Genomic DNA, 70911 nt, shown 5'->3' on the forward strand with positions numbered 1-70911 from the left:
AGAGAGAGAGAGAGAGAGAGAGAGAGAGAGTGAGAAAAAAAGAGACTGTATAGCCTTTTTAGGAAGCTGACTTAACTGTGAAAAAGACCACCTTCTTTGGCTTGAAAGCAGAACCCAGGTTTTCTTAATAATTGTTACCCGTTGGAAAAGGCCTCCCGGATTTTATACTGACCTTGAGGGCAGTTTTCTATCTCTGACTGGGCCTGTGATGCTGTGCTTTCATCTGGCGCATAGGCATTCTAAAAATAGCCGTGGCACACAAAGGGACAGTGGAAACAGAGGACTGCTGCTCTCCAAATTTTATCTGATCAATGTGCTCATCTCTGTTGGAAACCATTGATCCACTGTTTCTATCCAACCGACCATGCCACTGTGCAGCAACCACTCAGAATTCACCCTATAATCTCCTCTGTCTCCATAATGATCAGGTCCAGACTCAGCACCCTCACCAAGAGCTGCAGTTTGCTGTGATTTAAACATAATCTGACCAACTACAGTAGTCTGTACAGTACAAAAGGCTAGACAGATAAGTGTACTTGGATACCGATGACACAGACAACTTTGAAGGTGAAAATGTAGATGTGAATCAAAGTGTATGGTAAAACCAAGACTGATAAACCCTGACCCGAGATAAACCGAAGATTAGGGATTATCAGATACGGTTAGGCAGAGCACTTGATCAAAGGAATCTATTTTTAGGAGTTCTCCACATAGCTTGTGAAAAATGTTGAACTTCTCCTTTCCTTCCAAGAAAGATTGGCAGGCGCACAAATCTCCTACTGAGAGTTACAGTTGTTAATGTTTGCAACATCCAATACTTGACTGACTGGTTAATTTCTCAATGACCTTTAAAGCAACAGAAATTCCATTCATGGAATTCAAAGGTCAACGACAAAAACGAAACAGGAAATCAAGTTTACTATCGGAAGGGCAGGCTGACACTCATTGTGCTGGCTGCTTCCACCTACGCCACAGTTTCTTTTCTTGACTACGGTAAGTGAGTTCTCCTCCTGTGGTGTCGCAATGGTCTGAGACACAACAATACCTCAGAAAAATAGCTCTTCCTTTCCCCGATGACCAAAAAATCCCAGTGCCTTCTGGAGAATATCAGACTACACACACACACACACACACCACACACACACACTGTCACTGTCAAAAAGTATTTTATTGCAGAGCATTGCCAACGCGATTCCACAGAGACTACTTCAGAGCATTGGAATCCTCAAGACTTGTTTACATGTTTACAATACTCGGAAGAAGACTGTCGAAATGCGTTGCTATGGCTGTGCAATAAAAGACTTTGATATTAACAGTAGCAGACCTCTTATTGTGAGCTGTGGATCATTTCACACGATCACTTGATCTTACCCTGGGACCAGCACCCCAGAACAAGGCTACTAGTAGTGACAGCAGCTTCTCACATAATGTTACTGTTAATGTCTACCTGGCTTTATATGTAAAAATCGGGAGGTGTTTCAAAGTCATTCACACAGGATCTTGCTAAGGTGACCTTGTTGAGGTTCTGGATGTTGTAACAGTAGCAACAATAGTTGTCGTTATAAATACATTTAGTCAAGATTCTTTCATGCACCAGACTAATATGGACTCACTGTATATTTCCAGGATAGTGCCCTAATTTATTTCCTTTTATGTGTGCCTGAGCATCAATAGAGGGAACGCATAGCTCCCAACTTCCTGTCCTCTCCTGAGAGGCCAGGAGAGTTCAAAGGTCATCCCACTTGTTTGGTAGAAAAACAACTGCAGCTCTTATAGGACATTCGGTTCCAACACTGATGAGTCCCTGGTGTTCATTCAGTCTCCTTCTCCATAGCGCTCTCCTGCTCTCTCTCTCTCTCTCTCTCTCTTCTCTCCCACTCTCTTTCTGTTTCTCTTTGTCTCAATCTCTCTCTCTCTCTTTTGCAGAACTTTCCAAAGTGTGGTGGGTCCCTCTGCAACAGCGCAGCCTGGAGGCAGACTGGGAACAGCCAGTAAAATACAGCCATGCACCACTTTGCAGGGAATGTTACACCCTGCAGTTAACATGAGCAAACGTCTCTGTGTATGAAGATAACCACTAAGAGAACTACTATATATGGACCTCAGAGCTGTCTAATAAAGTTTCTACTACTACTACTAGTGGAGACAAACTGGTATTTCAGAATAAAAAGTTGCTTATTGATTATTAAGTCCTGTAGCCTGTGAAAGTTATCAAATTCTAGACATACTGTAGCCTGGTAGTCAAAAAAGAGAAGGTACCCAGGTGCTGGAAGGAGTGATAAGTAAAGAGGTTATTCCAGGTGCTCTGGACCGAGGGAAAAATCAATGATAAAAAAGAAGACAGGTCCAGACACTCAACGGAGGTATAAAGACTTTAAGATAAAGTCTTCTTTTTTATACTGTAGCCTGGATTGATGTGCCTAAAACAAACCCCCAAAATCACATACACAGCACATACAAAATTACACACATGCATTACCCCCCCCCCCCCTCCCTCACACACACACACACACACACACACCCTGTCCCACACAAGCACACACACATGCATGCACGGACGCACGCACACAAGCACTCACACACACACACACAAACAAACAAACACAAAGATACAGACGCCCACCCAGACCCCATACTGTGTCAGGGAGTGGCTGCGGTGCCCCTGACCCCTCCTTTCATCTGGGATCCAGTAATCACAGCGCCTTCTCGACCCGGCCCCGGCAATAACACAGGACTAGCAAGCTTGAGACGGACCTCCCTCCATCGTGAAAACACCAGCAGCAGAAAAACCACTCCACGCCCTCGTCCTATCATCTCCCATAGAGGCTACCAGATATTTCAGCAGTTCACCTCCACCAGCTCAGACATAATGCACCACATGAAAAACCCGTTGGCTCAACAACATCAAAAAGATGTAATCAAATAATTTGAACTCTTCCCCGCAAAGGACAGAGGGGAAAAAAGCCAGCGTACCTTGAACATTCTCAAAATAGCTCTGAGAAAAGGAGGCGAGACATCAAAAGGGCTGCTGGTCTTATCGTGTTTCTGGTCTGGTTGCTGAGGCTAACTGATGCTGAAATGCCCGCATATTTTCTGTTTACCTAAAGCTTTCGTCTGTCCTCTCCAATCGCTCTGAAGGCTATAAACACAAGTCACCCTTTTCTAACCTGATTGATTGACATTTTGCTCTGCCTTAATGTGAACATGATGTACCCCCCACCGAGTCCTCCATCTCCTCCAAAACCTTCCATTCCGTCAGCGGTTCCCTCCCGATAAGACCGTTCAAAACGGACCGAGCTAAAAGGGAGAATTCAGAGTATGCTCTGAGGTTGTCACCTCAAAGGCGGTATGATTTTGTTTTGGAAACAGATGGGACGGCAACCCCCCTTTCACACCTATCTCCGCACAGACGCCTTTACGAGGGCCCCCCGTCCTTGGATCTCCAGCCAGCGTGGCCAATCCCTGTGTAATTCCTGGACCCGTTTGCTCTGCACATTACACGCCAAGTGGGGAGGGGCTACGGCCACGCCCTCCCACTGGCCCATAACTCACCGGATGGGCCGGGGCGAGGTGGCAGGTACCGTGCAGATGAAAGGCCACAACAAATAGCGCCTTTGGACACGGAGCGTGGCGGCCCCTGGCCCTAGAGGACCATGGGACAGGACGGAGTGACACCCCGTGTGTCTGTGAAGTGTCTGTGGAGTGTGTCTGTTTCTGCCATCAGGGAGAGTGGAGCTCCGCCCCCCCGGGACTTCTCTTGTGTGACAGCACGCCAATCAGGCGGCAGAGACGGGCGGACTGAGGCACAGCTCATCCATCAGCCCTGGCTGTGTTTACTCTGCAGGAGTGACAGGAGGGATCTAGGACAGGGGTGTTCTCTGCTCATCTTCTCAACAGACAGACAGACCCACGGGTGGATAAGCTAGTAGACAGAACAACGATAAACTAGGAATGACCAGCAACAAGTCAAACAACGATGCCACGAACAGGTCTACACATTAGATCAGATAGTTGAGTGAAACACAACTGATATTTCTTATAAAATACAACATCCCGAGCACTTTCCATCCCAAAAAAGCGCATTAATCTAACTTAAATACTTGAGACAGCCACTTTAATTTTTCCATTTTTCATCCACACAGGAGGCCTCTCGGAGACATGAATGATTCATTACCCAGCCTGCACTTGGACAGGAAGTGGAAACAAATGTAGGCAGGGTCCCCCCCTCAGGACCGCGGGGTCTGCTGCAGGGCCGAGCAGACGAGCTGGAACACCAGGGCCAGGCCCAGCTGACTAAGCCCAACGGGCTATCATCAGTCCAGCCGCAACATTAGCCAGGAGCCCCTAGGATCACCCTCTGTGGAGATACTCTCCCAGCACAAAAAAATAAAAGCAGCATAAATATCCTATTCCTAAAACATATACCACACATTCATATGTGTAAAAAGGTCTGTACTTCTCACCCTACAGTGTAGCAGTGAACAATGAATTGTGGGAGAGGAATATGACTTCAAATGAGGTATGAATGACCTGCAGGCTCAAAATGCTATACAAAATGTTCACTGCGACTGCAAAGAAATAAATAAAGACCTGTCCAAATGTGAGTATTTTTGTAATATTTTGGAATAAAAGGTTTAAATCCAGAGCAGAGCTGCTTCTGAGTCATCGGCCTGCGACAAAGCCCCTCTAGTAGCGTGTGTGGAGAAAGGATTATATAACAAACGGAAAAGTTCTGTGGCACCTGGGGTATATTCAGATCGTCTGTACAGTGTCCGAAGTTCTCTCTCCTTCCACGCCAGCAGCCAAGAACAACAGAATGAATAAAGGTGTGAACAAGTCTCTAGTGCTCTTGTTCATGACAACACACTGAGATAGACTCCAGGGCCGGGCTTCTGTTTAACCTTCAAAACACTCATACTGTAAGTATATACACACCTCGTCACTCAGTCAAATGCTGACAGTCAGATTCATACACCAACACATGCTGTATCTTTCACAGACATTTCTAAACCGTAAAGCAATCTGGAAGACAGATCGAGACAGAGTGGTGATGGTGGACAGAATAACCAAGCAGGCAGTCGTGTCTTAGGAGGCCCCAATGACCTATTTGAAACTGTTTTTGAAAATGTTAAAGTCGCACTGAAACGGACGTTTGAGATCATCTTACTTCCGTAGTTTGACGTATTTACGACGCAAACAAGTCATGAGGGTGGGACATATGTTTAGAGGAATTTGATTTGAACATTGACAAGTGGACGGGTTTTAAGAACTTTAGACAGATTCGATAGAAGGATAGCGTTGATTGACTTGTGGATGTCGTGAGATTATTGGCCTAAAATCTAGCTGTTGTCGTCATTGCACGTGACCTACCGTTTTCCAGGAAGTAAGAAATTATATACTTTGATATAAGATTACAACAAAAGTAAAATGTTGTAATTTTTTTGGCATACATCGTTGAATAGGTGAACACTATGACCAATTATGTGAACCAAAATGGGACAGAATGCTTTTTTCATTTCAGTGCGACTTTAAAAAGATTAAAACCACTCAGCACAAGACCTAATGACTAAATACAAGGAACTCACACCTAAGCAGTCGGGTGCACTCTGTTGCCTAGTAACATAATATCATGCTGAGGACTTGGTGTAGAACACAAAACGCTTGTAGCCAGAGCCAAATATAGATCTACAACATTTTACTAGCTGGCTGGTTTATAATACATCCTAACATATGAAGTCAGCGATGAGATGAGACTGAAGGATTAGTTGAACGAAATTGAATGACCAAGCTATTCGACAGGCAATATCTCTGGTGGTGTCATTAAGCTATTCAAGTGGTATCTCATTGTTACATTCTTGGTGATCTATGCCTTAAAAGGTAATATGGATTGTTATATTGTCAGTCTAAAAAGACTAAAATGATAAATTGACAGCACATCTTGTAAAAGTGAAGAATACAGCCAGCCAATCGGGTCACTCACTCCTAGTGTGACTTGAAGAGTATAATGTATTTCACATCTTTTTCCATTAGCAATGTATTTATTTAAACCGTCATGTGAAGAGAATGGATTTAGAAGGACGTGTGTGTGTGTGTGTGTGTGTGTGTGTGTGTGTGTGTGTGTGTGTGTGTGTGTGTGTGTGTGTGTGAATCATGTTATAAAACGCATGACTATGGAACAAGCCTACTTCCCCTTCTTCTGGTGTGCTGGAAGCTGCAGTATTCCCAAACCAGACTTTCCTACAACTGTCATTTCTCTTAGAGGACAAGAAAAGGAAGCATGCAAATGTCGATACAAAGTATTTTGGGGAAAATCTGAATACAGTTTTCATCATTTCCTCTTTCAAGTCAACAGCACTTCCCCTACCAAAGATGTAATACACGGCAACATCTGAGAAAGATACACACAGGTCTTTCAAACTATTTCACAGTATAATAAAAAGGACCAATTCATTGAGATGGAGCAGAAGAACGCACGCACGCACGCACGCACACACACGCACACACACAGACACACACACTTCTGTTTTTCTCTTAACACAATCTGAAGTGAAGGTTGGTCCAATTTCTTGTACTGTATCACTCTCTGACCAAACTCAAACAATCTAGACATGGCATGGCATGTTTTCCTACTAATAGTTTTAGTTTAATGGCAAGTTCAGCTGAGTGACTCATGGGGCAGCCTCCTTCACACCCCACCAAGTGTGAAAGACATGAACAAGAACATTGGAACTTCACAGTTCAACAGTGTGTGCTTTAGCAATTTTCACATGATGATTACAAATAACAATGCGTTCTACCAATCCAAAACCCCACATAAGTAGTAAACAATTTCTATGTACTGTCCTTCAAACACCATCTGACCATAATGTTGAACACTAGCCTAAGCCTGATGTTGGTAAGCCGTGGCATTTATCAAGTTATAAACTACTGTGACAGAAACCACATTTATGAACTGAAACTATCTGGCCTGACGATGAATATAATACATTCCACAGAGTATGTAGCATTATTATTACTAATACGGCAATCATTTATGACTAACAATTCTAATTCTACAAACGCCATTTTTCATCTAATCAACACGTTGTCGCTATGAAATTATGTGTCAAACAAAGTGTGCGGAGCTGTTAAAATGAGTCGCTCTCACCCTGACTCGGCTCAGATGGTACCTGCCCCCTCAAGCCATCTGAGCCGTGGACATCTGTGCGCCCGCAGCTTCCAAGAACAAGTCTGATGTAAAAATATCCAACATATTCTCAAGTGGAAAGACAGGGGATTGAAGGGTCATTTGCACACGGCCGTAAGGGGGATTTCATGTCAAAACACGAGGATGTTTTGCTATCACGGTGAAAAGGTCGAGAATATACTGGCAACACTCTTGTTCCTGCGTTTTTTCATTGCTGGGCTGTAGAGTCAGACCCATGAAGGTCAGACCGACACCTCTGGACAGAACATTGGCAACAGAAAATGGGCATTTCCTTATATCAAAGCCAAGCAAACAAGCATCGACAGTAATGGAGGATTACCTTTGGTCAACTGTCAAATGTCAACACTCCAACACTGGAGATCTTCCATCCAACTTCCAACAGTGTAATCTCTGGCGTTTCAACTGCAAAACCTGAAACTGCAAAACAAATAAACAGATTCTGACTGGCATGTTCTGTGACATGTTGCCTACTGAAATGAAACTATATACAAACCCCACATAAGACGTGTAACTATTATTTAAATGATTAGGATAAAAGTAGCCTATTAAACAATGCAATACAGCACCGCCGTGTGTCTCATCGTGTGTAAACCAAAAGGTCACAGACACGTTCGTATCATTATAGACAAATTCTCAAAATGATAAGCATCTTTTCACCCATGTTTCGTCCTCTATACCATGTCTATCTCTGGAGAGAAGAAACTCTAGCAGCTCATTGTTACTTCAGTCACGTCTGGTGAGATCATACATGTGGGTAAGAGTCTATTAATAGATGGCAGCGGTATTGCTTGGAGCTCAAATCAATGCGCCTGGAATTCAATCCATCCACCGTGTAAAACAATAGGGATCATATCAGGCAAATATAATCTGGTAGCTATCTCATGAAATGCAGGTGTGTTTATATAGGCAGTTGAATTAGAAGAACATTCTCTAACGTGTCTGTAGGCCAAGTTTGAGACACATGCAAAAGCAATGCTGTCATGAATTAAAAAGTCTTAATTGACTTGTTGCTATCGGCTTTCTTAACAAAACTTGTTCATGAAGCACGGTTGCATTAGCTGATTTGAAAACAACAACATTTGAGTGTGACACGTTTGAAGGTGATGCTTTTGTATCGCGTCATTACAAAACGTTACCTACCTTCTTTAAAACAAAACCCAAGCTGATGTCTCGATTGACCGTCGCGACTCAATGCAGTTTGCGCCTTTTTTAAGTGAAGCAAGTGGGGAGGCTACCGGTGTATGAAACAGTATGACGAGGGCACTAAAAATAGCTTGTGGTAGAGAGCTAGAAGTGCCACAAAGGCGCAGGCAGACATAGCAACAGCACCCTGTCCAGTTATAGCCTAGCCTACTGTTTTTCTGTTTTGTAGGCAAACATGGGGATCAGGAGACTCCACTTTAATAACTGTTTTATTTCTGGTGTAGTCTAATTTACTGGATAACAAATTGTAATTCAGATTACCAGAAAACTGTAGGTTGATATGCTACCGGTAAAAGGCTCCAGGCAGATGTTATTTCTGGCTCTCTAAAGAGTGTATCAGTGGTGGAGAAGGTGCTCTTCACCCTCTGCGAGAGGAGCTCGCACTGTTGGAGGGGGGGTTGGGGATGCTGAGGTTGGCCTCGGGGTCACTGAGAAGACAGATTCTCTCCCACCGGGTGTCTACTGGAGGCTTTACCGTTCTGTCCCCCCTGGTTTGGAGGAGAGAGCTGCGTGATGAGCGATGAACTTTGCTTTACTTAGAGATTTGTATGATTTATTATTATGACACAAGGAAGACAATATGTGAAGTGTAGACCTAGGCCAGAATCAACAAGAGTTTCATCCAGATTCAAAAGTGCACCTGAAGATTCCACAAATGCAATTTTCAATATGAAATATTTAGGTTTAGTAAGTATGTGGGGAGGGTCTATAAAATGCATCACCTTTATTATGGTGATATCCATTAATTATAGTATAGGCCTACTTTTAAGTAAAAGGCCTTATAAGCCACATGGCAGTGCAGTCGCAGGTGGAATGAGTCCTCTGCATTTGATCCATCCAAGCTAGGAGCAGTGGGCTGTCTTACCAGTGACACCCAGGGAGTAATTTGGGGTTCAGTGTCTTCCTCCAGGATACTTGGACACGCTCCCGGGAGCTGGGATCGAACCGGGGATCTTCTGATCCACAGACGGCTGCTCTACCTCCTGAAGTAGGCTATATGCTAAATAAAAGTTATAATAAATACAATTACCAATGATCTGCTCTCAGTAGAACCATAGAACCCCCATGTCACACCAAACCCAGATAGCAAGCGGATCTGGGCCATATATGGGCCGGAACTAAGCCACAAGTGCCAGATCTGGCCTGTATATGGCCCAGATCGGATTGCTGTCTGGGAAGTAGGCTACACAATGGATCTCTATATTGGCATATTATGCTCCATAGAGATCCATTGTGTACTTCGGCATGGGCATATGCCGACTTCACTGTGACATGAGCAATGAGCACTAATATCTGAAGAGTTTCTCAGTTTTTGACTGTATATGATTGTGAATAATAGCAGGGCTTATAATGATAAATACCAAACAACTCATTTAAACCATAATTTATAGGCTGACTATTAGCCACCTGGTAGCTACCATAATTTACCCAACTTGTAGAGTACCCTAGGCCTAAGCCTTAAGCCCACCATGACAGACTTAAGCCTTAAGCTTAACATGATGTACAACTTGTCTTAAAATGTATAGCCTATCTAACAATAGCCTAATGTTACAATTATTTAGGACTAGTTAGGCCTATATTTAGCTTGCTATCCTAATGTTACCTGCTGCTGTTGCCACCACTGAGGGCAGCGACGCTGATGCCAGCCGAACTGAGCTGCTTGGAGGGGGGTCGTCCGTGGGCTGGCGACTGTTTATAAAAAGGAATCTAATTTGGGGAGCTTTACTCCCTTCGCCTGATCCTTTCTTAGCCAACTGACGCTTTTATGTTCGAAAAGGCATGATGACTGTTCAAAACTCAATTTATGTTCACACTATATGGAATTTGACTAGGGTTAAGGCTTGCGGATGTGCTCAGTTTAGTCTTGACGATTTCCTTATCGTCTCGTAACATGATCAAATAAAGACTTGACATTGGACAACAAAATACAGAGCCCGACTAGGCTATGCCCCCCCCCCCCAATACCACAGGCCCCAGTGCAACCGCACTGCCTGAAGTGTCTATATTTACACCCCTGGAAAGCATCCCACTGGAGTCCACGTAAGTCCTCAATGGAAAGCATTCAGGGCCAACAGCAAAAGAAAGGAAACAGCGCCATCTGCTGATCATGTTTTGAGTTGCATCAAAGGACATCCGGGATCAGGTAGCCTATGTTTCAACACCACTAGCTGCTGCGGTAGCCTACGCTGCACTAAGGGATGTCCCTTTCAAGTCACGAAACGAAACTATGGGGGGTTGTCCGGCGAAAGTAACCTTTGAAGTCATGTAATTGCATACGGGGATGTTTATGCTCTTCCCCTGTGTTCTTAGTGCTAGGTATCAGTGGTGAGGTCTCATCTTGTCCCGCGGGAGAATGGCCGGTGTGTGTCACAACAGCCGGTAGCGCACTTCAAAGCCAGGAGGGAACAAGAAGCCGTGAGCCTTCAGTCCAAACACTTTCCCACTCTTCTGGTTACATCACTGGTCATCGTTGGGAATGTCCGAGAGGGGAGATGCTTTTATCTTAACCAGGAGCAAAGGCATGTACGATTAGCACCGATTATATGCAGATTTGTCATCGTCATAAATCCACAGCTGTCTAGGGCCTCACATTTTTATTTGTCACTTCAAAGCATTCTTCACTGTCTCTCCTTGGTTTATTGTTTGCTCCAGTGGACAAATGTCTTTTCCGTACCGGGAAACTCACTTGCTTTACGTTTCAGTGTATTTTGTGACATGTGAGGGCGATGGCACGGATGAAAATGTGTCAGTTCCGACATGAAAGGCTAGGCTACTGTCCGTTTAGGCCCTGCTACTGGGTGAAACAGAGACGGCACAAAACCTTACTTAGAAGAACGGGCCTTGGCATGCTGGGTCTACACCTCTGCTTCAGTCTTGATTAACCAGAGGTCATGTCAGTGGTGGGAAGCTGGCGGCGAGCTGCGGCAGGTCCTGTTCTACCCCTTCCCTGCCACCTTCCTGCAACAGCTGGGAATGACCCACCGGGTGACACCTCTTTCATCCCCGGACCTCCGCTGGCCAGCTGTTTGCTATTTCTCATTCTGAAGGCCTGAGAGCCGGAGGCATGGCCCGAGAACAGTGCTCGCTGTGCAGGACTGGGCGTGCGCGTCACCGTGGCACTCGCTGTCACACGGGAGCCCGCAGCTGGCACCTTCGACACGGGAGCGCATCCTCTAGACCTGGGCTGCTCAACCGGCAGCTAAGGACAAAGCTAACGCTCTTATCGTCTTCAATGCATACTATATCTGTAATCGTCATATATGTTCTCTAAATCGACTGTCCGTGATATATGATAACAGACCCCTTGGTGGTATTGCAGAAAAAAAAAACTCAATATTTCAATAACAACATCCTCACTGCTTGCTCACGGGACTGACCCATAGATCCAAGCATTAGCAGAATAAATAAACCAGTGTGGGCTTCCTCAGTAGTCCACGAGAGCACAGGTGCTGCAGGTCAGTGTACAGAATTTACAGAGGGGTGTGGGGGGCGGGTGAGGGCAAGGGAGGTCAAACACGGGGTCAGGCTGCTGTTTGGGGGAGGGTGGGGGGGGGGAGAAAGGGCATCTGTTTTCTCCATCTGAACATGTTTTCCCCGTCTCCCTCCATTTTCTCTCCTCTTAATTCAATTTGTGGGAACCCTTCTCATACCCAGCTGCCCCAGTGAGAGTGCATTCCAGCTGGAGTTACTGGGGCCTTAGGGAGGCTTAGGGACAGATCCAAGAGGATTACCTCCAGCAAAGGGGACCAACCCACCCAAAACCATCAGCGCACCATCGCTGCCACTATACCCTCGCCCTATGGTCTCTCTCCCTTGCCCTATGGTCTCTCTCTCCCCCCCCTCGCCCTATGGTCTCTCTCCCCCCCTCGGCCTATGGTCTCTCTCCCTCGCCCTATGGTCTCTCTCCCCCCCCTCGCCCTATGGTCTCTCTCCCCCCCCTCGCCCTATGGTCTCTCCCCCCCTCGCCCTATGGTCTCTCTCCCCCCTCGCCCTATGGTCTCTCTCCCCCCCTCGCCCTATGGTCTCTCTCCCCCCCTCGCCCTATGGTCTCTCTCCCTCTCCCTATGGTCTCTCTCCCCCCCTCGCCCTATGGTCTCTCTCCCCCCCTCGCCCTATGGTCTCTCTCCCTCGCCCTATGGTCTCTCTCCCCCCCTCGCCCTATGGTCTCTCTCCCCCCTCGCCCTATGGTCTCTCTCCCTCGCCCTATGGTCTCTCTCCCCCCCTCGCCCTATGGTCTCTCTCCCCCCCTCGCCCTATGGTCTCTCTCCCTCTCCCTATGGTCTCTCTCCCCCCCTCGCCCTATGGTCTCTCTCCCCCCCTCGTCCTATGGTCTCTCTCCCCCCCTCGCCCTATGGTCTCTCTCCCTCGCCCTATGGTCTCTCTCCCCCCCTCGCCCTATGGTCTCTCTCCCCCCCTCGCCCTATGGTCTCTCTCCCCCCCTCGTCCTATGGTCTCTCTCCCCCCCTCGCCCTATGGTCTCTCTCCCTCGCCCTATGGTCTCTCTCCCCCCTCATCTTGAACTGCGAGGCTGCCGGGCGACGCTGCGGAGCACAATCCACATTCTGTCACCAGGGCTCCTGTCCTCTCTCTTCCTGTGACATCACTGTCCTGTTCGTTTACACTTTTGGAACAGTTACACGTTCATCAGAGAAGGATTATCACTGGTCTCTCTGTTCACTCCTCTCAGTCAGCCTGGGCTCAACACCGCTGGCCGGCCATGGCCTTACAGTAGCTGCTCCTACTGTAATGTATGTGGAAGGAAGAGATGAGAATTGATCTACTGTATATGACCCAACCATGATTCTGTATTAGTACCAGGATGTGGTTTTGCTGCAGAGAATATTATCAGCTAATAGGCCTGATATTATGCAAACACAAATTAGCTACTATTATCGCATTAAGGATCCCTTCCATACGGTTAATAATTTTGACTCCCAAAAGAAAAGTAATATACACATCATAAACCAACTCTTCAAGACACAACTGTAGCCTTTGCATTTTTTCCCATCGACGAAAATATGCAGATCGCCGTCTTTGACAAGGTTTTTTGTCATGCTCGGAATGTGCCATGACCACTCCCATCGCTCGGTCCCGGGTCTGTGTCTGCATGAGAACTGGCTCGCTGTGTGCCCCGCGGATACCGGCCTTCTGTACCACGATCCTCCCCTGGCCCTGTTCCGCCCTGGCATCTCCGCCGGTCCTGTCTGCGGTATTCCCGCCATCCAGAGAAGATTACCGTCCTGCATCATCAGCTGTTGGGGGTTACATTCCTCGTCTGGGGAGAGCGAGACAGACACCCTCCCTGTGCTCTTAAGCACCCCTGTCATCCTCGCCATCGTAGCACTCTTATTTACCATCATTCATTAAAGCTCTAATCCAACGGTATCTTCGGCTGGACGCGCTGCGCTAAAAAAGCCTTGACAATACAGATGTTGCGTTTTACACAGATGTGTGTACTGAGACCATAAGCACACGCCATTGGGCTGTGGTCCCCCTCCAGCTGCAGGACTGTTGTGTGTAAGGTATACGTGCGTGTGCCGAGTTGGCGCAACCATTCATCTTGGTAGTTATTTTGTTTTCTAAAGTTTGAAGGCCTGCCTGGAAGCGGTCTTTCCAGTCATCCATCTGGAATAACATTCTAGTCGACTCCCTCCATTGTGTAATGCAGACATGTCGGCGGAGGCAATATGACAGAACTGATCTGGACATTTAACAGACCACAGCTCATAATATGACACCACAAGTTTAGGCCAATAGCTCAATAATTTATCTTGGCATTAGCGAGAGGGAGGGGGGTCTGGCATGAGAAACTTGTTCACACACAGGGGCTCATTCCTCAGTAATGGTCTAAACCTACTGTAATTCTTTAGCCACTGGTGTGATAAGAAGCATTTTTATCATCCCGAGACAAAAGACCTCCAGTTCGACGAGTTAAAAAAAGAAAACCTTGCAATGTCATGAGGAAAGTAGGACTGCTGTCTCCTGACCTCCATCTGACTGGGAACTCTGCATGAAGCTTTCCAGCCACCGCCAAGAGACTCCAGGAGCCCAGACCCACATTCTCTGGTGGTGATGGTGACGAGCTGTAAGACTTACCATTAGGGGGAAGTGTTGTGTTGCTGTGTTGACTGCTGGGCTGAGGGGGGCCTCAGAGGACCCCTCCCTCTCGGGTTTGTCAGAGGGCCCAGAGCCATGATGGATGAGAGAGGCCGAACCCTTCTGTGTCTCTCCTCATAGCCCACAGTCTATTACTCACTACAAGTCGTGTTGCTTATACAGTATATCCTGTTACTAACGGCCATAAACCATTTTTGTGAGTATAATTATATATTATGTATACTGTATATTGATATTAATGTGTTTGATTATGCTTTATAGCGCTCTAAACTATGCAAGGTCTCAACTCACCAACTACATGCCAAAATGCTCAAGAGCTAGAACACTGCTATCAGAGTATATCAGGGTACAGAAAAACATTTTTTTATCTTGCATATTAGGCTTCATTCATGTTAACTTATATTGCTTATTCCATACATTTAGTGTACAATTATGTGTACAAAAAAGCACAACATGTTAATTAATTACATTTGAACAGTTGTTGATAACATTAAACATTTTTTATGACAAGAGAAATGAAGCACAAAGTTCTCGCTGAATAATAATTGTCATATTGCCCAATTCTGGAACAGAGCACATGCACATGATTGGCTCAGTAAAAAAAAGTAGTGCTACGTACTGTTCATACATCAGAGTGCTACATACATCATCAGAGTACAGCATACATCATCAGAGTACTACATACATCATCAGAGTACAGCATACATCATCAGAGTACTACATACATCATCAGAGTACTACATACATCATCAGAGTACAGCATACATCATCAGAGTACTACATACATCATCAGAGTACAGCATACATCATCAGAGTACAGCATACATCATCAGAGTACTACATACATCATCAGAGTACTACGTACATCATCAGAGTACTACGTACATCATCAGAGTACAGCATACATCATCAGAGTACTACATACATCATCAGAGTACTACATACATCATCAGAGTACTACATACATCATCAGAGTACAGCATACATCATCAGAGTACTACATACATCATCAGAGTACAGCATACATCATCAGAGTACTACATACATCATCAGAGTACTACATACATCATCAGAGTACAGCATACATCATCAGAGTACTACATACATCATCAGAGTACAGCATACATCATCAGAGTACAGCATACATCATCAGAGTACTACATACATCATCAGAGTACTACATACATCATCAGAGTACAGCATACATCATCAGAGTACTACATACATCATCAGAGTACAGCATACATCATCAGAGTACAGCATACATCATCAGAGTACAGCATACATCATCAGAGTACTAAATACATCATCAGAGTACTACATACATCATCAGAGTACTACATACATCATCAGAGTACAGCATACATCATCAGAGTACTACATACATCATCAGAGTACAGCATACATCATCAGAGTACAGCATACATCATCAGAGTACTACATACATCATCAGAGCACTACATACATCATCAGAGTACTACATACATCATCAGAGTACAGCATACATCATCAGAGTACAGCATACATCATCAGAGTACTAAATACATCATCAGAGTACAGCATACATCATCAGAGTACTACATACATCATCAGAGTACTACATACATCATCAGAGTACAGCATACATCAGAGTGCTTCTGAAAGTGCAGCATGCTCTTATTCCATATATGCATAAGTGCATTAATCTACTTCAAGTGAGATTATGTAGATCAACCAAATTGACCCTCCATTGGCCTACTTTTTGGTCATGGATTACAATTCTAGGTGGAGCAATTATTACTTCACGCACGCGATGCAAGAAAGGGAACTGTAGTACGAGTACAGTTAAGTAAAGCTTTTCATATAGGCTGGCCTCTAACTGTAAGACCTCTGAATGCATTATGGCCTCAAAAATACATTAACGTATATCTTCGTAAAATGTCTTAGACAAATAGCGTGATTAATATTTTGCACCTGGTAATGTGCATTAGAAGAGCAAAAACAAAACCTCATGAAATTTGCTAATATTACAAAATATGTGTATAGGATTGTCACTGGATATAAAAAAAAAAGAAGTAAAACACAATTCATATAGATCCACTTATTTTTCAAGTAGACATGGCAATCCCAGAAATCTCAGAAAATGGATTCGGGTTCATAGTGTAGTTCAAATCTACATAATGTAGGTTAAACGTACATTCATGCTTACATTATAAGTGCTTTGATTGTTAATAATCCTAATGAATAATTGCTTGAACATAAGCAAAGAATGGCTTTCGTTTTCCCATAAATGCTATCATAAATGCTGTATGAACGGACATCCCCGGGCAGTGTACTATAATCACGCCTCCCTCATGATGGAGCGGACGCCACACTAACCAGGAACACCGCTCAAAAGGCCTCGCGTGAGTTACTGAAACCACATCTTCCATGTGTCAGTCAAAAAAATCCACATGGCATTAGGAGGCACATTATATTTCTAACACCCAATGCCTTCAGTCATATCCTCTCTCCCTGCATCTCTGTCCCACACGCTGCGCTGTGCCAAGGGGCCCGCTGGGACCCCCTCTCGTCTAAAGGCCCCGACACACCAACCCGACATCAAAGAACTAGCGCCGCGTGAACAACTGCTGTGTCGCCTCGCGCCGCCTGTTCCAGGGCCGACAAGTTTCACTTGGACGCGGCGAGCGGACAACAGCCAGCGGCCGATTAGCGTGTCTGTTTCTGTGCTTGTGTGAGATGAAGCAACCCACACCACCAGGTGGCAGTAGTCTGCATCATCCAGGGGAAATGGAATATCACCGGATGTATAAACAGAATATCACTAGATGTATAAACAGAATATCACCGGATGTATAAACAGAATATCACCAGATGTATAAACAGAATATCACCGGATGTATAAACAGAATATCACCGGATGTATAAACAGAATATCACCGGATGTATAAACAGAATATCACCAGATGTATAAACAGAATATCACCGGATATATAAACAGAATATCCCCGGATGTATAAACAGAATATCACCGGATGTATAAACTGCACACAACGCAGTTGTAATCTCTGAGAATGTCTACTAGGCGAAAGATGGATGGGAAACGCATCAACATCCGCCCCCCGACCAGGAAGTGTCCCAAGAAGATGGAGACGAGGCCCTGGCCTGAAGCGGGTCTCCCTGCCGCACACAACCAACTGTAAAACACGAGCAAAGCTGCAGAGGGATGAACTACGCCGTTACTTTGTCTCTGATGGGGGTGTGGTGCCTTTTCAGTGGGACAAAATATAGGAAATGTCATCTTTTAGTGTAGTGTTTTGATTTTGTTCTCTCTTGTTTGCGTGCTACCCTCGCTGCGCAGCGCACCAGCTCATGTGTGCTGGAGGAATAAGGAAGTGTTTATGAACGATGACTAAACTCATATCTTGTTTATCTTACTCTCCTGTTTGTTTTAATGTTTTTTTGAAAAACCAACTGGTCCCCCTAGGTTTTAGTTATCGGCGGGAGGGTTATCCTGGTAGTTTAGAATATATAGGTTAGCCCGGTAGTTTAGAATATATAGTGTTAATATTTGGATGGGTGGATTCTGGAATCTTTTTCTTTTTTTTACCTCTTTCTACTTGTCAAATCATCAATTGTAACAAAAAAGTAATTGACTGACTTCTGTCTTTCCCCTGTTAACTTAGTTTCCTCAGTTTCCTCAGTCAATAACCCACTGACTTCCCTCCGCAGTGCCTTCTAGCAACATTTTCATAAATTTAAACCTTTTGATTTTGAAGCACTTGTCTTCCTTCCTTCCGTTCAACTGAAGGTATTTGCATTATCCCCTCCATATTGTAAAGGGAATTGAATTGTTCATCAAGGCTCTCCTGTGTTTGAACAGAAACCAAGGCGTTGTCACATTTAGAATGTGAATAGATTGCACTGATAGTCTATCAAATGAGCGGGAAAGTGCTGAAAAATTGCTGCTGGGTTTTTTCATGTGACTTCATACATGGAATCAACTGTACTGTCACTCAAAAATCATTGTTTACACAACGTCCTATTCATTAGATTAGATTCACCATTGCACGGTAGCCTACAAGTACTGGGACGACAAAATGTGTAGTAGGCTACACTGAAATGCAGTTGACATAGTGAATAGCGATTTTTCTGAAATGCGTGTCATAACGATCCAATAACATGTTCTTTTGCATCTACATTAAACTAAGTTATTCCACGGATTGTACCATTTTTTTATGATTATTTGAAGATATTGGGCTTTTTCCCATGTTTTTTTGTCACCGCACTGGCAGCCATATTTCATATCACCACCTCAGTTTGTTTTCATCACTTCCGTGACTTCTGTCAGCCAATCAGAGTGATCTCTCTTTTCCCGACATGCCCGCTCACTCAGACGCCAAATAGACACGCTCAGATGTCACAACTCCCGTAAATTCTCCGATGTAGCCAACGGTGCGCGACGCACCGCGCCGACTCGGCCCAGCAGCGCTCACAACGCTCACAGACCAAATAAGGGCCTGGTGTGTCAGGGGCTTAAGGGCCGGGGCAGGTACCTACATCTCTAGGGGCCTCTGAAGTCTCACAGGAACCCCCTCAGAGAGACGTCAGGGTAGGGCCAGCTCTCCGCAGGGCCCTGCTGACCCGGAGGTCCACAGTCTCCCTCCTCCGAGGACCCGGGCCCCGTCACCTGCACAATCCCATGGCCGTGATTCTGAAACTGGAGGGAAGGAAATTGACTAAATCACCATTTTACAAGAGTCCAACCTTTTTCCTATTTCTTTGTAAACAACTTCAGGTGCCCATTCTATGTCAGAGAGAGTTAGCGGAGCGCATCACAATGTTTGTCTGACCGGTTGAAGGAGTACCACCCACCTGCATCATGAACGGCTGTTCTGTACTGCTGACCGCCACGGGGTGGCGGAGCTGAGCCAGGCCCAGGCTGCTGGACTCGGGGTAGGTCAGGTGCTGCGGTGGGCACGTGCTCCTGGCCTCCACGCTCCACTGGGCTGCCCCTCCTCCGCCCTCCGGCCCCAGCTGCTGCTGCCCCGGGTCCAGGCTGCCCAGCAGCTCCTCCAGGTCCTGAACCGAGAGATCCCCCTCTCCCTGGCTCTGGAGACCAACCGAAGCGCAGCTGACCGACACGGCGTTCAGCTGGTGCTCCAGGGGGAGGCGCACGGCGGGTTCCCCCAGGCAGAGGTGCTCGTGCTGGGGGCGGCCGCACAGCTGCGGGCGGCCTGGCTGATCAAGGCGGAACAACGGGGGAATCTGCTGGCCGCCGGTGATGGCGGCGGCGGCCTGCTGGCCTTTGGAACGGCTACTCCCGTTGACCTGCATGCGCTTCAGACTGCGGCACAGCTGCTGCTGCTGCTGATGATGAGGGAGGGGCTGCGAGCGCATGCCGCCATGCGGTTGCAGCTGCTGACTCGGCAACACTCGTCCGCTCAGAGACTGCTGCGGAAGCTCATGCCCTGGGCGCTCTGTGGACGGCGGCCGTTTCTGGGGGAGGGGCTGCGCGTAGGGGCGTGGCTGCTGGTAACAGGCGGGAGGCTGACAGCGGTCACCTGCCTGGGGGTGGGCCGCGAGCGGGCGCCACCGAGAGTCCGCGGACGACGGCGGGCACGGCCGCGCGGGGTTCCGCCCCCCCGGGTCCCCGAACCGGGCGCCGTAGGAGAACGCGCCGTCCGGCCCCTTTCTCAGGGACTCCTGCACGTAGGACAGGATCTCGTCGGTGAGGTCGGGGAGGTCGTCTCGGCCGCCCAGGTCCACGTTGAGAAACGTCTCGTCCTGGCGGAAGAGCTCAAAGTCCTCTCTGTTGATGCCCATGCTCCTCATGAAGCTCCACAGTTCGCCGTCCGTGTCGCCGCCCCTCCCCTCCGCCGCCGCCGCCCCCGCGCCCCCCCGGGGCTCCCGCCTGAAGAGGGCGCTCTCGGACAGGGAGAGGACGCCCTCCTGCCAGCGGCTGGAGAAGATGCCCCCGCCGCCGTCATCGCACTCGTCGTCCGGCTGGCCCGCGCCGTCGTCCAGGGCGAGCGGAGGTTTGCTCTGGGATGAGGAGGAGGAGGAGGAGGGGGCGCACGCGTAGATGGACTCGTCCTGTTTCATCAGGGAGCCCAGCAGGGAGTCGGGATCCAGGGCTTTGGCCCGGTCGCCGCTCCCTTGGGCACCGGCGGCGCCCGCTGACGAATCCAGCGAGCCCTTGGGGAAGGCGGAGTCGTACAGCACCGCCTCGCCGGTGGTGAAGCAGAACGGAAGCTCCAGGTGGCGCTTTCTCAAGTTCTCCTCTCCCTCCTCGTTCCTGAAATCCCACGGGAGACGGCGGTGTCAGTACAGTAAAACAGGCGCGCGTCTCAAGAAAATCACTCAGTTTGACTATACCGTAACGTGCCACGACGTACGTTAGGACTTTCTCGGAGACGATGATGCAGTCCGGCCGGCCGTTCTTGTAGACCAGTCTGGCGTTGGCCTGGACCCACACCCAGCCGCTGTGCTTGGTCAACAGCCTGAACACGGTCATCCCACTCTCCCCCATCTTCATCACTGTACAAACAAACAAACAAACAAACAAACAAACGCACTCAATTACGTCCATCATTTTGAGTTCCAAACTCTTTTAGATGAATTAGGTTATAGAGAAAAATGTTTCTGCGCACTTAGGCCCGTGCAAGTTTCCATTAACGGGTTAATCATACAGTGAGCTGTGTGGTTGGCGCCGAATCGCATGCTGTACAGTAAATACAGTAGGCGGTCACTACTGCTACTACTACGACTGCAGCTCAAATGTTGAACATACAGTACGGGGCATCGGAGGGGTCACATGCAACGCGATCTGAATGCCTTTGATCCTCCCCCGTCCTTCCCGAACACGCGGCTTCTATCGGGAGAGCCTTGAACTTACTCCGCATGTGGTTCTCGGCGCAGTGGAGCATGTCTGCCGCGTGGATGAACTGGTAGCCGGAGCCGCGGTAGCACAGCTCGGCCTCCGTGTAGCCCAGCACGATCTTTCCCCTGCAAAGAATCCGTCCACGTGGCAGGACAACAGGTCGGTCAGCAAAAACAACGTACGGATGTCTTGTCTTATGAATAACATCGCAAACAATGACCACTGTAATGATGTCCCATAAACGGCAATACTTAGTAGTTCTTCAAATAGGATTGGACAGCAGTAAGGCCCTCGAGGCTGTTACCCACTTGGCGTCGCAGTCGGTGGGCGTGAAGTCCAGTTTGTGCTTGGTTCTGAACATGAGGTTCTTGGTCCGGATCTCCAGGATGGAGGGCGGTTGCAGGGGGGAGGCCAGGGCGAACAGCGCCGGCTGAGGGGGGAGGGGCTTGCCGTCCTGGGTTCTCTCGTTCTGACCGTGCAGGAGCTTCAGACGGCCCTGGAAGTTCAGGGCCTGGAGAACACGGAACCGTCAAGCACAGTCAACACATGACGGGGAGACAGAACCATCGAGCACAGTCAACACATGACGGGGAGACAGAACCATCGAGCACAGTCAACACATGACGGGGAGACAGAACCTTCGAGAACAGTGAACACATGACAGGGAGACAGAACCATCGAGCACAGTGAACACATGACGGGGTGACAGAACCATCGAGCACAGTGAACACATGACGGGGTGACAGAACCATCGAGCACAGTGAACACATGACGGGGAGACAGAACCATCGAGCACAGTCAACACATGACGGGGAGACAGAACCTTCGAGAACAGTCAACACATGACGGGGAGACAGAACCATCGAGCACAGTCAACGCATGACGGGGGGACAGAACCATCGAGCACAGTCAACACATGACGGGGAGACAGAACCATCGAGCACAGTGAACACATGACGGGGAGACAGAACCATCGAGCACAGTGAACACATGACAGGGAGACAGAACCTTCGAGAACAGTCAACACATGACGGGGAGACAGAACCTTCGAGCACAGTCAACACATGACAGGGAGACAACGACACCTCACAGGAAAGGTCAGGACTGAATATATTATCACCAGGTCATCAAATGACCAAGATAGGAACATCCCAATGGGCTCTTCTGATTAGGCCGCATTAAACAAATATATAAAAAGATTTCCCCAGACCTATGTCGGTCATTCAACACTGCTTTTATTTTTCTGAGGTAAAAACTTAACGGGAGACTTGAGGCCAGCCAGAGGACTAAGATATCTTTCCCCGTTTCATTTGCCATATTCGATTTTGATGCAGTCAGACAGAATTGTGAAACATATACAATATGTACATAAGCAGGGCTTGACAGAGTTGAATTTGCCACTGATCCGGTGGCCCCAATGTTGTATCACTAGCCTGGAAGATATAGCCAAATTTCGCTAGAGCTTAACCAGGACATGCATGGCAAGCATTTGAGAGAATCAGATATCAGTGGTTTTTCACCGAGTGCTTCTACAAGCGGTTGATCATCATCATGCCTCCGAAGAATGACGTGATACAAGTACATGTAAAGTCGATGTTTGCGATGATGGAGTCTAGTCAGCAATTACTAAGAACTAAACCTCCAAACATATTAGCTAGTTAGCGAGCTATTTCACTGAAGAGCTGTCCAATGTTTGTTCACTCACTTGTCTGCATACGTCGGCATAGATCGGCAAAGCTTGCAAAATACTTCTCCCTTCTCCTCATCATACCCTTGCCAAGACCAACGATCTGGCCAGTGAGGCTGGAAAACTCTCTTTCGTTTTTTTTCATACTCCCTGTGATTATCGCGTGTTGAAAGGTGGTTTCTTTTTTTGCCAGGCTTTTGGACGGCCGCAGGTGTCTTTAGAAACATTTTATTAGCGGCTATTGATTAGCGGCTATGTCCAAGGTATTCGGCTGGCTTGTCTTCACATTCAAGTTCTCGTGCTGGCGCGTTACCACAGCCAATCAGAGTAAAGGATCGGAGGTTTGATTTTTTGTCACGCGAAGCTTACAGCTACGAGTTGAACTTCAGCCTCAGACAGACAGACAGACAGACAGACAGACAGACAGACAGATAGATAGACAGATAGACAGACAGATAGATAAACAGATAGATAGACAGATAGATAGATAGATCTCAAAGTTATATTTGCTTATGTCAAGCCCTGGGTATAAACACTGCACAATCCACCTGAAATAAGAGAGGCTTGTGAAAAGAACCTCATACATTTTTTTAAATACTTGATACTCAAGTCTCTAGTATATGGACTAAAATTAGAACAGTCAATTTCCCAAAAAAGTATTTTCAAGAATTTTCCATTCTAGTAAGAATGTAGGTTAATAATCAAGTGATTGGTTGTGATTGTAAACAGAAAAGTACAAAGAAAACTGCTCCCCAATCGTGCATGCTCCATTATCAGTTAGATCACTTCCATGTCTGGATAAGAAGTCTGTGGCCCTTTCCTGAACCCAGAAAGAATGAGTGAAATCTCACACTGAACCTCCATCCCACCCCCACCACAAGTATTTAACCCCTTACTGGTGCAAGTGGCAAGTTTTAATTGGCCGTCCAAATACACCTAGTCACACAATTCTGATTAGATTGCAATGGTATTAATGTTAATGTTTCCATCAACATGTTTCCATCAACTTACAATAAAGCCAGAGAAGTTGTCCAAGAGACATCGTAATCTGCAGACAAAGTTGCGCTCCAGAAAGGCGGAGTTCTCCGGTGGGAGGAGCTCTGGGTTGTAGCATGTTGGTGGATATGTGGAGTTTTCAGAGAAAAATGGAGAGAGAAAAACAGTGAGTTATCTCCGTTACTGTAACAATGGGGATGGGACATTTCTATCTCCGTGTTCTCAATCTCAGAGATATTCTGTGTATAATTACAGTATTAATCATACATCACTCTGAATAGAATTACAGCCATTAGAGGCTCCTGGAAACTATTCATGTGGGGCTTTGAAAGGACGGGCGTATCTGTTGTCAGGTTGATTATTGCTCTGCATGACAGCCATCTGTACACAGCTGTGACATACAAAGTTCACGCAAACATCAGGCTTGTCATGCTGTCAGTCTTTGGGATCCCGTATGAAAGTGGATCTAGTGGCGAATGTATAAAACTCAGCATGCTCACAAACCGGCCCAGCCCATATCATTCCACAGACACCAGCTGTGTGACGTGGGCGTGATCGGCCTTGGTCTGGCAGGTGCCAGGCGCCCGCGCTGGCTCGAGGTGACAAAAGTCCCCCGGTCACGGTCACACTGGCGCCCGTGATCCGGAGAGTGGAAGCCGATACGCCGCTACGTGTGACGACGCCGCCGAGCGAGGTCTTTAGTGTTTGTGAAAACATGACTGTCTAGATGACAAAAGAGCTGTAATACTTAGGCCTCTGCTTTCAGGCTTCTCAATTATTCAGACTAAACGGTTAGGCTTTACCCATCCATGGAGGCGGAGGTCTAAAGCATGTTTCGTCGTCGCTGGGTGGCATGGGCAGCTTTTTTTTTTTCTTTCTCCAATGCTCCAGTGTCAACCCAACACAAATTATGATAACAATTATAGCCAATATAGAGCTAAATAGCAGACTAAAAAGATTCGGTTATCACAAAGGAGAGGATCACTTATTCCTTTCGATTTATCGTAGCAGTATATTCATAATTAAATCTTACATACTGCAGCTTTAAGTGTAGATGAGTGCGCATTTAATAGAAAGAAACTGCATTCTTGGCTTACACAGAGGAGCTAAATTTATTCAAGGATCATTTCTTTTCACACAAGTAGTCATTTCCTTGTTTGGCAATGTTCCTTTCCTGCGGTCTCTGCTGTATCAGCATCCAAGGTTTTATATCCCACATGAATCACACCGGCTCATGTTCCCATACAGACAACTCTACTGCCTCTCATGTTTCTCAATTAGGCCTCTGGTCAACAACTGTGTCCTGTTCACAAACCGATGGGGCTCTTTAAAAGATCTAAATACGCTGAATGTATCAAGGTCAATAGAACGATATATTTGGTCTGTCTGCATCTGGGAACGGGAAGAAATGGGTAACAGACAAAACTTCTTGTAATGTGATATACCGTGGCCATCTCCAGAACGTACCTGCAACCAGCTGTCCTGTGTCTGGGGTGAGGGAGGGCTTTAGGGCCCAGTGGAGCTGCCTCTGGAACTCGGCTCTGTCATCGGTGTGGATGAGGTCATAGACACTCTGGTGGATGACGTCCGACTAGGGAGAATAACACAGACATGTATGAGGCACCAAATAAAATGACAGCAACCACATCAACACACCGGTATGAAATGCATTTGAATAGCCTGCTCCTCTGCCCTTCACTGGCCCTTTGGGTTCAAAGGTTTGTTTAGTCACATTCCCAAACAACCCTATTAAACTTGGCATCTGTTTACGTCCTGGCTTCCGTTCACGTTGAGGAAATACCGCAGTAATCAAGCTTGCCCAACGGGACCTGAATTTCACACGCGAAATGTTTGGTAACACAAACAACTGATGGACACCACCAAATACGGATGGAAACACAGATGCATCTCAGGGAAATTCCCCAGCGACTGAGAAAAAAGAAGGTCTTTACCTGGTGAAAACCCAAGTAATCCTGGATGGTGGAGGATGCATAGAAGATGGTGCCGCCAGCAGTTACTACCAGTATGAAGCCATTCAGCACCTGGGAAGGGAAGACAAGAGGGGTGGAACTATCATCCGCTGTACACATCTACTCTGTGAGGAACCTGGAGATGTGTACCTTTTTAATCACAGAACTGTGCAACCTGGAAAGAAATAGAAATATAGGCCTAGTCTTATGTTTGGCTATTCTTATATCATATTTTCTCATTCTCATGATGAATCATCCCAAAAGCCGCAATATGGAGTCAAACTTATCCGAGCCTTATTTTTCATATAGGGCTAACCTTGCTGAGTCTGATAATTACAGATCAAATTAAACTTTATTTGTATAGCGCATTTCATACACAGAGGCAACACAATGCGCTTTACAGAGAGGAAGGGAGGGGAGAATGTACAGTCATCCTACCCCTAACTTTCCAGAGGAAAGCAAAAAAACAGTTCACTCGGAAGGTAAACTGTCAAAAATCCTTCCCTGACCTCTCTCAACGAGACGATCAAGCAAGCTCCTGGAAAACGGAATTCACTATAGGAACATTTTACAGAGCACTACAGTATGGAAACACTACATTAGAAACATAACACTATCAGAAATAAAGTACATAAATAATTTCAGACGTGTTATCTAAATAATGATGATGATTAATCTTTTTAGTCAATGAGAAGCTAAGAAACTAAGAAGCTAAGAAACTTGGTACTGCATTTGGCTCTGATGTGAAGCTACACTCCATTAAAGAGTTGCCATACAAAGTTGAGCACACCCCTATTCGAACACAACATAACAAGCAGCAAGAGATCAGATCGCTAACCTGCAGAAGAAGTTCTCCTTCTGGAAGTTCTGGTCCGACCTTTATCAGGCCGTTACTCTCTGGATCTTTGGTGTTGGAGGATTTTAGGGTCACTGTAACACAATACAATCTATATCACAACAGCATACAATCTAGATCAAGGCTACTGAATCACAGAACATTTCACCCCTATGAAGAAGTAAGAAAGTACGTAAAACTTTATTTGTGTAGCACCTTTCATACAAGAAATGCAGCTCAAAGTGCTTTACAACAGGGAAATTAGATTTTAGAAAATTAGACATTTTACTTTTTTGGGAGGTAAAGGTAGAAAAACCAGGTATCGGTCACTAAGGTGAGACACTTGTGATGAGGCAAAGACGAAAAAAAGTGCACCGGGAAAATGACAGGATGGTAGTTAACACAGGTTCCCCAGCACTCCTCGTATGTAACACATCTCTACCCTGGTCCAAACAAAGAACTCCCCCATCCACTGGTTCATATCAACTCTTGGCAGAGCCCCAAATGCTGCACTAAAGAGATCAAAGTTTGTAGTGTGAGCCAAACAATATCAAATTGTTTCATAACCCTCTTCTAAGAGTCAAGGGTTCAGCTAGTCTGTTCCAGATTACTCATGCGACCCCAGCCCTGCCCCCTTGGGACTGCAATCAAAGTCTGTTCCTAAAGCACACTAAGACAGCAGCGAGCAGAACTTCACGTCAAGCCCGGTGTGAAAACAATGATTAAGTTCATGTGGCTCTTTGCGTTACAAGGAAGAACATTATTTAACATGCAATGCAATAGGCTGCTTCATGCAAGTCATTTAATGCAGATTCTAGAAAGAAGCATATGTCTCTCTGACTTTTATGGAGAACAAGCAGGCCTACTGTATGTGAGGCTCTGAACCTGACAGGGAGGATGTGGTCAAGGGAATTTCATTTCCCTTGGTTGTTGGTAAAGGCCCTCAAAAACAGGCTCACCACCATATAAGACAACTGATACACCTCACTATTAAATACAAAAGAGCACTATCTTTGAGGGAAAACTCAGTTTTTTGACACTACTAGGCTAAGTAGAGACTCATAAACACTACATTGGCAAGATGTCAGCCTTGAACTCTGACAAAGACTTTCTGAAATGATGAAAACGATCTATTGTAGCAGAACGACTCAGAGCTTCCGCTAAGAAAGAGATCACAAGATTACACATTTATATTCAACTTTCCGCAGGACTTCACACACCCTAATGGCATCCTGTTATTTCAGCGAGTTTCCTCTTCTCTTGGAGGGAAGACCATTGTCAAACCACCGCCACACAGCCAGCTAAGTTAGAGAGGAAATTATACTGTATAGTTGTAAGAAATAAACTATTTGAGAATGGTGAAACATATCAATATCACTACCTAATGATGCAAAGGGTGGGATGATATATGGAAGATTGGAGCCATGCAAAGTGGGGGGTAATGACCCTGGAGAAGCAAACCAACAGCTTTTGGACTCCATCCTTCTGTTCTGGTCATAACCACAACTAACATGGTTTATCTACCATCTTCTCTTACCGTTAAAGAAACTCTTGGCACGCAGGTAGCTTACACAGAGCCTCAAGACAGTCAGTTTGTCCAGTCTGGATATGACATCCTGAGGGAAAGGTAACAGGTTGGCAAGCCGCTCCAACTCCCCGTTCAAGCGATCCCGGTGTCTTTTAGAGGGATTGGTTTTAGCACCTTCAGGTGGAGTTGGCTTCACACTATGGGAAAGAGCATGTTTCTTATCAATGTAAGGTACATTAACACGAAACCACTCATAACTGCTCAGAAATGTATTCGTGCTGCAAGTTACAACCATATCAGAGCCATGGCCTGTCAGAAAAAGGGATGCTGTGGCAAATACAGAGGTGGGTAAACTGTCCATTTACCCACCTTGTTTTCCCTCATTGATTAACACAGTTGATCAGAAGAAAGTTGAGTAAACTCAGCTTCATTTTAAAGAGGTGGGTAAACTGAGTTTGCTTGGGTTTACCCTCCACTACAAACCGGAGACATCTTTAGGTCGGGTCTAGCTCGTAGCTATTTAGACTCGCATTCGTTAGCTAGCAGTGCTAATAGCTCGCTAGCTATTTACTAGCTAGCATAGCAATACTGTACCTTTTCTGAGGTTTTTTCCTCTTTCGGTTTGCATACACGTTGCTATTCATTTTCCGAGGTTTGAGTTCCCTCTGTCTCAGCTCATATGGAATGACACATGCAGAGAAGGTAGACTTTGGTCAGATTCCTGCTGTCGGTCGGACGGTAGCAGCTGCTAGCTAGGTGGGAAACAGGCTAGCTGCTGTAGCTAGCTTGGAACTTCAGACAACTGTCTTCTTGCCAGATCGTCATCCAATCGAAATGTATGTATATGTACTATTGCAAAAGTAGGGGATATCTGCAAATAGGTCATAAACTGTGGTTGTGATTATTTCAAGATAGCTTAACTAGCTAGTTAACAGTTAGATGAAGCCGTGAAAAAGTTGTCGATCAGAGAAGTCCCTGTAGATAAGCCACACCCACTCCCGTCATCGCATCCAGCCCATGGGATCGTATTGTTTACACTCTTGACATTTGGAAATCTGTCTTTTGCTCTGTTGGCTCATATCCAAAGCACGCATACACACTGCCACTGCTGATTATATAAAATCTTCTTTAACCTACACCCTTTTCACTCATAAAACTGTTGATGTAATTTTGTCAGTGTATCATCATGACATTCTAAAAAAAAGTACTGTCGCCTACACATGGTATGGTTTCACTGTTTAATGTAAGATGGGAAAAGCATTTCGTCTTTGAGGATAACAATTCATGTTCTTCAAATTATGAAAATTGAGTAGCCTGCACATGGCGAGTAGATTCATGGTCGTTCATGGTAGTTCATTCATGGTCATATTAGCCTCACAACTCAACTACACAATGCTGTTTCAATTTTCATTTAGATGGATTGGGACTTCTTCCATACAAGATTTGGACTGCAGCAAAAGGTAAACATTATGTCAACATTGGGAGTGATGATGGCCACTATGATCCTAATGTCCAAAATGACCATATAACACATTAGGCCTATGTGCTATGCTTAAAATACTGTCTGTATAGGACAAACATGGTGATTTTAACCTACAGTAGTGAACAGTTTGACCACAGTGGGAGGATAATCCATTAAACACAGATTATTTTAGATTAGATGTATACTCTATTTCTCTCATCAGAAGCCTAACATATAGGCCTATTCTAAGAATATTAAAGAAAATGAAATAACATTTCACCCAGCAAGGAGTTCATCATATTTTACCTTACAGAGTATTCCTATACAAAAATGAACTATAGTAGCATGATAGCCTACATCATAGCACTACCGTAATATTTTTCATCACTACCACTCTTAGGTATGGATTTTAGTCTTGTAGTATGCTGTATTGTAACCTAATGTAAGATGGTAAAATACTATTCATGCCATGGTATACATCTGGATCATGGCGGATCATGCCTTTGTACCATGGGTTTCGTCTTGGGGTACGGTGGTACAGTCATTGTATCTAAATAATATCATGGTCTTCCCCTACAAAAACATACCATGCTACACCAAACAAAATCCACAAAGTCCCAATCCACTAATGTAATGTTTTTTGGTCACCTAAATACCGTGGTATATTTTTTGTAAGGGAGTCTTGTTCAAATTCATCAACCATGTGATTCATCTATGAGAAATATAATTTTCAAATAAAGAACTGAATGTCCATTAATGCCTACAGTATGCTGGCCAATTTAAGGGGTTACAGCCTACTAAAATCTTATTCCCTTTATGTTTACAATGGGATTTGGGAGGCTAACATGGAATCTGCCTTCCTCCAGCAGGTGTCAGATCTAGTAACATGGTGTCAAGACAACAACCTGACCCTGAACACAAGACAAAGGAGATGACTGTGGACTTCAGGAGAGGAGGAAAAAGCCCCCCCATCATCATCAACGGGGAGGAAGTGGAGAGGATGAGCCACTTCAAACTCCTAGGGATGCAGATCTCTAATGACCTGACCAGAACACACAACACAGAGGTCATCCTAAAGAAGGCACAACAACGCCTTTACTTTCTGAGGTGCCTGCAGAGATGGGGCATGAGCACACAAACACTTGTGAACTTCTACCGCAACATCATTGAAAATGTCCTGACCTCTCTACAACCAACAAACCAACAGTAGACTGACACTGAAGATACCCCTTGGACAGACACCCCCCCTCCCATACACACACACACACACACACACACTCGTCTGCCTGGACAGTAACCGCCCCGTCGACTCTTCTGTTGTGACAGACCGATCCCTCAGTCCCACTCGCCTGCCCTCACTGACACCCCCATCCTGCGTATGCAGGACTGGAATGAGGAACTGATTACTACTGATAAGATACTGTAAGAACAAGCGATGACAAGAATTCCAATGTAGCCTACCTGTACTTGTTACACATGGCAAATAAACTTTCTATTCTATACTATAATTCTATTCTAAATGCAATAGTATTCTTGAATATGTTTATGGGTAACATATTAACATAATCATAACTGGGCAGAGGAAAGGAACTTTTAATACAGCCAGCTCCAGATGGGCCACCATCAGCAGCTGGATCATTGTGGGATGAGAAGTTGTGGAAAGTTATGGTTCACTTATTGTAACGGTTTTCCAGAAAATATCTGAGGATGCACGGCAAACCATTCTTATTTCTTCTACATTCCATGCCACTTCATTGCCATCTTGTGTCCAAATGTAGTTTTGTTCTTTGATAGAACTTCGGGCCAAGAATTGCGCGTGTGGCCGTAGAATTGCAGTTGTATTACTGGGGAAAACAAAGCTTCAAATGTGTTTACTGTAGAACCATTTGCTGTAGAACCATTCCTCTAGCCTATGAAGTCCGCAGCATAACGGTGCGTTCGTTTGTGGTCGGAGGTGGCAAGTCGCAAGTGGCAAAATACCTACCTCCGACCTGTGTGCATTCGAGCTATATACCATTATATCACATTTACCTAGTTATATCTATATACCATTATATCACAGTAACCTAGTTATATCTAGTGCATTCGAGCAACTGGGGGCTGAGAAACATATCCGAATTTGCGACGAGGAAGTGCGAGTTCATGCTGTGTTTTATTTAATAATTCCTAGTAGCAAGTCGCAATTTGCCACCTCCCAGTTATAAACGAACGCACCATGAATCCTGTGGTTACTTGACTGTGCTGTCTCGCACGCTCAACCAGGCTGTAGAGCTGTCAGTGCAGCATGCGATCAACCACTAGCGAACCGTGTTAGTGTCTTCCAGGCGCTCTTCAGCCAATGAAATCGCACCTCTCTGGTATGTCAAGTACGATGGCGGTAATGTTATGGAGTTTCCCCTGCTTCATCCCCGTCGCTGGAAAACAGATAGCTAGCCAGGCCTCGTAGGAGCCAACTGGCAACAAATAAACGAGTATTTAACGCATAGCTACATTAAAAGGACGACGAACATTACTTTTGCTCTGCATGAGAACATTTAAATCCCTTGAAATATGGTGGTTCTCAAAATCCGAGACCAGGTAAGTCCGAACTGTGCCCGAAGCCTGCTAACGTTAGCCGATCTCAACAAGGGAATGTGCGACGACTGTAGTGTGGCTAACCTTAGCTAGCTAGCACTAGCTAACGACCCTCCACAGTGGGGGCTATCGTTAGGCACCTTCATCTGGTTAGCTAGCGTTACCGATTGTCGATCTAGCCATCAGCGAGCCAGTTGCACAACGTTAGTGGAATGTAGTACTTAACTAGTTCTACCAGCTAAGCTACTATTCATCAAGGTCATGTTATTATTATGTGTCTGTGTCTATTGATCTAGCTAACGTTCACGTTTGCTATCTACGTAGCTACAGCTAGATCTTAATAAAGCTAACGTTCACTTTTATCTATCCAGGTGTGGTTCTAACCAGTCTTAGGTTAACAGCTGTTAACTAGCTAGCTAGCTGTGAGCTTCAGTTCAATGTTAACGTCAGCTAGCAAGCGAGGAAGCCCCATCCTTGAACAATAAATACTTTCTTAAATCTAGCAAATGTTAGTTGGCACTAGTAAACACAGCCAGGTAATTGTTGGAATAGTAACTTAGACCGTAACGTTAATGTGGTGTAAAGCAGCTGACTCCCGAGTTAGCAAAAATGCAAAAGTGTTGCCTTATCTTTATTATGAGAACATGTAGCCTAGACCTTTAGTTAGCTGGCTACTGTAGAAAGCAGTTACAGATGCCATATATCCATTGTCTTTCTTACATGTTAGTGCAATCTAGTTAGGAGCTAATAAGCAAAACCATGATGCCTCACAACATCTTAAGAGTTCTTATTCATTGTGCTTTGCCTTAATCTAGTCACATCTACATCTAATGCATGAAAGATCATGTGCTCCAGACTCCAAGACAGGCCCAGCAGTTGCCAAAGAGCTGTGTCCATGGTGATGGTATTAACCAGGCTGGTTTGAGGTACAGCCTGGGTACAGACCTTTCAATCCGCCCACTGAGTTTGTAATGAGCTGACTGACAATTCTGTCAGATATCAGGCTACGGTCCTGCTTGAAAGCCAAAGACAATCTTGAAGCAGGGCTAGACCTCAAATAACAAAATGTAGCCTTGTCTTACTACCCTTATCTCTAGGGGTACAGAGATCCTTTAACTGGAAGATTCTCTCAGCACAACAAGCCCTTAATTGTTCACCTCAATTGTAGCCTGTGGATATTTAGTGCATTTTGATAGCAGAACGGGGCGACTTAGTGACTCTGAATGGATGTTTTATTCGAACATTCTTTTCAAAGGACAGTGAAAGCTCTGTGTTGTAGCCTGCACTTGGCTCCCTAGATAGCAGCCTTTCTATTGGATGTTTATGAGTAATCCTTACCACTTGCGATTCGATTTGACATAGCATTCGCTTAGGGTCTTCGCAGATCTCATTTTTCTACAATGCATCATCATGTATTCTACCTGTCATCATGTCTATTTCCCATTGGGAAGCAGGCCTACTGAAAGAATGCACATCCAGCCTAGCTACATGTTGATTGATTGTTTAATTTGCATATTTGTTTTTCAAATGATAGCTTGTTTGTCTAGGGTAGCGCTACATCTGGAATGTTATGTGAAGAACCTGGCCTAGTATGAGTTTAGTCAGTCAGAGTCAGTCAGTCAGTAAGTCAGTCAAGTGGGTCATGGTGACCACTGACCATGCATTTCACTGCACTTGAGTAGCTAAGTAAAACAGAAATAAGACTTTTCCTGTGGCTCAGTGGTGAGTGAATGCTTCTCTCAAAAATCAGGGAGCTTGTAGCATTCAGTAGACTGACTGATTGGCTGCCCAGTTAAGTTGAAAAATTCAACAAATATTGAAACTTGGACTGTGGTATACTAGAGTATTATTGACATATTTAGGATAGCTTTTTCTGATCTACAGTATAGGCCACAATTATAAATATAGCCTGTATTTTTCAGTCTGTGTGCAGTAGACTGACTCCTGGGTACTTTTCCCCCTTGTCTTCTACAATATTGTAGAGCCATAGCAGCGAGGGAGCTTTGCTCTCAAGGCGAAGGCCCCGTGGAGAGCTGCTGAAACAGCAGGAGGAGCAGGCAACATTAGCTTAATTAGCTGGGCTCGTGTTCAGTAGATGCGCAGCCCAGAGGAACACATGTCCTATGTGGTTTGCACATTTATGTGGCTGCTTGCAGGAAGAAAAAAAGTTCCGCTCATTGCATCACTTTGAATGGAACTTGACTATGAGGAAATTAAGCCTCGCAGAGAGGAAGTACTAAAGTACAACTGTAAGATAGACGGGAGGTTGTTTTTACCTGCCTATTCTCTAACCCTCCGGCATCGTGGCGGAAGTCAACAAGGAGTTAAATATTTTGTGGCAAGGCTGGAATGTTCCATCTGGCTATTCCATGGGCAAGCAGTCAGAGCCTCTGGAAGGGATCCCCTACCCGCAGGGTGCTCTTCATGCCAGCCTCCGCCCATTGGCAATGGAGACCAGCATGATCAGAGTCTCGGCCTCCACTGACGGTGTGTTATTGTGGGGCTGGCATGGCCTGGAGCATCAAGAGGTGTTAACAGAGGTGTCAAATGCACCTGTAGTTGGCCAAACTCCTAAAAAGTCTTTTGTGATAATGCGGGGTTTACATGGCCTGGAGCATCCAAGCATTATCAAAGATGTCAACGTAATGGACCTGCAGGTAGCAGTAGGCCAAACTGTTTAATTGCCTCAAGTCTTTTGAGAGGACGTCATCAGGCAAAAGTCTATTTTATTTATAGTTTATTTGTTTGCCATGGTTGAGGACTGAAATCTATAGCGCTCCTTCTACTTTTAGTCGGTTTATCTTATACTTCTATGGAGGGTAGGCTAAGTGAGGACAGGAAATAAGGTCATGTTAACTGCCCTTGTAAAACAAGTCTGTTTCCTCAGTTCTTCACTTGGTGGTGTTGGAAGAGTCCTGAGTAGGAGGAGCATGTCAAATATTATTACCTAGAAATGTTTGTACAGGAATGTCATGCTCTACCAACGAACAAAGTTTGTTGAAGGAACTTTGCAGTACTACATTCTGTTTCTTGTGCAACCTTCAAAATTCTCTCTCCGTCATGGACGGCCTTTTTGAAGGAGGGCAGCTTGAAAAGAGTGTTTCTCATCAGAGGGGTCTGCTAAGAGATTATGGCATGGATGTTGTCTTTTTTGAGGAAACGGAAGGTGGAATTCTGCTGTCAGAGAAAAGGGTGTAGTTGTCAGAGAAAAGGGTGTAGTTGTCTAAAGGCTGCTGGGTGTCTGTCAGCCTTCTCCGTCCACTCCAGTCAAATGAGTCGTGTGTGTGTGTGTCGTAATCCTTGAAGAAGAGGGCCGAGATGCCTCTTCACCCTCAGGGGAACCCGCATCTGCTATCTGTTTCACAGGGAATGACAACTGACCACAGGTTTGCCTCAGTGTTGGGTTTTCCAAATTTCTCAGCGATTAGCGAATAGCCCAACGCCGTGCGTTGTCCCTCGAGACCGTGGCGAGATACAAACTAGACCTTGGAATTCACTTTTGATCCGTCAGATGTTGCATTGCATTTCCAAACCCGTTTTAAATGCAAAGCGAAGCAAGAAAACGAGCGTCGGTCCAGCTTGTTAGCATTGAAATAACGTACCGTAGCACTATCACTGAATCTGCTCTGCTTCCATTCCAGCCTGCTCTGCTGAAAGCGATATTCAATGTGGACCCGGATGAAGTGCGCTCCCTCATATTTAAGAAGGAGGATGTGAATGTGCAGGTAATCCTGGAAGCAGCCAGCTAACCCCCCCCCCCCCACGTTTCCTCCCATTATCCCACCAGGATTCAAGATCCACTCTCCTTTCATGCTCTTGTTTGCCTAACAGTCCAAGACAAAACCCCTGTGACAGGCGAGGCTGTAGAAATGGTTTGAGCCTTGTTACAGACAAGTCATTCAATATCAAAGTCTCAGATGTTTGACAATTTGTATTAGTATCAGCTTACACCCCGCTCTGTAATTCATTCTCCGGACGTTAACGTGGTGGCCTTCTACTTATTTTATAGCATTCCAGGGTGTTATTCCTCAAGGGGAGATGATATTTGTTTTCAAAATAAGGCTGGTTGAAACTTGTCTGAATGTCTTTGGCCTGTTAAAACGGTTTGCTCCGTGGCCCACTTGGTATCGCATAACATTGGCATCAAATCTTGAAGCTATAAGCTTTTGTAATGATTGTCATTGTACCACCGTTATGTTGCTAATGTGTAAATAATCACATGAACATTGGCATCAATCAGAAACAGCCCATAACAGAGCGCTCTTGTATCAGCGGAAGTGTGAATGGCGAGAATAGGAAACAGCTGCAGCTTTCCTCTCTTCTCTGAGCTCGTTTTGTGTTTGTGGCTCTGGTCTACAGGACAATGAGAAGCGGACGCCGCTGCACGCTGCTGCCTATCTGGGAGATGCTGAAATAATAGAACTGCTCATTCTATCTGGTGAGTTTTGGTTCACGAAGACAGTTGCTGGAACATTTGGGGCCCTATATTCAGTAAAATATAATAGTAACATTATTATAGAGTAATATTGGTCAAATTGGAGCAAACCGTAATACCGAGAATACTTTTGTTGAATATAATGCATTATATTCAACAAAATCTTTATAATGAATAGTATTTTCTCATTCATTATTCTCATTTAGTTCCATTACAAGCATTGCATTATGTCCACTCACATTAGACATTAGAGACCATTACTCCTGCTCCTCTGTGGCTGTCTGTGTCCCAGAATAGCTCTCTCTAAGTGGATTAATTCACTTGCACTCTTTTGATATGTTGCATTATCAAGTGTTGTGGCTCTGAACCGAAGTGTCCTGATAGGCCGTGTCCCCTGTCCTCCAGGAGCCAGAGTCAACGCCAAAGACAGCAAGTGGCTCACCCCTCTGCACCGGGCGGTGGCCTCCTGTAGTGAGGTACCTCCCACACACTCCCACGTCTCTCTCTCTCTCTCTCTCTCTCTCTCTCTCTCTCCCTCTCCCTCTCTCTCCCTGTAGTGAGGTACATGGACCGCCTCCCACACACTCCCACGTCTCTCTCTCTCTCTCTCTCTCTCTCTCTCTCTCACTCTCTCTCTCTCTGTAGTGAGGTACATGGACCGCCTCCCACACACTCCCACGTCTCTCTCTCTCTCTCTCTCTCTCTCTCTCTCTCTCTCTTTCTCGCTCTCTCTCTCTGTAGTGAGGTACATGGACCGCCTCCCACACACTTCCACGTCTCTCTCTCCCTCTCTCTCTATTTATATAAATGTATATAAATAGTGGTGGTATACATATACACACAGAGTTTCCCACACACTTCAACGTCTCTCTCTGTATCTCTCTCTCTCTCTCTCTCTCTCTATATATATATATATTTATATACATGTATATAAATAGTGCTAGTATACATATACACACAGTGTTTCCCACAGATAGCCTTTACTTGGGTGGGCCGCCCAGGTATATTTTGTGACCCGTTTTAGAACAACAACAAAAAAGAATTTAGAGGGAACGACGCCATCTGTGATCAATGAACTAGTCTAGTGAACTATCTCCCCTTGCTCTACCCACTCCCCTCTCGCGTTACCCCTCTACTGACAACCGCACACGCCCTGCAGAGATCAGAGAGACACAGACGCCTCCTCTCCAGCAACACAAACATAGTTCTGCTTCTGGGCTGTTGCTAGTGTCACTCATGACGTCACTACCTAGTATTCACTTTCTCAGCAGCTAGCAACTACATCAAGCACAACAACAGCTAATCCATAGGCTGTAGGCCATGTTGCTATGCTTACGTAGCTAAGTTAGACAACTACTAAGCTGTATGTGGTAGCATAACGTGACTGTTTCTATATTTCTAGTAGGCCTGAAGATGCATGTTCCAGAACAGTATCGCTGATCGCACTGTTTGTTTATTATTAGAATAAATCAACTTAAATGGGAATCCTGGTCTGTGATCCCTTTAGCCATGAATGATACTGTTCTGCTTGTTGGCTGTGTAACATAATGTATCAACTTAACAGTTGTCAAAACCAAATGTCAACAAACTGGTTACGCTAGTTAGTGTTGCCAAATAAATGTTAAGCTTGTTTGATACGTTATTTGACAGTCGGACATGTTTTTTTACCAACTGTTAACACTACAATGTAGTAAACAAGTTACTTTATGTAGCTAGCTAGAGGTATTGCCCCACAAATCATTTTACAGCTTAGTTTAGGAGTAACAATGATCTGTCTGGCATAAGGTTGCATCATGTGCGTGCAGTTGATGTGGTCAATGTGTGTTGATTGAAATGAATGACATTTTCCATGCTGTTGCAGAATAAACCATTGACTAGTGATACACGCTGGCATCGTGATTGACCTTGAACACAATGCAAGAAAAACACTATTACCACTTTTCTTTTATATATATGTAAATACATTTCACAATAAATTGAGGCATACAAATTCACCAGAATTCAGGAAATGAAGTGTTTGACGTTCAAAATGTCATGGGAGAGGAACCAGAGACCCCCCCCCCCCCCCCCCCCGCTGCTTAATGCCCCCCCCCAATGCTGCTACTGTACCACCACAAGTATATTTAAGACCTGTGGGAAACACTGTGTATTCTCCATCTTCCTCTGTCTCAATCTTCTCTCTCTCTCTCTCTCTCTCTCTCTCTCTCTCTCTCTCTCTCTCTGTCTCTCTGTCTCTCTCTCTCTCTCTCTCTCTCTCTCTCACACACACACACACGCACAGACACACACACTGCAGAATCAGCACGCAGCCTTTAAACCATCGCCCGCCGTCTCCCCTCAGGAGGCCGTCCAGGTGCTGCTCAAGCACTCGGCGGACGTCAACGCGCGGGACAAGAACTGGCAGACGCCCATCCACATCGCCGCCGCCAACAAGGCCGTCCGCTGCGCCGAGGCCCTGGTCCCCCTGCTCAGCAACGTCAACGTGTCGGACCGGGCCGGACGCACGGCGCTGCACCACGCGGCCTTCAGCGGTCACCTAGAGGTCAGCATCGCCCCCCCCTGGACACCCGCTGCTCCCCTCGCCTACCTAGACACGCTCGACCGGTCGGTTATCTGCTCTGTCTGTTGCTGAATACAGTTTTTAAACGGGGCGCACTCGGCCCAGTCTGGCTGTGAGTGGGGTATGTTGTGCCGGGGATAGAGAGCGGCCCGCCGGGCCTGTGGTTCTGTGGGCTACGGGCCTCTGAGCTCCTGTGTGTCTCCCGCTGTCAGATGGTGAGGCTGCTACTGTCCAGAGGAGCCAACATCAACGCCTTCGACAAGAAGGACCGCCGCGCCATCCACTGGGCCGCTTACATGGGTAAGGGAGAGCGCCGTGGCCGTTTACGTTCTGGCCGATGTCGGGGGGGCTCCCTCGTCCCCCTACGGACGAATGGGTCAGTGTGTTCCCTTTCGCCCGGCAGCTTAGCCGTACACACCGAGTCTGGTTTTTTTGGGTGTTATCTTGGAAAGCGATCCAACCGACCCCCCTCTCGCTGCTTGCTTCAGGGCACATCGAGGTGGTGAAAATCCTGGCGTCTCACGGAGCCGAGGTGTCCTGCAAAGACAAGAAGGCGTACACCCCCCTGCACGCCGCCGCCTCCAGCGGGATGATCAGCGTGGTCAAATACCTCCTGGACCTGGGGGTGGATGTGAGTTCACCAGCAGCTCAGCGCGCCGCAGCCACTGTTGATTGATTGGCCCGCTGTTGGCTGATGGCCCCTCCCCCCTTTACTGTAGGAGAAAACATCGCCGCGACTAAAAACTAACGGGGTGGAAAATGATTTCCTGTCTTATGCGTGTAGAGGAGTGACAGCCGGAGGTCGAGGCCAACGTGCGGTCAGTTTAGTCCGGTCCGGCGGTCTATAACGACGGAGTGACCGCTAACACCCCCCCCCACCCCCCCTGTCTGTGTCCAGATCAATGAGCCCAACGCGTACGGGAACACGGCGCTGCACGTGGCGTGCTACAACGGGCAGGACGTGGTGGTGAACGAGCTGATCGAGTGCGGCGCCAACGTCAACCAGGTGAACGAGAAGGGCTTCGCGCCGCTCCACTTCACCGCCGCCTCGCGCCAGGGGGCGCTCTGCCTGGAGCTGCTGGTGGGCAACGGGGCCGACGTCAACATCAAGGTGAGGACGGCGGTGAAGGGGTCGCTCCTCTAAGCCGGACCCCCGACTACGTGGCATCGTAGCACGGCCCTTAGACTCAAGTGTTTTGCCACTCGACAGACTGCAGCGTACGAACCAGTCTTTGATGTCTGAACCAGTCTTTGATGTCTGAACCAGTCTTTGATGTCCCCACCCCCCCCCCAACCAGAGTAAAGACGGAAAGACCCCCCTCCACATGACGGCCATCCACGGACGCTTCTCCCGTTCCCAGGCCATCATCCAGAACGGTGAGCTCATCCGCACTTCACATCATAACAGAAACGGCGCTTTCAGACAGTACCTAGCTCCCCTCCAGCGTCACATGCTTCCCCGCCCAGCATCCACAGTCCGAGCGAGCAACAAAGGGTCGGTTGTTTTGATTTCCGCAGGCGCCAAGATCGACTGTGAAGACAAGAACGGGAACACACCCCTGCACATCGCGGCTCGATACGGACACGAGCTTCTCATCAACACTCTCATCACCAACGGAGCCGACACAGCTAAGTGCGTGCCCCCCCACCCCACCCCACCTCCTCGACCTCCCCCCCCCACCTTGTTAAAGCTGCAAGTAGCTTTGCATGCATATACATGACTATAGCTTTTCCTTAATTGAATTTAGACCTGGAGTCAATTCAGCAATGAAGGCTATAAGTGGAAGTGTATAACGACACGCAGAGATGGGTTGAGGACGCCGAGAGGCCCGGCCTATCAGCGTTCGGCGATCGCAGCCCCCGTATTAAAGTCTGGCGCTTCAACTCACCCGGGGCCTCCCAGACCTCCTCGTATCCACGTCCTGTCACTGTCCCCAGTCGACTGTCTTCTAATTTCGGTCTTGGCCCGTTGCAGACGAGGAGTCCACGGCATGTTCCCCCTGCACCTGGCTGCCCTCAGCGGCTTCTCTGACTGCTGCCGGAAGCTTCTGTCGTCAGGTGAGCGCCTGGAGCAGCTGTGTGCACATGGAACACTCACATACAACACTTTCATGATTAGATATTAGATAGACATACCACAGCAGACTTGGACTTCTGCTAGTTTGTGTTTTATTTCAACAAACGGGAAAGTATGGAACAGGTTCTACAGACATACATTCGCTCAAACTCTCGGGAGTGGTTGTTGAAATGGCCTTTACCTGACACGGTGCCCGCGGACACCCCGAGTGATGGATGACTGTGACCCTTCGGTGAACCCACACTAGGTGGGTCGTATAGCGCTCATAATCTGCTCCTCTGACGCAGGCTTTGATATAGACACCCCTGATGATTTTGGAAGGACCTGTTTACATGCGGCAGCAGCTGGAGGGTGAGTGGAGAAGTTCCTCTCCCCTGCCGTCTCCCAGTAGACCCCGTGATCTGGAAAGATCTCATTTACACGTTCGCCCTCCTAGATTTACAAATCGCAATTTAGTTTTTCTTACCCCCCAGGAACCTGGAATGCCTCAATCTTCTGCTCAACACTGGGGCTGACTTCAACAGGAAGGACAGCTTCGGAAGGTCTGTAACATCAAACTGCTCTTTACCGTTCTCATCATAAGCTTCGTCGAAAGTGAAAAACCTTCAACCTTCAACCCTAAAACCCGTCGACTAAGAGTCCCAGAACGGAGCGCGATGAATGACCCTCTGAGTGCGTTTGATTCCTCCTCCAGGACCCCCCTGCATTACGCTGCCGCCAACTGTAACTACCAGTGCCTGTTCGCCCTGGTGGGCTCCGGGGCCAGCGTGAACGACCTGGACGAGAGGGGCTGCACGCCGCTCCACTACGCCGCCGCCTCAGACACCGACGGAAAGTACGTCCTCGTCCGTACGCTAGCCGCAGAGTCCTCCGCGCCGCGCCCGGACACGCCGGAGGTGCCTTCCGCGTACCTCGCCGGTCGACGCGCGGCTAAAGTCTATGCCGGTCTCCGCAGGTGCCTGGAATACTTGCTGAGGAACGACGCCAACCCAGGGATCCGGGACAATCAGGGCTACAACGCAGTGCACTACGCTTCGGCCTACGGACACCGCCTCTGTCTGGAGCTGGTGAGAACTGCACCCCCGGAGCGGGGGGCGCCACGTCCGTCCACAGCCGGGTCACATCAGTAGGATCGTGACGACCGTTTGTGATCCTTACCAGTTGTGTTCAGTGCGTTAACGTCGGTTACGTTTGATTTTGTCTTTTTCAGATCGCAAGTGAAACGCCTCTAGACGTGGTGAGTGACGATTCAAGGCAGCCGACCCCTTTTCCCCCTCGTTGTTACAGAATGTCGGTCTGTTTGCTTGTGTCGTGTGTAAAAGCCTCACTCCCGCCTGTTGAGTTATCCCCAGTCCCGTTCTGAATTGATGTTAGAATTCACTAGTCTAACGCCTTCTCACCTCAGCTAATGGAAACCTCAGGGACAGATATCCTGAACGACTCCGATGTCAGAGCTCCAATCAGCCCGCTACACCTCGCTGTGAGTGATACCGGAATGTTCTGTATTGTAATTAGACGCCTTTGTCTGTTTGACATGGATCCCCCACACTAAATAACGGATCAGTATTTTGAACATTGTGTTTTTCTGTTTTATATAGACCCCCCACACTCGCTAACGATCAATATTTACTTTTTTCAGCAAATGCGTCAATCTTTTTTGGGGGATTTCTTTTCAGGCATACCATGGCCACCACCACGCAATGGAGGTCCTGGTGCAGTCTCTGCTCGATCTGGACGTGAGGAACAGCCAGGGGCGCACGCCTCTGGACCTGGCCGCCTTCAAGGGCCACGTGGAGTGCGTGGACGTGCTCATCAACCAGGGGGCCTCCATCCTGGTCAAAGACTACGCCCTGAAGAGGACCCCCATCCACGCCGCAGGTACGCACGGCGGGCCCCGAGCCCCCGGGGGGCAGGAGCGCCGCTCCGTTTTAGACCCGGCGCCGCGGCGTACCCCCCCCCCCCCCCCCCGTACGACCGCTCCAGGGGGCGACGGGTGTTCATGCGAAGGTACTGAACCCGTTCCTCTGTGCTCTCTCTCTCTCTCTCTCTCTTCTACCTCCTCCAGCCACAAACGGCCATTCTGAGTGTTTGCGTTTGCTGATCGGTAACGCTGACCTGCAGAGCGCCGTGGACATCCAGGACGGGAACGGACAGTAAGGGAGGCGCTTCCAAAAAAAAAAGGATTTAGGAAGTTCAGAAATGTTCTACTCAATGGTATTATTGTTATTATTAATGGTATTATTGTTGTTATTGTTATTTTTGTGTGTTTTCAGAACCCCACTGATGCTGTCGGTGCTGAGCGGACACACAGACTGTGTTTACTCTCTGCTCAATAAGGGAGCCAACGTTGAAGCCAAAGACAAGTGGGGCAGGACCGCTCTACACAGAGGAGTAAGGAGGAGACCTCGCGGCTTAACACTGACACACACACACACACACACACACACACACAAAACACACGCTGTGCTCTCTGGAAACAAGACTACCATTTGATCAGCATGAAAGTATATTAAGCCTGCTGAAAAAACTGTGTGCGTGTGTGCGTGTGTGTGTGTGCGCGTGTGCGTGTGTCCCCTCAGGCAGTGACGGGTCATGAGGAGTGTGTGGAGGCCCTGCTCCAGCACAGCGCCAGCTTCGTGGTGCGGGACTGTAAGGGCCGGACCCCCGTCCACCTGGCAGCGGCGTGCGGACACATCGGGGTGCTCGGGGGTCTCCTCCACGCCGCCCAGTCAGTGGAGACCCTCCCCGTCATCACGGACAACCAGGGCTACACCCCCCTGCACTGGGCCTGCTACAACGGTACGGTACTGGGACGTCGTTACCGCCGCCCCGGCGACAGTGTTTTCGGCGGTTCGTTTGTTTGTCCGTCCGTTAGCAGGAGTACGCATAAAACTACCAGACCGATTTTCATGAAACTCGGTGGTGGGGTGTAGCATGAGACAACTTAGAAACCATTAAATTTTGGAGCAGATCCTAATCACGGAGCAGGTCCACGAGCCGCCCAAACATGGCTGACCATTCACCTCCATTCATTTTTTGGACTTTCATTGTCAGTGGGGGGGATTGAAACGACACAGGAAGGTCACAGAGACACAGGGTTTGGACCGGCATAAAGCTCTCGACCTAACGAACGCAGCAATACCAAACACGTCCCGCTCGCACACACGTGGGCGTACAGAGCCACGGAATGCGTTCACGGGCGGAGGTCTGTGCTCTCTGAGCGCCATTTCTAGTCAGAAACAGGCCGTGTTGTATTCGAACCGTGGTGGTTTTATGGCCACCGTCCCACGGGGTCCACACACAGTGACGAGAACATTCCTCGCTCGAAGCCTGGAGTCTGCGCGGGGCTCATCTGGGCATGTGTGCTCTCTCCGCAGGTCATGACACGTGCGTGGAAGTGCTGCTGGAGCAGGAGGTTTTCCAGAAGACCGAGGGCAACTCCTTCAGCCCCCTCCACTGTGCCGTGTAAGAGCCCCGCCCTCACGCCCCTCCTCGCACGCTAACCACGCCCATCTCACGCCGCCAGTGTGGGCGGAGCCGCGATGTCAGGCTGACCTTGTTTTTTTTCCTCTTCCTCTCCAGGATTAATGACAACGAAGGAGCGGCCGAGATGCTGATCGACACGCTGGGTCCCGCCATCGTCAACGCCACGGACACGAAGAACAGGTAGCTACGGTCGCCGCGTGAGCGCTCCTCACGCCGGGCGATACAATTCCGCGTTATCCAAACTTTTTAAAAGCGACAGCAGTGTTTCGCCGGAGACGACATCATCATTTGAGTCACCGTCTCCGCCCCCACCCCCCCTGTCCAGGACGCCGCTCCACGCTGCGTCCTTCACCGACCACGTGGAGTGTCTCCAGCTGCTGCTGAGCCACAACGCCCAGGTCAACAGCGCCGACGCCACGGGGAAGACCCCGCTCATGATGGCCGCCGAGAACGGCCAGACCAACGCCGTCGGTACGGACCCGCCTCCGCCTGTTCACAGCGGAGTGAACGTCAAGAGCGTCGCCGAACGGGGTTTTTTCGTGATTCAGACGTGACCCTGTTGTGTTTCCTGTCCCTCTCAGAGGTGCTGGTGAGCAGCGCGAAAGCAGACCTCACGCTGCAGGACGCAGTGAAGAACACCGCCCTTCACCTGGCCTGCAGTAAGGTGAGCATCTCCACGTCCGAGTACGAGGAGCCGGTGTCTCCGCCCCTCTCTCACGGGGGTCTCTGAGGGGGACTTACACGTAGTGGGAAACGCGCTGATGTCTTCTGGTCCAAGTTGTCGAAGTGATGTTTTCAGCGTCGTACTGTATATCTGTCTGATGTGATTTTGCATTCTTTCAAAGGGGCATGAAACCAGTGCCTTGTTGATATTGGAGAAGGTTTCAGACAGGAACCTCATCAACTCAACTAACGCAGCCTTACAGACGTATGTATCGTTATACTGCACTGCATTTGTTTATATAATATATATATATATATGCATACACTGCTCAAAGAAATTAAGGGAACGCCAGTCATCAATCATCATGGCGGATCTCCATGAACAAAATAACCAAGTCAAATCTTTATTGATTACATTGTGTAATTTGCTAAAAACAAAACGGTCAATGGAAACCAAAATCATTAACCCATTGAGGGCTGGATGTGATTAAGTGTGAGGAAGTGTTCCCTTAAATATTTTGAGCAGTATATATATATATATATATATATCTATCATTGAGGGCCGGCCCTCATTTGCAACGATGTCAAATAAAATTTTTCACTCACTGTCTCACCTTACCTCAGTGCGTGAGGTGAATGACGTACGAGGGCGCTCTCATTTGGCTGTGGCGAATGTACACGCCATTCTTGTGTTTGTTTCTCACCAGACCCTTACACGTAGCAGCTAGGAACGGCCTGACCGTGGTGGTGCAGGAGCTGCTAGCGAAGGGCGCCAGCGTGCTGGCTGTCGACGAGAACGGTACGATCCAGGATTATGTTCACACAGCGTCACGTCAACACAGTATTATGTTAACGCGGCATTATGTTAACACAGCGTTTACACCAGCAAGTAGTATTTAACACTAGCGAGCTCTAAATGCTTTCTCTTCGCGGCCGCCGTAATGCGGCTGCACCCCCGAAGCCGTAACCGGAAAGCGTGTAGTCATGTGACGTGTCCCCCCCCCCCCCCCCCCTTCCTCCAGGTTACACGCCTGCCTTGGCCTGCGCCCCGAACAAAGACGTGGCCGACTGCCTGGCCCTCATCCTGGCCACCATGATGCCCGTGTCCCCCTGCACCCCCGCCCCCAGCCTCCCCTTCAGTGCCATTAACCACTACACCACCAGCCCCTCCAAGAGCGTGACCTTCGACAGCCTCCCCGCGCTGCGCGCCGAGCACAGCTCCTACTGCAGCTTCAACAACATCGGCCGCCACGACGGCTTCTACAAGGACGAGGAGCTGAACGACTCCGACTCGGAGACGTACTGAGGAGGGGGGGTCCGAGGGGGGCAGGCTGCACTGTGGGGGGGGGGAGGCCACACACACACACACGTACACACACACACACACACGCCGTGTCTTAAATCACCACAGCCAGCTTGGAAGGGCAGAAGACGAGACGAGATCACACAGGAGCCTTAAAGAGTCCCGTAGAAGACAGAGAGAGAGAGAGGGGGGAGAGAGGTGCATCAGGCTGGCCTACACTCATCCTGACCTTCACCGGTTGTCCTCCCGGCAGATACTGGACTTGAGCGTAACTGCTGCTTTGCTAACCCGTTTAGGTCTTCAACAGTACAAACTGTACCGGTGTAGGGCGGACAGCGATCTCATTCAGCAATAACACGTTGTAGAGGGATAGTAGCGCTTCACTATGAGCTAAAGAGACCGGGACCAGAAGTGGCAGAAGCATTGTAAACCTGATTTGACTGTATAGATGGGGATTGAGCATTTTGGGCTGATCGGATATGGAGCCAGGTTTCATTAATCTGATATTCATGAGGAATTGTATGAGCCTCAACACTGAAGTTTTCGCACACTAAGACAGAATGCACTTAGCCTCTAACTCTGTAATTCATGTGGGGGGGGAAATCATTTATTTTTTAAGAACAAAATTTTAATAAAATCATTCATGTCTTAAACTCCTTAGACTGGAGTAAATAAATCATAGTCTTTGCTGACATGAGTAGTTGAAAAGATTTCGCGTTGGTGAACGTGACATTTGTATATTAAACTGTCTATCTCCATCTAGTCTTTTAGAAATAAATTATTCACTCATTTTTTCTGTTGTATTTATGTCATCATTCATTTTGTGCCTTCATTAGTTACTGGGGAGTGCGAGTGTAGGGGCAGCTGTAAGAGTAAAACGATGACGCATACTAAGTACTATGAAAAGCACTGATACTAGTGAGGCATATGAGGCTAAGCTTGCCTTTGAGAGGAGAAACACTGTAAACCAATGGTAGGACAGCATTTGATTTTATTCTATTGAATTTTTTTGTTTTGATCATATATTAATCAATGTATTTTGACAGGTTTTGCTTGCTTTAACTTCAAAGAATGGAACCACTCAATCCTTTGCTTGTTCAAATCCCTGTTTTTGGTCTCTTTTAGAAGATTATTTTAACTGGAAATATGTACAATACAGCCAGCTTTGTCAAAATACACCAGGAGGTTGACACCTTTTTTCATTTAGAAGGATGAAACTAGCATGTACATATGGAATTGTGACTGTGAATTCGATACACCCATGAATTCTTTCTGTACCTGAGATTGCTGTATATTTTATGAGTAATAAAATAAATGAGTTATTTAAATAATGAATTATGAATTAAGTGTTTTTGTTTGAAATAAACTTTTTTTTATATAAACATGACAGTATCCAAAGGAATATTTCAAACTCATGTGAGATACACATGGATGTATTAGGAGACTACCCAGTCTATATCATCTAATTTTACTTTTTATTCATTTAAACAATTGCCTCAGAATGGGATACTCAGAGTGTTGCGTTTCTCTGAGCACCAGGAGAGAATAATCATTTCTCATCTATAACCATTCATCATGTTCTGATACTTCCTAAAGGAAGTAACAGGTAAGGATGTACCTCACTGACGATGGTTTGGAACAGCGTCTCAGAGGGTCTTATATGAGAGAGAAAGTACATTCGGTGCTGGTTTATTGGTACGTCTTTGTTTTTGTCTTTGCTTCTGGATAAAGTTAATTTGATGTCCGATGTTTATAAAACTAGGAACTCATTTCACGATAAATTGTTTGTTAAAGAGAAGGAAAAATCTCTTCTGGTGTACCCAGAAGTCTCTGCACGATAATTTGCATATCGTCGAACTTTACAAGCCTTCCCATTGGTGCGTGTTTCAGCGTAAGTCTATCTTCTTTTATACCTGGAAATAGCAATGTATAAATCATAACAGCTACAGGAAGGCATACCCTTCACTTATATGACACATTTAACATAAAACAAGCACAGTAGCACAGTAAACCTGTGTCCTACACTAATGATGCATGTCGTCATCATGTAGCCTACAGTTGTGAAATGTATCTCATGTGATGTCTGTTCATTCTAGAGGATGAAAATATGAAAATATAGAATTGTAATGATTACAATGTTTATTGTTTATAATGTCATTGTTCTGATAATAAAATTAAAATAAAAAAAACACGTATGACTGGCTTATGTTCACCCGGAAGTGATCAACCCCGGGTCATTCGAGTTCTCTGTTTTGGATTCTGCAGTGGGAGAAGGAATTAATGAAAGTTGAATAGTTAGTTGCCTGTCCCTTTGCACAGATTTTGCACGATAACATGTATGATGGAAAACAGACTGAATACATTTGCTGAAAGTCATGCGAACTGATTCCAGATAGATAGCCTACATCTAAGATAGATCATTTTCTTGAGTCTTGAGTCTTTCTCGAGGTGTACTGTGCGGTACAGCCATGGGCGAGGTAACAGGCGCGCAGCTTATTGCTGAGTCTCTAAGAGCTCAGGTAAGATTAACTCAATTAAATTGGTTGTTTGGATAAAGGTTTGACTTAAAAGTTTGACACAAAGGTATCTGTGTCCTAATGTCCTTGACTGTGTTGCAATAAACCCCATGTGTGCCAAAGGGTAGTGCACTGTCATAACCAATTTGACATTAGTGTGTGTAATTATTTGTAGCCAAATTTTGCTACATTTTCTTATCATAAGAAAAGTCCTTAAAGTAACTGACAACTGAAAGGTTGGAGTGTGTCATTTTTTTCTGCAGAATATAGAATATATGTTTGGAATCGTTGGTGTTCCTATCATAGAGGTAGCCATGGCTGCTCAAGCGGAAGGAATCAAGTATGTGGGAATGCGCAATGAACAGGCGGTAAGAAGCCACCCGTATGTTTCTTTCTGATTTTGAAGTCGTATCATTGAAGAGTGGATATCTCATTACCTGCTTATGTCTTGTCACCCAACAGGCTTGTTATGCTGCATCAGCCGTTGGATACCTCACTGGACGGTGTGACCAAATTGATAAATCCACTCACTGTTTGCCAAGTTAATTTTCTACATCTCAGTATAGGCTAACTGTCAGTTTGTCTGTTTGATTTTACTGGTGTATATTTAGTGTGTCTGTTTTCCCGGTCTAGTCCAGGAGCTTGTCTGGTTGTGTCTGGGCCTGGGCTCATTCATGCGCTGGGTGGAATGGCCAACGCCAACACAAACTGCTGGTAGGACTCTATAATCTGAATACTTAGATTACTATGAGGCTATTTATCTTAGAGACGCATTTTCGTCAGTCTGTCAGTTCGTGTCCGTGTTTTGATCTGTGTGCTGCGTGTATCTGTCTAGGCCTGTGGTTGTTATTGGAGGCTCCTCTGATCAAAACCAAGAAACTACAGGGGCATTTCAAGAGTTTCCCCAGGTATTCCACTACGAGGTTTTTCTAACACCTGGGGTTTTAGTGTTTGTAGTTGAATAAACAGACACGTGTGTCTTTCAGGTGGAAGCGTGTCGACTGTATAGCAAGTTCTCTGCCCGGCCCAGCAGTCTGGAGGCCATCCCCTCCGTGGTAGAAAAAGTAACCGGAATATTCTGTCCTCAAAGTGCCAAACTGTGCAAGTCAGTCCTATCAAGTTCTTATCCATAACCAATTCTAAATTCGATGTTTTTTTTTGACTTGTCATAGGCAGTACGCACAAGCATGTATGGACGTCCAGGGGCTTGTTATGTGGACATATCTGGGGACATGGTCAATGCTCAGGTGGACAGGAGCAGAGTAAGGTATGTTTCCATCTGTGAACTGTTTTAGTCCTACCCGTGTAGTCCCACAAATGTTGCTGCATCCGTTTTGGGGGGGAATATGCAGTTGATTATGTACCATTTCCTTTTTTTTATCTGTTGGCAGAGTTGTGTCCTGTTGTCCACCTCCTCCAGTGAGTTTGGCTGACCACGTGGCTGTCAGAGAAGCACTTACTGTCTTGAAAGGAGCCAAACGGCCTTTACTAATCATTGGCAAAGGTAACACATAATCTCTTGTGCGTATTTGAACAGTCAAATCTGCTTTGGCTATGACACCCAGGGCAACCAGTGGTGGTTTATAATGATCAGTCTAATGTCGCCCCCTACAGGCGCAGCCTATGGAAGAGCAGAGAGGGGCCTTACGGAGCTGGTGGAATTGTGTGGCCTGCCCTTCCTGCCCACACCAATGGGCAAAGGTGTCCTGCCCGATGACCACCCCAACTGTGTGGCTGCTGCTCGCTCCAGGTCAGGCTCACCTCACCTCGTCAGTACTAGGGCTGGGTTCAAAAAAATTGATTACTCGATTCTGAATCGATTCTGAATCAAATGATTCAGAATCGATTCATGAATCCCAAAATTTATCTTTTATTTAATGAATGAATGAATAAATGAAGGAATGAATAGTTAATTCATTCATTCAATGATTCATTCATTCATTTATGGAAATCAGTATCGATACCCAGCCCTGTTGCATAACCTTAATGTAATTAAGGTTACAGCAAAAAAAAAAAGTTTTTAGTAACACTAACTGAATCGATATTGAATCGAATCGTGATAATTGATTCTGAACCTTGTGAATCGGAATCGAATCGATTCTTGAAATTCGAATCGATACCCACCCCTACTCAGTACTCGCTCCCTATTCCCAGCTCCCACTCTACTGTTCTTACACAGCACCTTCTGTTCTCTCCTCCCTCCACGCCACGCCTCCCTCCACGCCTCCTCCGCCGACGGCCTCCTCGTCCAGGGCTCTGCTCCAGGCCGACGTCGTGGTCCTGTTCGGAGCCAGGCTGAACTGGATCCTGCACTTTGGCCTACCTCCCAGATTTGACCCCAACGTAAAGGTCATTCAGGTAGGTCTGAGGTCATGACAGATTGCGCCGCTGTTGCATCGCACGCAGACATTTATGTCGGGCCGCTTTTAGCGTCCGGTGCGTGCTTTTATTGTACGCATCCGGAGTCTTCATGGTCATGTGAAATGTTGCCATGCGCGCCATCGTGCTGTATTCTAAGGGGAGCTGCGAGAGCTCACTGCGTTGCGGCCCCTATCAGTCAGTATTATTTATATACCAGTCCAGATTCCAGCATGGCCGTACACCCCATTCTTCAGCTGCGGGTGTGTGTCCCACACATGCTTCACCTCCCCGGTATGTTGTAGTAACAGAGCACGTGTGTTATTTTTGCGCAGGTTGACCTTTGCCCCGAGGAGATGGGGAACAACGTGAGGCCGGCCGCTGCGCTCCTCGGGGACATCGGCGCCGTCGTTGCTCAGGTATTTTTGGTTTTGTAGACGTGGCGGCGGGTGAGTTTTGTGTCGGTGCGATTGCTTCTGTCTGTGTTCTTTCCGTGTTCAGCTCCTGGAGGGCGTTCGCGGAGACGGCTGGAGATATCCGCCTGATACTGAGTGGTGGGCGGTGTTGAAGGACAAGATGGCCGCTAATGCGAAAATTTCAAAGGTGTGTGTGTATGTGTGTGTGTGTGTGTGTGCGTGTGTGTTGTTGTGGTGGGAGGGGGGGGGGGGCATGCAGCACATGGCCCGGGCCGGATTCGAACCCAGGCCACTGCAGTAAGGACAAGCCTTTGCGGTATGCGCCTTAACCCGGTGAACCACCGGTGGCGTCCCAAAGGACTACATTTCTGACCGACCTGTAATGACCCCTCGACCCCTCGTTTTTCCTCCTGGGGGAATGATGAGGGCTGTGTAGGTACGACGTCCTGGACAGTACGTCTGTGTATGTGACAGTTTTCGGGTACCTTTTTCTGTACGGGACGTGTTTGAGACCGGGCTCCGCCTTCGTCCCCCCCAGGCGCTCGCTCTACACGCCACCGCGCCCATGAACTACTACACCGTGTTCCACCTCGTCTCCCAGCAGCTGCCTCGCGACTGCCTCGTCGTCAGTGAGGGCGCCAACACCATGGACATCGGGCGCACCATGCTGCACAACTACTTTCCTCGACACAGGCAAGGAACGCTCCGCCGAACACGGGTTAAAGGTCATGTTTACCACATATCAGGTGCGGTCGTTAGTTGAAGCGAAGTGAGACGAGTCACGGAAAGCGGTCGCTCGTGCGGTTTACTCTCGAAGCCGACCCGTAACCTCGGAACCTAATCCGGCGCGGTTGTGTGCAGGTTGGACGCCGGAACATTCGGCACCATGGGGGTGGGCCTCGGCTTCGCCATCGCGGCGGCGGCGGTGGAGAGGGGGCGGGGCACAGGTCGGAGAGTGGTGTGCGTGGAGGGAGACAGCGCCTTCGGCTTCTCCGGTATGGAGGTGGAGACCATGTGCAGGTCGGTAGCTCCTCCCACATCATCCCTGGGTTCTCATGATGCCGACGCCCCCAAGCCTTTACAATAGTGGTTGACGCGGTCCTTTTGGAACAGGTATAAACTGCCCGTGGTCATCATTGTGGTCAATAACAATGGGATCTACAGCGGCGTGGATGCGGAAACATGGGAAGAGATGGCGAAGATGGGAGATCTGACCACCGTGTGAGTCACATGTGAGGGGGTTCCTGCAATCTCCGTCGATCTGGACCAGGTAGGCGGTATCCTCAACGGAATGTACAAAAAAAGATTATCTTGTTTTCTCGTTCCCTCCCAAGTGCGCCCCCCGTGACCCTGCTTCCCGACGCCCGCTACGACGAGGTCATGAGTGCGTTCGGGGGCCGAGGGTTCCTGGTGAGGACCGAGGAGGAGCTTCGTAGCGCCCTGCAGCTCAGCCTGAGTGATTGGGAGAGGCCAAGTCTCCTCAACATCCTCATCGACCCTGCCTCAGACAGGAAGCAACAGGTAACCGTGACGTCGGTGTGGCTCATTAATCACAGGCTCTCAGAGAGAGAGAGAGAGAGAGAGAGAGAGAGAGAGAGAGAGAGAGAGAGAGAGAGAGAGAGAGAGAGAGAGAGAGAGAGAGAGAGAGAGAGAGAGAGAGAGAGAGAGAGAGAGAGAGAGAGAGAGAGAGAGAGAGAGAGAGAGAGAGAGAGAGAGAGAGAGAGAGAGAGAGAGAGAGAGAGAGAGAGAGAGAGAGAGAGAGAGAGAGAGAGAGAGAGGCCTTGGCTTGGTCTCTCTCATTCATCGTTTTATCTGCTAGAGAGCTAGCAGATTTGACAGCCCCACACACAGGGCTGTCAAAGTGACGGACAGCACAGTGGGGTAATCCTTGACCCCAGGTGCACGGCAGAACCGTCGTATTCCACAGACAATCCCTCCACCCCCTCACCAGGCTGACCTTTCTATTTACGGCCCCCATAATTGGAGGAGTGACCCCCCTTTGTTTATGTTGAATGTATCCACGCAACCCCAAGCAGACATGCTTGAGGATTGAATGCCATGGCGATGACAGTGGAACACTTCAGCGGATCTCTGGACAGGGGGACTATGAGGGGCCCCCCTTTCCCTGCAGGGCCGGAGAGAACCCTGGTTGTTAGATCGCTATCTTGGTCCTCTTATATAACAGATATCATATTGGTTGCTAACGTTTCTTCCCCACGTGCTGCTGTTATGCTGCCAAGTTTAAGTTGGTTTGTATATCATATGTAGTGTACAGGGTGTCGTGTATGATGAAATGCGTACGGGGCTCTCTGTGTGTTTCTAGGAGTTTCCGTGGCTCACTCGCTCCAACCTGTAGACCCATGGAGGAGAGGCTTCTGGAGCCCTGAGAGACGTACCTGCCTCTCTCTTCTCTTCAGATGAACAGCCTGGAAGTCAAGTGCCTATTCCCATGAGGCCTTCATATATAATGTGATTTTGTATACATGATTAATTATATTTCTATGAAATGCATTAATGAATTCATGTTAACTACACCGTAGTATTAAACGCTGTACATGATTAATATCAATATAAAGCCAACAAATATGCCTCTAAATCGTGGTCTTGTAATTATTGTTGTTTTGGTTTTCTTTGGGGGTGATCATAGACCAACCAGTTTTACAGTAGTAGGTGATTAATAGGCATAATGTTAGCTATGTCAGTGTCCATGAAGATCACAAACGTATTTATTCCATCACCAATAGTTATTCATGTTCATTGAACACTGCTCCTATTATGCATAAGCAGTCCTGACTTCTTAGTCTCTGTTAGCAAGGTTGGCAACGGCTTTCACCCTTTGAAGGCTGGTCGCAGTCCAAAGCCTTTTTCACCATCATCTTTATTTATTATTTTTATAATGGGAGCACTTTTTTATGTGATTAAAACGAAATATTTTCATTTCAATTTTGGTTTAGTTAACTAAACATGATTTTATGCATAAACTCACTAGGTTAGACTTAAGAAACATACAAAAAAATAAAATATGAATTAATCTTTCCATTAGTAATAATAGTTAATAGTTCGTTTTAGCCATTAGTGTGCAATCATTAGGAAAATATGACATAGGGCCTATACAGTAGCTTAGCTAGCTAGCTTTCACTGGCCGTGAACCATGATTTTTGAAACCCAAAATTCAATTTCTGAAATGTACACATTTTTGATGAGGGAAAAAGTAAAGAACTGATACTTGATATGTGGGATATGACTACTCATGACTCATGCAGAGAAAATGAATCGTCCTGAGCTCATATGAGACCTATTTGGTCTTTATCATAAAGCACTTTTGCAAAACTTTTTTCTTCTAATAATCAAGTGTAAAAATGTGCAACAAATGTAATGTCATGTCCCCGCGGCCCATTACAGTAGGCTACTCTAAATACAGGCAGGTCACTGTGTGGTAGACAGGCCTCGCTGGTCTAAGAGCGAAGAGATGAATAGATCGACCTGCGGCTTGCCTTGAAATTCATGCGTCTTAATAATTAATAATTAGCTATCTATCGTCGACACTGATTTCGTAAATGTAGCTTCATTAGGTTGTTTACCCCCCAAAAAAAATCTATTCGTTCATTCGTTTTATCCTTTAAAATATCCGTCATAATACTTAAGTTACTTACTTTTAACTAATTGTTCTGTCCCAGGCACGCCCTGGTCATATTTTGATTCGTTTTTATAGGCTACGAGTTTATGCCAATATCAGTGCTGGAGACTTGGCTTTGCCAGTTGTCCGTTGATAATAACAATCTGAGGTGTCCTTTGAGAAGAAAACAAACCCCTCTGCAGTAGTAAGATTCTAATATTGGCACAAAGGGCAGCTGACACGCGGACTCCTGTAATTTTAGCGCACACTGATGCAGAGGAAAGATTTAATGGGCATTGGTTGGCATTCCCCCCTGCGAAAGGCGCAGGGTTAGTGAGATAAGGAGGGGGGAGGGGGGTTGGTATTGAGGGAGAGGACGGTAGGCAGTAGGAGTATTCTGCTGTGGCTCAGAATCACAAGTTACAGACTCCTGCACTTTATCCAGAGCAGCATGATCCTTCTAACGGTTGGATTTTATATTCCACTATTTTTTTGTTATGTTCTGTCTGAGTCCTCTTTTTTGGACATGTTCTCATTCCCAGCGGGTAAGACTCCATTCAATTATCTCAGGTGTGTGTGTGTTTGTGTGCATGGGAGTGTGCATGCATACATTAATATGTGTATGTATACTTTGTGCACACACCTGTGTTTGTGCATGTTTATGTAGCCTATGTGAATGTTTATGTTATGTGTGTGGGTGTCTGGCTAAATATTGTTCCATGATCAATCTGCCTCCAATTTTGTTGTTTGTATCTCGTATTTGTGGACATGTGCTGTCAGAATGGAAAGTATTCTATAAATAGCAACGGCTTCTAGAGTTTCTTCGGGGAAGCCATACGCTGTTACTTCATATCTGTATCGAGCCAAAACAAGCCTCCAGAATGGCTGTAATGATTTGACAGTTAATGGACTTGATTTGTTATTTTGGTTTCTGACTGTGTATATTCAGGTTTTTACTTTTCTTATGTGTTTAGGCTATGTGTTTTTTTGTCAATGTTTAGCCTAAGGAAGCCCATGTTCTGCGAAGCAGCATACCTTCATTTGTATATAGTCAGTCACACTATGCAGTCAGAACGATGTTTTATTGATCCATAATCTGTGATCGGAAGATCTGGAACACCTGTTAGTCGGTGCGGCTGATTCCTGGGCTGCCATCCCTCTCAGACGGAGCCTACAGACGACAAGAGATCTTTTCACAAACGATTTGACGCGAGGGCATGTGCAGAGTCTGTTGTGTTTCCCATGTGATTCACCCTCACGTATACTTTCCCCAGTTCTCAGACCGCGGGAGCAGCAGAAGAGCTTCAGCCCGTGTTGTTTACTGAGCCCGCCCCCGCCACCTCTGTTTCCCCCTCCCCCGTCACGTGGGCGGCGCCATGGGCAAGTGAGTCAAAATCATGTGACTTGTCCTTGTGTTGAAGGGTCTGATTGTTGATATGTCCTTGGTTGTTATCCAAAGTGCCCCCTCACTCTTGCCCCCTGACGGAGAGCAGAGGAGCACTGATGAGTGTGCAGGAAGTAATGTCTTGACTGGTGGCTCACCATCATGCCAACTGGTAATCGGAATTTTAAAGGGCTGAGATACCACCCTGAAACAGCCTCCATGAGCTCTCATTCGGATAAGCACACTAAATAAATATAATTGGAACATGCAGATATGCGGAAAATGTAGGCTATCATCAATACTGTTGTCTCTTTTGACAACCAATGAATAGGTTTTCCAATTATCCGGAAATACTGTGGTAGATGCTTCCAATTTAACTAAACTGAAAAATGAATGAGTGAAATTGTGTTTCAAAGTGACTCCTTTTATTTGCCTAGAATGAAGAATTTATGCCAAATAATGGAGTCAATACAAAGGACAATGAGGAGAAGGGTTGTGCCCCTGGCTCGCCCGGCCTCCCCGGGCCCCCCGGCCCTCAGGTAGGAACCCCCACCTCAGACTCATCCCTCCCAGACTTCATCCCTAATACGTAGACTCATCCCTCCCAGACTTCATCCCTAATACGTCCTATTGTCAACGAACTGGGTCTGTGCGTGCTGTGGATATATTAGACTTTAACATGGGTCGGTTATGGACCGGTCAGGTGGGAGTCTACGGGTACCTGCAGGTTGTAGGTTCTGCAGTAGTTCACACGTGGCGGAGGTTCATTTAACGTGAGCCCCCCGTTCTTTACAATCTGAGACCCGTGTGAGTTCCTGCCGAGCCGGGGATGCGGATTACTCCCACCCCTGAACACAGCAGCCCATTAACGCTCTACATTTAGCTGAGACGCAAATAGCCATTTTCCACTGCCTGCCAGTTCTCCACACACCATTCTTAGAAACCGCCCAAAGAGCCTGTCTGACTGGAACGTCGTATTGATTTGAGAAAATACTAGTGACAGCCCAAATATACTCCTGCTTTGTTTTGGCATTCATACTGCAACAGAGCATATTGTAATCCAGGTCCATAAATTGCCAGTTTGCAGAATGACATTCTGTCATAGAAAGTGCGGTTGACGCTTGATTGATTTCTTCATCCTAGCGTTCGTTACAGGCCAGACCGATTGCACAACCTCTGCAGTCTGCCCTGGACGACGTTAGCAATATTGATTTGATATTGATCAAATCAATATTGATCATTCAGCTCTGTGCGTGTGGCTAATTGAAACCGCAGATGTGGAGCAGGCTTTAGGGATCTCTAATGAATTGGGACTGTTGTCACGAAGGGCAATATAATATATTCCTCTGATGTGTCTGTTTGCTTTGAACAGGGTCCGCCTGGTTTGCCAGGTATGAAGGGGCCAAAGGGAGAAAAGGTAAATCTATGCTCTACTATGGTTGCTGATCTTTCATATTCTCAGATCTTTTGTCAGGTTTTCCCCGTCCATCATCCAAGGACAAATGTCATCCATTTATTATATAGTGCTTTAGTACGTATTAGTATGTTATCCATTTATTATGTATTACTTTAGTACGTATTAGTATGTTATCCATTTATTATGTAGTACTTTAGTTGCCCTCTCAATTGGCTCTTTATTGATCATACGCTTAAGTCTTCCATTTACGACGGCCATTAAGACTGCATTTTCAAAAGCCTCGAGAACCTTGTCGTGATGACTTGTTTCTTTGTCCCCCTCCTCCACATCCCGTTGCCAGGGAGAAATCGGAAGACCTGGACAAAAGGTGAGAATCTCCATTAATCATCCTGCTGTTTTCTCTGCTAAGTGGATTTGCTCAGATATGAGATGGCGCGCCCGAGCCTGCCTCCTAGCTGTAACTCAGAACAGCACGCTCGCCGCCGCCGCCGCCCGGGGGACGCGGAGCGCAACCTTGACAGAACGCGCGGGACACCGAACTGCTGAGGCGGCACTCTGCCAGGGATGGAAAGAGCGGGTTCGGGCCGTCTCCCTGACAAGGAGACCTTCTGGACGCCCCCCGCCAGCCCCCGAAACCCACCCTGCCTCCAGCCTGTCCGCCGCACGGCCCGACCCTCCCTCTCTCATCAGCGAAAGAGGGCTGATCCTTCCCCTCGTCCACCCCAGGGCAGGGAGACAGTGCTTGATGAGTACAGCCAGAGGAGAAGTGAGGTCCTGAATGATCAGTGGTCAAACAGCCCCGTTGGGAGAGGGTCTGCGTCGGCTGGCCAGTCTCAGGAGCCTTGCAGCATTACAGTTCAATTTAGCTTAGTGCTTCAGCAAGGCCATAAATAATTTTATTTCCCACAAGCAGTGGCTCCAGTTCTATATACAGCCCATCATTTAATTAAAGGGAGCAAAGTGACAGGGCTCGTTAAAGTCATTCTCCGGCCGTGTGTGGGCTCTGCTCTTGGTGGATACATAGCAGGCAGGATGTCAGCATCTCTAGCTTCTGTCATCCAGTATTACTATTCAGCACAACGCAGACACACTGCTTGGATTCTAGTCATTTAATCCCCCTTTTACAAACACAGCCCTGCGCATGGATCTGAGCAGCTGATTGCTGCTGTGTCAGTAATGAACATGTGTGCTGTGTCAGCACTGAACATGTCTGCTGTGTCTTGTACAGTACTGGCTCAGGAGTATGTTGAGATGGTTCTGTTTGCCTCTAATGGTTCTGTATGTCTCTAGCTGTTCTCTTACTAATGGTTCTGTATGTCTCTAGCTGTTCTCTTACTAAAGGTTCTGTATGTCTCTAACTGTTCTCTTACTAACGGTTCTGTTGTCTCTAGCTGTTCTCTTACTAATGGTTCTGTATGTTTCTAACTGTTCTCTTACTAATGGTTCTGTATGTCTAACTGTTCTCTTTCTAATGGTTCTGTATGTCTCTAACTGTTCTCTTACTAATGGTTCTGTATGTCTCTAACTGTTCTCCTACTAATGGTTCTGTATGTCTCTAACTGTTCTCTTACTTTGGATTCTGTATGTCTCTAACTGTTCTCTTACTTTGGATTCTGTATGTCTCTAATTGTTCTCTTACTTTGGATTCTGTATGTCTCTAACTGTTCTCTTACAGAACGTCTCTAGCTGTTCTCTTACTAACGGTTCTGTTGTCTCTCCTATCAGGGGAGAACGGGCCCCCCTGGTCTTCCAGGACGACAGGGACCAGCTGGATGGCCGGGACCAAACGGGCCCAAAGTGAGTAAGTCATATTTCCTAGTGCAGACCTATCAGTATCAGTGATATGATGTACTGTACACACAATAGAATGATACAGTATGTCTGACCTTTTGCGTTAGGGGGTCTGTGGAACATGTTCAAAATGTCTGTATACTGTAGATACTGTAAGAACACTATATTGTCTTTGCTGTGCATGTATGTACGTGTGTGTGTGTGTGTGTGTTTGTGGTAGGGCGAGAAGGGGGACCATGGCGTGATGGGATTGCCTGGAGCAAGAGGACCAATTGGGCCCAAGGTGTGTGAAGGATCTTCAAATACATACTGCTCTGGGTGGACTGTACAGCTGCAGAGAAATAGTCAATGGAATTATTAAGTCCCTGTCTGCAAGATTCTGAGTTAATATTATATCTTCCGTTCTAGGGTTTACCTGGATTCAAAGGCGAAAAGGTGTGTGACTGCTTCAATCATCTTCATGAAATCAGTGACATCGTATTATCATGGATGTAGGATGATACAGTTATCAGCAGTACCTTCTGAATGTGTTTACTGTCTCGTTAGGGTTCCCGTGGTGATCGCGGTGATGCTGGAATGAAAGGGGACAAGGTGGGTGGAGCCTATGACAATGTCTATAAAGTCTATAATGACCAAGACTGACACAGTAAACCTATTCTAATAACTCCATCCAAATCCATGGACATGTGGCTTCTCAGCGCTAATCTTATTCTCTACTGTTCTTTAGGGCACAATGGGCTTCCCTGGAATGCTTGGACAGAAGGTGAGCATTGGATTGATTTAGCAAGGTCTATCAACACATTTCGGTTTTACAGTAAATCTGTTCAAAGGTAGACCCCAGTATTGCTTTTTGTCAGCCATTAGTGATGATTGTGTGAATGTTGTTGTTGATTGTGTGAATGCCGTGGCTGGTTGTGCAGGGAGAGATGGGTCCGAAAGGAGAAGCCGGGCATTCTGGGAACAGAGGACCCACCGGCAGACCTGGCAAGAGGGGTAAACAGGTGAGGGACACTTTACATCTGGGACCTGTTATAATGCTGCCTGACCTGTTGTTCAAGAAGCCATGTGGTTACATTTGGAACACTTTTCCTTCTCCTCTTTTTGAACTTTCCCGTCATTGTGAAATGTTTGGATCTCAGAAACGTTGTTGTTGCTGACGACCCTTTTTTACATATGTAGATCTATAATGTGCATTTTTGCTTTGTGATCTTCAGGGGCTGAAAGGAGACATGGGATTTGTAGGCCCTCTCGGCCCCGCCGGTCCCCAGGGGGCCCCGGGACATCCTGGTCCTCCTGGTCTGCCAGCCTCGGGTAAGCACGGTCATGTCTGCTCCGGCCGAGACAGACGTGGCCGTCTGAACGCGTGGTCAGCATGTCTGTGCACGGTCGGCGTCCCAGAATGCACTGAGTCAGACCTGGACTTACCGCCCGGAACATTATCCCCGGGCGACGGGGTCCGTCTGAAAAGCCGTGGTGTCAGGGTGAGGAGACGCAGCCCCCGGTGTCAGCGAAGGGAAGCAGAGCAGGAAGTAACATTAGAGGAGATTATTTCGAGAACTAAATAAGGGAAGCTGATCCTCCTGAGGTGAAACAGACGCTCTGGGGAGAGGGCGCTCGAGTCGTGACATCATGTCCCTAAAAACGGATTCACGGAGGTCCGAGCTCCTTGCTGATTTACAAACATTATGTCACCACGTAAAGTGACACCTGCTGTCTTGTTCAAGTTTCCCCACTAATTAAGTTGATTGCTCTACCGTCTTGATAGACGAGTCCAGGATAGGACATTTTGCAGAGGTACGGCGGTGTTTATAACAGCTCCCGGCCTGAGACCGTCTCCTCTCTGATCTCTGCTGTTGTGACCCGTTTTCTACATATAGTACATATGTTTTGCACACCATTATTATGTAAGATGATATTAATAATGTATTTTATCCCCGCTATTTATGTAGGGCTTTACATGGTTGGCTTGAAAGGCGAGCAGGGGCTGCCAGGCCCTGCTGGAAGGTGTAACTGCAACTCTCTGAGTTTCAACAGCCCCCCGTTTGACGAGCATAACTCCAGGAGCAGCTACCCTAAAGTGCCAGCGGTAAGAACCGATAACAAGATTCTAAATAGCTTCTGCTCAAGCTACTGTCGCTTTCACTCGGTTCAATTGGCGTTTTTCCTCGTACAGTAGCAAACTTCCGATGATTGCTTTTTCACTCAGATATTTGTGGTAAACAACAAAGAAGAACTCGATCGTCTTCAGACCGACAACGCTCTCGCCTTCCGGAAAGACCAGAGATCACTGTATTTCAAGGACATTGACAGGTGGCTGCCGATTCAGGTAACTCATTCTAAGATTATCTTGGTCGTTTCTGTATGAAATGCTTCCACGTTATCCTAATCCATGCTCTGTTTCACACTCTGGGTGAGGTTTCTCTTTACACACAAGTCTTTGGTTTCTCGTTTAAGTCTTTAAACTCTGTAAAAGACATTTTCATTCCAGCTGACGCCATTCCAGTCCACGGAGAATGCTCCGGACGAGGAGGGCTACTGCGGCGACGGGATCGTGCAGATTCCTAACGAGGAGGAATGTGACGACGGCAACCGGGTGGTCACCGACGGCTGCGTCAGTAAGTCACATGACCAAAGTTAGACGTCACAGCTCCTGCACTATATGACCTCGCATGCATGCACACACACACACACACACACACACACACACACACAATCTCTCACCCCCTGTCTCTGTATTGTCTTATTGCAGAGTGCAAGCATGCTTACTGTGGAGACGGCTATCGCCGGGATGGTATTGAGGAGTGTGATGGAAAAGACTTTGGCTATCAGACATGCAACTCCTATCTCCCAGGGTTAGTACCCATCCATCTCCTGCCACCACTTCAGAACTGTGATGGATCTGTATTTCATTATCAGTAGATAGACTCTGGGCTCTGTTTTCTGTTTGTAGGTCCTATGGCCGTCTGAGATGCACAGGATACTGCGTTATTGATTCTACGAACTGCAAGTATTTCACATGAGCAGCCGCCTGGACAGCGCAGTGGGGTCCTCAGTGTCTTGTTTGCTTGCCGCCAAAACAACAACAACAACAAACAACAACACTACGAACAAGAGACTTTAAAGAAAGTGGTGACAAAGGAATCCATGAATATAAGGACATAACACACACACAACTGTTTTATTGCTGCTGAGAAGTCACGTAGCTACTGGGGGCGAGAGGGGGGAGAACGGAGAAGAACCCTCTCGCCCGTTCACAGGAAACGCACAGGACGATCGCATTCTGTCTTAAATAACTCAAACGCAGGACTGAAGACTCTCCTACCCACCCCGCCGACGCCTGATTGGACCAGAACCAGTCTCGGGACGAGGGTTCGTCGGATGAAGGGCAGCCAGGAGGTGAAGAGGGGCAAACGGGAGCGCTCCCAAATGGAAGTGCGGGGGGGGTCCGGAGCCACATATACTGTACCTACTGTACCTCGACGTAGCACTGTTAAAAGGAGACCCGTCTCTGTGCACTGCACTGCAATGCGAATGATGTTGCACAGCACTTGCATGGGGCTGGGATTGCTGTGACCATGGCCAACAGCTATCACTACCTAAAGCATGTATCCAACAACAATACTTATTATCGCCATGTATCGCTTTGTACTGTATCCTGTATATAGATATATATTATATCAACATCTCCAATTGTACGTGTGGAGTTGTCAAAATGGGCATATAAAGAAACTGATGTCAGGCCAGGTATTGATCCCGTAGTTCATAGAGGTAGGGCCTCACAGTAACAGTCAAGCTGATAGGCCCAAGAGCGGGACTGTAGAAGTATCAACCATGGTGATAGGCTCCCTCACCTCCTGGAATACTGAAGAGGGTTTCTCTCCGTTAGTCTGGGGTGGTATTCTACCTCCCAGGGGCAGTCGGGAGTCTGGATAAGGTCATCGTAGCTTTCGATGGACATGTCCATGAACTACTCAGGAACCACCAGATGGCTCTCATCAGACTGCAGGTTTCACAGACATCCTCCCTCGTAGCCAAGGTAGATGATAGAGCAGAGTCTCGGCTCTGCTGAAGCACAACGTTAGCAGTAAGAGCTCGAGAGACGCGCCCACGCGGTCCCGATGGCGCGCACCAGTCCTCTAGGTAGGCTACGAAGGTCATCGGTGCCGCAGTGAGAAATTAATCATACGTTTCGCTGGTATACTGTTCTTTGTGTTTTTTCCTCAATGGATCGGCAAAGCAGGAACAGTTTATAGCTGCTGCTACTGGGATGGATTGAATTCCAATAGAGGGTGTCCTTACTGTCTCGACTAGACTGTTCTCTTTATACCTCTTCATCGTCTTTCTGTCCTTACCTAGACTGGAACACTGATATTCAACTCTAAATGATATAGTTAACAGTGTAGTTGTCGTCTGCTGTGTCAGAGAACATGTTGATATAAGCTGATGTTTTCTATAAGCTATGGGTCGCAATGCCAAGGGAGACCTTCTCTAACCCCACACTCTGGTGAGAGGTTCTTTTAAAGTTTGAAATGTTGTTGCTTGTGTAAAAATGGATGTACAAATAGGCCTTTGTAATTTCAACTGTTCCAATGCTGTAGCTGCATGTGATACCTCACTAGTGACTAGAAATACAACCAATTTGCCAAAGATGGCTGTAACATAATATAGCCCATCACTGTCACCAGAATATCAACAGGGTAGGTCTCTTAACTTTAAACTGAAAAAAACATTGATGGCTGTATTAGGAGTGTCAGCTCAGTGCAGTGAAACCCGATAAACTTTTGTACGACAGGTGTCCGTGTATTATTTATTGGTTCTTACATAAACACAATATTGAATATCAATGTTTGGCCAATATGGTTCTGTATTCTGTCTTCTGTATGCAAATTTGTCTGATGCTGAAACAACGTAGCATGTTAGCATGTTTGGTGGTGTAATGTTCTGCCCTATCAGGAAAATGAAAGCTGATCCTATTTCATAATCCGGATATATTTTATACAGTCGTGTATTGTGGACAAAATAAAAGGGTTATCAATGAAAAAGAAAAAATATATATTGTTGTAGTTCATTCATCTTTTTCCGTCAGACGTCTGGCAGTCTGTCTCTTTCCAGAGACGAGGCATTTGTCAGCAGTGTTCTAGAGGCTTCTCGCCCTGTCGTTAACCCTGACAGTGATGGAAGACAATGATAAGGGATGCTATTGACGTTCTCTCAGAGTCCCCCACCGAAAAACCCTAGGCATGCTTCAAGCAGAGTAAAGAACCGTCAGCAATCCCCCTGCAAAGTGCTGTGTTGGATTTGGGTGCTAAACTGACCATGCAGATATCTGTTTTAGGGGGTGGGGGTGGTCAGATAGTCTTTTATGAGACTTTACGATGTCCTTTTCAGAAAGCCGTGGCTGAGGCGGTTTAGCCCTCCTACCTGACGGTGCTCGGGATTGAAGCGGCGGGGCTGGCAGAATGCCAGGGAAGCAGGACGGACTTGGCTCTGCCCTCTAACTCCATTACCCTGCCATATTTCTCCCCCTAATCACATTAAGGTAATTCGCCTGCAGAGATGCCCAAGTAAAAGCTTACATATGCTTTTTTTATCCTATCACACACGTTTCCTTAACCAGGCCAATCGGATTTGCGGCAAGGATGTTTCTATGCAGCAGAATGGACGCATGGTAGTTCCGAGCTGATTCTACCGAGATCTTAATGAAGAGCTGAGTTGAACACAAGAATGTTTAGTCTCAGCTTTCCCCCCACTCCCCTTTGATGAGCCACGTCCTTAAAATACCCCAGTTTGAGACAGCGGGACCCGAGCCTTACTCCTCCGACTAGGCTCGCCGTGGATTTGACCTCTCGACCATAAGGGCGCCGGCAGACAAACCGCGGAGGTCATGAAATTCTCACACACCGGCTTTTCCAGCGGAAACAGGACTATTTTAGTGCAGGTTGCGCGGTGTTGCGTTACAGCTGTGATGGCGTCAGGGGGTGGGGTGGGGGGTGCGAGGCAGGAAGCAGGCAGGGGCCCAGCTGTCGGCCCGGGCCCAGTGAAAATCCCTGACCTATAGGGAGGAATGGCAGGCATTCAGGGAGCTCTGAGCCAAGCAGGACACACAGCCACATATCCAAAACCCTCAATCACACATCACCCGCGTTAGTAAAGTGGACCTATTTCAGCCCACTGCCAATGGGTTGAACACGCACGCACGCACGCACGCACGCACGCACGCACGCACGCACACACACACACACACACACACACACACACACACAATACTCTAGACACACACACACACACAATACTCTAGACTGGGAGGGAACACACCGCTCACTTAAACAGCTAGCAGGCTGTTTAAGTACTCTGTAGTCACCTGATTATTGTAAGTAGAGTTTGTCATGGTGTAGCACTTGATTGAGAGCAGGGTAATTCAAGTGTATAATCCAAATTCAAAATCTGCATTAAAAATAGATCACATTAAAATAATCACATTGAGATTTCATTAAGTTTAGCTCACCAAGTTTAATAATACATAAGTAAAAAATCTAATGCCATCTTATGTACATTCATATACAAAATCTATTTGAGAAATGAAGATACAACAGGCATATTCTCAGGATTAAGATTAGGAATGCAACCAGAAATTACCCTATTGCACATGTTTGATGTAACCACTGGCAAAAATGGTCGTCAATGTTCAAGGCTTCCCTGTAAACTCAATTATGGTAAAATACTGATGAACTCAAAAAGAGGCGAAGAATGGCGCTTCTGCATGAGGAAATTAAACATGTATATTTTGAAAAGAGATCTATTGCTGGCACTCAGTTAAGACGTAGATTATGAGAGTGTGATACCACAAGTATATCGTTACCTTTGTATACTCGTACTGCACACCATCAATTTGGCTGTCAGGGACAGAAGAGAGAAGCAGAAAACATGCTATCCTGGAACGCGTGCTAATACTAATACACCTGGTAACAGGAATCAAGGTCTTGCTCTCAGTTCGCCTTCCATTTGAGCCTGTCTTTCTCTCTAGTTATGGTCATGCAATACACCATGCGCCATGGGTGCTAGTGTCCATACATTTGACATAAAAGCTAGATTTAAATGATTAATATAATTACATGACTATTTTTTTTTATTAAGTTAATAAATAATTTCGCTTAGTAAACATACTGTCAGATGAAAGAGGACATGGACTGTGAATGAGGCTGTTCATACTGTAGGTTCCATGTAGACCTACAGTACTGCTACAGTATATAAGTAGGGATGCACAATATATTGACAATCCTATCGGTATCGGCCGATGTTAGTCATTTTTTAATATATCGGTAACGGTCCGATGTGCAAAACAGGGCCGATGTGAACAGCAGATAATTATTTCTGTCTAGCTGCTGTTGTGTGTGTTGTTTTTGAGAGGAAACAATGTGATAAATCTATGATTTATCGACTTTCCAAATGTTTTGGAAATAGAGTGTTTACATGTGTTTTTCAGTATATATAAAATTTGATTATCTTTTTTTTCTAATGATCATATCGATATCAGTAAATATCGGTTATCGGCCATGACAGCAATGTTAATATCTGTTATCGGCAGCGGCCAAAATGTTGATATCGGTGCATCCCTATATCTAAGTCAGCAACATTCAGTACTTGGACTGCTACATTATGCTGTTCAGTGTTGCAGGCAGCTCAAGCTAACCCCGAACCCACGACAGTTCCCTTTTGGTCCCATTGGCTGGTCTGACTAGAGCAGTATTGTGGAAGGTCGTCTCCCTTGTGAGTATTATAAAACAGATGAACAGCCTATTATGATATTATGGGGTTTGGCCTGGAAAAACTGTCAGAGGACATAAATATTCATTTATACTATTTGTGTCTCTGGTCATTAATTTAAAAGAAATTGAAGGACAATGTGTGTTCTCAGCAGTTGGCGGGCAATGAGACATTTCTTCATAACAATTGTTGCTAGAGGACCCTGTGCTTCAAGTACTGTACAAACATATAGTACACTGAAAGACACAATAGTTAAGATAAAAAAAATGTGCTCCTTATAAAGACAGATAAAATTCCTACCTAAGAATTTGCATAATAGGGCACCCTTCTAGACAGCCCTCATGTTGGAATGACTAAACCTGGGTCCAAAAACCACCAACAGAAACATGAGTAACTAGGCTGAATCTCTGTATAACGTTGAAATGCAGACCTGCTCCAACGGCCCTCTGTCCTTCTCTTGAGATGGAGACTTGCATCGCTCCCGCGCAGGAGCACAGGCCTCCCCGTACATAGCAAGCTTCTCACGCCGGGGGCACACACACACACACACACACACACACACACACACACACACAGGCACACACACAGGCACAAACACAGGCGCACACACACAGGCACACACACACACCTCCGACCCCCAGACAGCTGTGTTGTGGAGTGAGCACGCTCCTTGGCTTTCCCCTGTCACTGGGCCACCAGTCCCCCCCCCCCCCTCCCCACACACACACACACACACACACACACACACACACACACACACACACACACACACACACACACACACACACACACACACACACACACACACACAACACACACACCTACAGGGTGAAGCTCCTTTACTGGTGTCGGGTCTCTCTTCCGTGCCCGTTGTTTCCGATGTCACACCACCTCGTCGGACTCCAGGTTATACTGGTCGTACATGGCGTCCAGGATGGCCAGCTGCTTCTCCATGGCGGGCAGGTAGCGACCCAGGTCCCGCCGCACGCCCGTGGTGAAGCCCTCCCGCAGCTCGTCGCCCTCTCTGGACACCAGGGCGGACGCGAAGGACGCGTAGGACGGCGCCGCTCTGAGGGCCAGCTGGGTGGGAGGAGGAGGCGGGCGCCGTTAGGGAGGTTCTCGCGCAATGCGGCGAAGTATTTTGTGGACAGAATCGACGCCGCGGACAGAGAAGCGCGGGCGGCGGAGTACTCACGGCAAAGACGCCTCGCACCACCCAGCCGTGGTACTGACGCAGGGTCTTCCCATAGGCCTTGTCTGAGGGAAGCGGAAAGAAAAATATCAATATCTAATGAGTGAATGACACTGTACAGTACGGCAGTAGGCTAAATAAGTACTTATGTGCAACAAAAAACAAGCAACTGTGTGTGTGTGTGTGTGTGTGTGTGTAACACGGTGAGGTAACTCACTGAGTGCGCCCTGGATGTCTTGCGCCCCAGCGTTGACCTCGGAGAGAAACTCCTTGAGGAACCGGAGGCCTCGTTTGAGCCACAGCAGGGCCTCGGTGGCCGAGTTGCGTACCTGTGCCACGCCCGTCCTCACCTCGTGGAGCACGATGGCCTGCAGGGTCGGGAAGCTGTCAGGGTCCGACACTAGCTTCTGCTGGATTTTCTACAGCAAAAAAAAAAAACGGGGCCACAGCAAATGTGCCAACTTTATTGTTCTCTTCGTTGATATGAGCATGTTATTTCACACTAAAACTTTGAATTGTGATTCTTTCAAGTTCCTGTATGGCTTGAAGACCGAGAAGATCAGTTTCAGCCTCTTGCGTGTACATGACTGTTGTGGCAACCGGTCTGATGTAAACACATAAGGGCCCACAGACATAGAAAGGGACAGACGGGGCCCCCCTGTGGTCATATGGAGAACTGATCTGAATTTTAGTGCCAGTCAGACAGACAGGTTCCACAACATAAAATGTGATTTTTATCACAGGAACTGGCATAATTGCAGTAATATTTTCAGTGAAGTTCTCACTTACCTTGATGTTTCCTACAAAATCCATTTTAACTGGAGCAAACACTGTGGACCCAAGTTTGTCTGAGGAGAGAGAGTCCGTTTGTCACTGCAAGATCGTTTATTCCGTTCTCTGATGTTCCATTCCCCCAAAATCTCAAACATTCACATGAGCTTAAAAAGACAAATTGTTTACCTCGCCACTGACAAGAAATAAGTGCAACGTGCAAACTAGAGTAGAGTGGAGAGAAGATATAGCGAAACCAGCCAATGGCAGGGCCCCAAATAGACAAACCCTTTAACCAACCAATCAAATTCGGCTCCAACGAGTGAGAGAGGGGAAAAAGACTGTGTGACCGTCAATGCAAACCTGTAGTGTGCTTCATCACAGTGACATGCACATGGTGGGTGGAGTCATATGTGTTTGCGAGGCCAACAGGGGAAGGTTGACTACAGGTCAGGATGGACCAATCACAGCAGCACCCACCAGAATCACAACCCAAACAGCCCCCAACACACCATCTCACACACATCCCTCAAAGCCACCCAGCTAATTAGTCGTGTGTAAAGAATGTCCCGTGAAAGAAATGAAATAGGAACTGTGTGCAGGGAGAGTAGAGAGTAGTATGAGGGTGTGAGAATAAAAGTGTTAATGAGAGAAGACGGACGTGAATGACCCAGCATGCACTAGTGACAAGTGGGGGGGTTAAAATAGCTCATTAGTTTCA

General features: G+C 46.9%; 5 protein-coding genes across 6 annotated transcripts in view; 3 read left to right on the plus strand and 2 right to left on the minus strand.

Moving 5' to 3' along the window:
• Positions 1–15970: 15970 nt before the first annotated feature.
• Positions 15971–29371, minus strand: ahr1a (aryl hydrocarbon receptor 1a). Its single transcript, XM_084442147.1, has 11 exons — positions 29000–29371; positions 28415–28602; positions 26881–26972; positions 26025–26114; positions 25540–25663; positions 24088–24176; positions 21698–21900; positions 21405–21514; positions 20905–21046; positions 19382–20804; positions 15971–19226 (listed from the first exon to the last, which is right to left on the minus strand). Exons 1-11 carry the CDS (start codon positions 29047–29049, stop codon positions 19089–19091), a joined length of 2649 nt encoding a protein of 882 aa, XP_084298273.1. The 5' UTR covers positions 29050–29371; the 3' UTR covers positions 15971–19088.
• Positions 29372–32306: 2935 nt separating this feature from the next.
• ankrd28b (ankyrin repeat domain 28b) lies at positions 32307–46968 on the plus strand (the record flags this gene model as incomplete). The annotated part of the gene is made up of 28 exons (XM_084441646.1): positions 32307–32444; positions 36083–36166; positions 36801–36879; positions 37282–37352; positions 39218–39418; positions 39649–39736; positions 39925–40067; positions 40335–40547; positions 40735–40813; positions 40955–41069; positions 41412–41494; positions 41801–41864; positions 41987–42055; positions 42208–42348; positions 42469–42580; positions 42724–42750; positions 42919–42993; positions 43190–43391; positions 43579–43666; positions 43787–43904; positions 44093–44312; positions 44891–44978; positions 45096–45179; positions 45325–45470; positions 45581–45663; positions 45845–45927; positions 46370–46461; positions 46685–46968. Exons 1-28 carry the CDS (start codon positions 32418–32420, stop codon positions 46966–46968), a joined length of 3159 nt encoding a protein of 1052 aa, XP_084297772.1. The 5' UTR covers positions 32307–32417.
• Positions 46969–49238: 2270 nt separating this feature from the next.
• On the plus strand, positions 49239–54839 carry hacl1 (2-hydroxyacyl-CoA lyase 1). Of its 2 annotated transcripts, XM_084442617.1 has the most exons (17): positions 49239–49484; positions 49745–49849; positions 49944–49984; positions 50115–50195; positions 50317–50389; positions 50468–50545; positions 50654–50748; positions 50873–50985; positions 51096–51231; positions 51734–51839; positions 52175–52258; positions 52341–52442; positions 52794–52948; positions 53117–53275; positions 53369–53476; positions 53590–53776; positions 54579–54839. In XM_084442617.1, exons 1-17 carry the CDS (start codon positions 49434–49436, stop codon positions 54609–54611), a joined length of 1707 nt encoding a protein of 568 aa, XP_084298743.1. In that variant the 5' UTR covers positions 49239–49433; the 3' UTR covers positions 54612–54839. The 2 variants fall into 2 exon arrangements, with proteins under 2 accessions (XP_084298743.1, XP_084298744.1); XM_084442618.1 differs by lacking the exon at positions 50317–50389 and having other exon boundaries at positions 50115–50133; positions 50522–50545.
• Positions 54840–56322: 1483 nt separating this feature from the next.
• On the plus strand, positions 56323–63483 carry colq (collagen-like tail subunit (single strand of homotrimer) of asymmetric acetylcholinesterase; the record flags this gene model as incomplete). Its single annotated transcript, XM_084442055.1, has 17 exons — positions 56323–56416; positions 57146–57255; positions 57693–57794; positions 58628–58672; positions 59013–59039; positions 60398–60469; positions 60684–60746; positions 60872–60898; positions 61010–61054; positions 61191–61226; positions 61384–61464; positions 61678–61774; positions 62413–62549; positions 62670–62789; positions 62952–63078; positions 63213–63315; positions 63414–63483. 17 exons carry the CDS (start codon positions 56323–56325, stop codon positions 63481–63483), a joined length of 1356 nt encoding a protein of 451 aa, XP_084298181.1.
• A 5529-nt stretch (positions 63484–69012) lies between these two features.
• Positions 69013–70911, minus strand: part of plekha8 (pleckstrin homology domain containing, family A (phosphoinositide binding specific) member 8) — a 6954-nt gene continuing 5055 nt past the window's right edge. Inside the window, exons 10-13 of the mRNA XM_084441664.1 lie at positions 70209–70267; positions 69637–69838; positions 69423–69484; positions 69013–69307 (exon numbers count right to left, since the gene is read on the minus strand). Coding sequence (XP_084297790.1) covers positions 69110–69307; positions 69423–69484; positions 69637–69838; positions 70209–70267 — 521 coding nt within the window. The 3' untranslated portion in view covers positions 69013–69109. The remainder of the gene's footprint in view (positions 69308–69422; positions 69485–69636; positions 69839–70208; positions 70268–70911) is intronic.

Source organism: Borostomias antarcticus (genome assembly GCF_949987555.1).
Source record: "Borostomias antarcticus genome assembly, chromosome: 8".
In the NCBI taxonomy this organism is placed as follows: Eukaryota; Metazoa; Chordata; class Actinopteri; order Stomiiformes; family Stomiidae; genus Borostomias; species Borostomias antarcticus.

Excerpts from the sequence above, each read along its gene's own strand:
- hacl1 (XM_084442617.1), top strand. The coding sequence starts at position 49,434 with ATGGGCGAGGTAACAGGCGCGCAGCTTATTGCTGAGTCTCTAAGAGCT. Across the intron at positions 50,196-50,316 it reads AACGCCAACACAAACTGCTG|GCCTGTGGTTGTTATTGGAG; the intron begins GTAGGACTCTAT and ends GTATCTGTCTAG. Across the intron at positions 51,232-51,733 it reads GTGGCTGCTGCTCGCTCCAG|GGCTCTGCTCCAGGCCGACG; the intron begins GTCAGGCTCACC and ends CTCCTCGTCCAG.
- ahr1a (XM_084442147.1), bottom strand. The coding sequence starts at position 29,049 with ATGAATAGCAACGTGTATGCAAACCGAAAGAGGAAAAAACCTCAGAAA. Across the intron at positions 25,664-26,024 it reads ATTACTTGGGTTTTCACCAG|TCGGACGTCATCCACCAGAG; the intron begins GTAAAGACCTTC and ends TATTCTCCCTAG. Across the intron at positions 24,177-25,539 it reads CACAGGACAGCTGGTTGCAG|AGCTCCTCCCACCGGAGAAC; the intron begins GTACGTTCTGGA and ends GCTACAACCCAG.